The sequence below is a fragment of the Nerophis ophidion genome, linkage group LG13, assembly GCF_033978795.1.
Source record: "Nerophis ophidion isolate RoL-2023_Sa linkage group LG13, RoL_Noph_v1.0, whole genome shotgun sequence".
Taxonomy (NCBI): Eukaryota; Metazoa; Chordata; class Actinopteri; order Syngnathiformes; family Syngnathidae; genus Nerophis; species Nerophis ophidion.
Window position 1 is genome coordinate 30,873,132 of NC_084623.1, and position 72,089 is coordinate 30,945,220.

General features: G+C 39.0%; 2 protein-coding genes across 3 annotated transcripts in view; one reads left to right on the plus strand and one right to left on the minus strand.

Annotated features, from left to right (window-relative positions):
* The first annotated feature begins 3,184 nt into the window (after positions 1-3,184).
* On the plus strand, positions 3,185-56,267 carry LOC133564434 (Na(+)/H(+) exchange regulatory cofactor NHE-RF3-like). Of its 2 annotated transcripts, XM_061918759.1 has the most exons (11): positions 3,190-3,270; positions 4,243-4,270; positions 9,485-9,546; positions 11,796-12,001; positions 22,798-22,869; positions 30,257-30,389; positions 35,448-35,584; positions 35,654-35,861; positions 49,126-49,322; positions 49,410-49,496; positions 54,492-56,267. In XM_061918759.1, exons 1-11 carry the CDS (start codon positions 3,255-3,257, stop codon positions 54,519-54,521), a joined length of 1,176 nt encoding a protein of 391 aa, XP_061774743.1. In that variant the 5' UTR covers positions 3,190-3,254; the 3' UTR covers positions 54,522-56,267. The 2 variants fall into 2 exon arrangements, with proteins under 2 accessions (XP_061774744.1, XP_061774743.1); XM_061918760.1 differs by lacking the exon at positions 9,485-9,546 and having other exon boundaries at positions 3,185-3,270.
* Positions 56,268-66,367: 10,100 nt separating this feature from the next.
* The window catches only part of nlk2 (nemo-like kinase, type 2), a 69,718-nt gene continuing 63,996 nt past the window's right edge, over positions 66,368-72,089 (minus strand). Inside the window, exon 11 of the mRNA XM_061918761.1 lies at positions 66,368-72,089. This exon is cut by the window's right edge and continues 182 nt beyond it. The gene's annotated coding sequence lies outside the window, so the exon portion shown is untranslated.

A 72,089-nucleotide genomic window follows, 5' to 3' on the forward strand; every position in this document is an offset into this window, starting at 1 on the left:
ACTCCGGCTTCCTCCCACTTCCAAAGACATGCACCTGGGGATAGGTTGATTGGCAACACTAAATTGGCCCTAGTGTGTGAATGTGAGTGTGAATGTTGTCTGTCTATCTGTGTGAATGTTGTCTGTCTATCTGTGTTGGCCCTGCGATGAGGTGGCGACTTGTCCAGGGTGTACCCTGCCTTCCGCCCGATTGTAGCTGAGATAGGCGCCAGCGCCCCCCGCGACCCCGAAAGGGAATAAGCGGTAGGAAATGGATGGATGGAAAAGTTTATAGAGACTGATTTTCTTTTTACAGGCATTAATTATACCTTTTGTGATCCAAGGGCTATTTTTATTTTTTTCCTTTTATGAAATATTCTTTCACAGGACAGTATTTATTATGCAGGGAAGTAAAGATGTCTAAAAAAATGACAATAAGCACTGTCCACATTTAGTTCTCTGTAAACTGAAGTCCAATCCTGAACTGCTCAACTATTGTTTAGGGCACAGATTGTTTCCTCAGTTGTTATTCGTTTAAAGATGTTTGCCATAGTGTCTTTGGTTTTCTTGAGATGACAGTCATATAAATTAAAAACAGGTAAATGGTCAGTGATATCACATATAAATAGGCCAGTGGTGATTTGATTTCCCATAATATTAGTAAAAATGTTGTCAATGATGGTGGCACTATGTGTTGCTATTCTGCTTGCTATGGTTATGGTTGGATATAGAGACAAGCTGTACATTGTGTCAATGAACTCATCAACATGTTATTGCTTGGTTGAGTTTAAGAAATCAATGTTAAAATCACCACAGATATGGTTTTATGGTTCACAGAGGAAAATAGTTTAGCCATCCATTCATTGAAAGTTTCTATGCTTGAAGCAGGTGCCCGGTATACACAACTCATGAAGATATTTGTCTTTTTGTCATTTAGGATTTCCACTGTTAAACATTCAAATAATCCATCGACTGCTATGGTCGTGTTTGTTAAAACTTTAAATGTAACAGATCTATGAATGCGACCCCTCCTCCTATTTTATTTATTCTGTTTATGTATCTTAATTCACAGTCATTCAGACTAAAATCAATACCTTTATCATTGTTGAACCAGGTTTCAGTAATTGCAATAATGGTAAATGGATGACTAAATTATTTCAAGTAATCCTTGACAGCCTCAAAGTTAGAGTACATGCTTCGACTATTGAAATGTGTTATTGACAGACTATCTTCTGATTTTTCACTGTTTTCATATTGTTCACAGGTAAAATAATTAAAGTTTTTTTACAATTGCAGAGAAAACATTTTTATCAGGGTCTATCTCCATATCAGTCTCTGTTGTGGCGTGCTCTTGATACTCACACATTTCCAGTTCTTTTTGTTGATGTTGTAGGATCTTCTGTAACATGTCCATATCTTGGTGTGGTCTGTGTTCTTGGTGTGGGTCGCATATAGATGATATAAAAGTCACAAAGCTATATTGATACCAAGTAATGCATCAATTTCAATACTTATCAAAATCTTGTATTTTTCTCACCACCAAGACTTTTGTTTCCTCCGGCGTCCCATTTAGTTTGCTGAAGATCTTACAGTTCGTTACCCAGGTTTGTTGAATCTTCTCCTTGGTAGAGGCATTCTGATGGTCTATATGCCGAAGCATCCAGCAACAGAATAAATCCACACCTGTGTATGTCAAGCTGCTAATGCAAGCCGGCAGCACCGATTGACACAGACAGCAGAGTGTCACGGCACAGTGACACAGTGAAGCCAAAAAAGTACAAAAAAGCAAAGAAGATGTGCTGGTTTTGCACAAAGTGATCGTTAAACTAGACAGTCGGACGCGCGCAAACTCCAAACAGGAACTGACATGAAAAAGTGGAATGGATTGGATACCGACGCACTAAAGGGGCTCTCGACCTTACACTATGAAGTGAGGGGAAACTGAGTGAATAATGACAGGTTATATTATTATTTATTTAAACTCATATTCGGGCCACTTTATAATGAATATGTCGGCATGTATTTGTAAAAAAAGAAAATAAAAAAAATTATAACACTAAAATATTTAGGGGGGTTTAAGAATATTTTAGGGGGGCTACTGCCCCCTTAAAATAGGTCTAAGGGCAGCAATGGTGCTCCACTTTTTTAAACAAACTTTGTAGCAAGCAGTCACTTGTTCCACGCCTGCTGACGCAATTCCAAAGCACTTTGTTTTCAAACGTCTCACTCTCATTAGCATTGGCATTAGCCAAGTTTTCAGCTTAAATGGCAACATTTGATAACCTCGGTCAAAAGTGATGTGAGGGGCGGGCCGAGGAGGGCTGAAAGATTTCATTGGATTAGATTTCCATCATGAAAATCAACCAGTTAGCCATCGCGGTCAATAAAAAATTATTCTAATGTACTTTTTTGATTAAATTATGACTGCCCCGTCCGGCCCAAAATTATCTGTCGGCCCACAGAGCATTGCCAGATGGCCAGTCCATGCCTGGTCCAAAATGCTGACACACACCTGTAGGACGGCGGATCCTTGTCTGTCTTTGCAGGGCGAGCACTGATCCTGCAGCAGTGTGTGGAACTGTCAATCCACACGTCCTTTTGCTCACAAAACAGTGATGATTGTTGATCTATCACATTGCATGTGATAAATAATTACATTTGCATTTTCTCCTCCCAGTAATGTGGGCGTTTCGATCACCAGTATATATTTTGCGTATTAAAGAAGACAGAGACGCAAAATGGATTGCATGCCTTTTTCTGCTCACTTAACAGACGCAATCCACAATGCACACGTTTAGTAGATCAGCTGTGCGTGTGCTATCAGGTTTGCACGCGTTTTGCACGCCCTAAATCTTTATCAAGTCACAAAGTAAGTAAAAGCACAATTGATCGTTTTAACAACACATTCCAGGACAAAATTAAAATATCTTACCTGGGATTTGCATGAGGTGGGAGGTCAGCTTCTCCCGGATCTAAATTCCTTGTCTCTAATGTGTGTTGGACGAAGCAATGGCATTTTTTTCTTGTTTTCATCTCAACCAAGTCAAAGATTAATCTTCACCTCGTTGTCTCTTTCACACCAGTACTAAGTGCACAGCCTTCGGTTATCTTTTTACCACACAGTGAGTAAATATTTAAACCAAAGACTGTTGAGTAGGTGCCGCCAACTCACCTGCTGATAAAGTGTTTTATTGTCCTCTGGCTATGAAGCCTGCCTGACGACTGTGTTTAAGTCTCAACAACTAAGCGCAGTGAAAACACTTTCTGGGGGCACCATGAGGTCCATTTCAGGTAGGTGTCTCATATCTTTTCCCGCATTTGACCATTTCATAGATATAAGCTATTTAAAAATTCACAATCGCATTTGTGTTGTAAATAATACCAAGTGTATTCATATGGCAAGATAAGGTTTAGGTATAGTTTAAAATGGTGTTAAAGAAATGTAAACATACTGTAGCTTTAATTTGGAATCGATTAGGCTCTGGAGAAAGAGGGTGGATTTAAAAACAAAGTTTTGATTGCTGTTGATAACAGCGACAACAGAATCACAATAATATGCAATAGTCTTTGTTCTTCTTCAGTTTCGATTTGACTTCGTTTTAGTTTTTTTTAATGCAACACAATTACCTCCCATAATATTCTTAGTTTGTTTCATTGTGTTGTTGACATACAGGACACCCTGTTTGTACTCTTATCAAGTCTGGACATATAATGTACTCGTAATAAATACTTGTACAAAAATGTTTTAGTTCAAATAATTAATGAATTAATAAAGGATTACCTAAATAAAAATGAATTGAATAATCTATCAATAATTAAATAAAATACAACATTCATTTAAATAAATTGTATGACAATATTTTACAAATAGTAAAATAAAAAGATAATTGATGTACTTATACTCTCATTATTAAAGTTAAAGTACCAATGATTGTCACATCTATATTATGTATCAAGTATATTAAATTACAATTTTAAATCATTTTGTATAGCGGCTCCAGAATCAACTTGATTGATTGATTGATTGATTGAAACTTTTATTAGTAGATTGCACAGTACAGTACATATTCCGTACAATTGACCACTAAATGGTAACACCCGAATAAGTTTTTCAACTTGTTTAAGTCGAATCTTCATATGTGGTCGTAAAACACACATACTGTATGCTGTCAGTTGTATGTAAATAGTTTTAAAATATTATGTTTATCTTGACGGTTGAGCCGGATACTCGTCTTTACAATATTGTTTTGTACAACCCCACAGGCTCCCAGGATGTTATTGAACTTCCACGGTGAGTAAAGCTGATAGGGACAAGCTCCGTCTGAAAACAGTACATTTCAGCAAACTTTTTCAAGGACCATCGATCTTCCCATTTAGCTGCTGTGCAACAGTGCTTTGTTTCATTCATTTTGTGACGCAGATCAAAACACTTGGATATCAAAATGTTTTTCTCCATTGAAATCAAATAAAATACTGTGTCTTTTGTTTTGGTGCTTCCAAAAACAAGTAAATTGACGAGTAGAATTATTTGTAGATTTTTGCCCTTTATGCCACACTTTATTGACATTCACGCTCTTGGTTGCCATTTTAGCCTTCATCGACTCCTTTTGCTTTAGTGTGGTGTAGGGATGTGACAATTATAGTCTAAGTACGGTAATAAACACGGTTTCACGATCAACACAATTAAATGCTTTCATTAATTTCTCCAACAAAAAAATATAAAAAATCTCATATATATTGATAACAGTTCTCAAATAGTACTAATATTGTAATAGCAACTGTACAAAATAATAAGTACAAACAAAAAGTTTTCATACTAAATTAATTCATAAAAATTGTAATATTAATATAAGATTAAGGTTAAAGGACACATATGTAATAATGTGGCCAGAAATGGTACTGCAATCATGGCCAAAATTATGTAGTCTTCCCCCACTCTTCATGACTGAGGTTGCCAGATATGCAGCCGAATCCGAATCCTACACCAAGGAACTTCAAATGGGAATTGAGTCGTACACTGTAGGTTTCTCTTGTTTATGCTTCTTGCAAGATGGCTTACTAAGTAATTAGGCCACATTTTACTGATGTTGATCAGCCAAATATATTTTTAGAGTTACACAGCAATATTTTAGTCAGGAGCTGGGACAGATTGTTGGCTCTACCCTGCTAAAATGTCTAGTTTGACCGCAGGGAACACCATCGAAACAGTTATGTTTGATAATATATCATATATCGCATAGGCTTACTTTGATGGCAAGCCAAGGCCAACAGTAAAATTACCGCCACATTTCGTTCAGCATAACTCCATCTTGCTTCCAACCTGACACACTGCATTCTTTCAGTGCAGAGTGCATTTCTATGAGTCAACCCATGTTACGCATAAATCATATGGCCTACAACAATGTCAATCCACAAAGTAGAAAATCGTTACATGTAATGCATTATATTGTGCCAAGCAAATACCACCGCATATGTGTTTGATGCACATACAGTACCAGAAAACCCAATTAGCTGTGCTAATGCTGGAACCCATTTCCTCAGCTTATCAGCATATTTAAAACGAGATAGGCACTGACACTACCCATATCCACGTAGGTTTTATTTGTCATATATGTTGCCCTGTCAGTTGGAATTTCCCTTCTTAGCCTGTATGTCGATGTGTCATTGTCCGGGCTAGCCTGCTAACTAAGCAGTGACGGGCCATGCGTTTCCTGCTTAGGCCTTCAGTGAGGTCCGACTTCAATGATTAACTGTCAAAATATCGTCATTTAGGTCCCCACATGACCATTGCTGGAAAAATACTATACAGAAACACATTTAGGCACAACTGGGTATTGAATCACCACCAACAGTTTACGTTTTTTTTCTGGCGTACTTAAAAATCAATAATTAGCAATTAAAACATATCTTATGTGGTACTGTCAAAAAAAAAATTGCAAAAAACATCTTAAATGTCAAAAAATAAAGAAAAAAAAAAAACCTAACATTTCATCAACAGATGAGCTACATCATCTCCCAAGATGTAGATTCTCTTTAAATAGCCTTTTTGAAAATGGCCTTACAAATATATGTGTTGTTTTGTCTAATCATAAAGGATGCAGACGAGCGTTGGCTGAGTTCTTAAAGTTTACTCCAGAGCTTGCTCATCCAAAAATTCCCGCTACCGGTATGTCTACATTACAAGCCTACTGAAATGAGATTTTCTTATTTAAACGGGGATAGCAGGTCCATTCTATGTCATACTTGATCATTTCGCGATATTGCCATATTTTTGCTGAAAGGATTTAGTAGAGAACATCCACGATAAAGTTCGCAACTTTCGGTGCTAAGAGAAATGCCCTGCCTCTACCGGAAGTCGCAGACGATGACGTCACATGTTTGATGGCTCCTCACATAATCACATCGTTTTTAATGGGAGCCTCCAACAAAAAGTGCTATTCGGACTGGGAAAACGACAATTTCCCCATTAATTTGAGCTAGGATGAAAGATTCGAATTTGAGGATATTGATAGCGACGGCCTAGAAAAAGAAAAAAAAACGCGATTGCATTGTTTTTAGACACATTTACTAGGTTAATTCTGGGAAATCCCTTATCTTTCTATTGTGTTGCTAGTGTTTTAGTGAGTTTAATATTACCTGATAGTCGGAAGGGTGTCTCCACGGGTGTCTTGACGCGCAGTGTCTCAGGGGAGTCGACGGCAGCTATGGACGGCACAAGCTCAGCTTTTCTCCGGTAAGAACTGACTTTCTAACCACAATTTTCTCACCGAAACCTGGTGGTTGACATGCGGTCTGGATCCATGTTCTCTTGACCGCGCTCTGATCCATAGGAAAGTTTCACCTCCAGGAATTTTAAACAAGGAATCACCGTGTGTTTGTGTGGCTAAAGGCTAAAGCTTCCAAACTCCATCATTCTACTGTGACTTCTCCAATATTAATTTTAAAAAATTGCAAAATATTCAGCAACACAGATGTCCAAAAAACTGTATAATTATGCCGTTACAGCAGACGACATTTAGCTGTGTGTGTGCGCAGCGATCATACTTCTTAAAAACCTGTGACGTCTTGCGTACGCGTCATCACTACACGACGTTTCGAAGACGAAACTCCCGGGAAATTTAAAATTGTAATTTAGTAAACTAAAAAGGCCGTATTGGCATGTGTTGCAATGTTAATATTTCATCATTGATATATAAAGTATCAGACTGCGTGGTGGGTAGTAGTGGGTTTCAATAGGCCTTTAAAAAACCTAAACGGGGCCAGTGCGCTACTGTGGCATTGCTGGGTAAAGGAGTTCCTATGTTACCTAGCTCAAAACGTCACTATATATCTGCTTTAGGCCATCTAGAAGGCCTTACCGACAACAACACATAATCTGATTGGCTATTGCAACTGTCTATCACTGTATGTCCCTGTTCACTTACAGCGCACAGACGCCAGCATTGCTTAATCTGAAGGCCTGTGGCAGATTTGGTACAGCATGGCTACATAAACTAGCTGAATTCTGATTGGATAAAAACTCTATAAACTAAAAACAACAGAGCTGGAAAGAGCATAATATGGCACAAAGAAAATATGAATAGATATTCAGGGAAAGTAAATAAAAAAAGAATTTTATCTTTGGGCTTCACGGTGGTAGAGGGGTTAGTGCGTCTGCCTCACAATACAAAGGTCCTGCAGTCCTGGTTTCAATCCCAGGCTCGGGATCTTTCTGTGTGGAGTTTGCATGTTCTCCCCGTGAATGCGTGGGTTCCCTCCGGGTACTCCGGCTTCCTCCCACTTCCAAAGACATGCACCTGGGGATAGGTTGATTGGCAACACTAAATTGGCCATAGTGTGTGAAATGTGAGTGTGAATGTTGTCTATCTGTGTTGGCCCTGCGATGAGGTGGCGACTTGTCCAGGGTGTACGCCGCCTTCCGCCCAATTGTAGCTGAGATAGGCGCCAGCACCCCCCGCGACCCCACAAAGGGAATAAGCGGTAGAAAATGTATGGATGGATGATCATGATTTCTGGTTATGTTCGGCCAGCAGAGAAGACCTTGTTGGCCCTGACGGCACACCACTGTAACTAAGCATTACACTAGAAGCACATCACACTAAGCATTAGTTGCAGGAACACACTAGCTTTGTTAGACAAGATCATAGATTGTATTGGACAATACAGTTTACATACCAAATGTACATTTCCATTTATTACAAGTAATAAAAAAAACACAAATGCTTAAATTACCTTGCAAGGAGGAAATTAGAACATTTGGCGTCAGATGAAAAACTCTTCTTTGCCTTCAGTTGTCTCCATCTTTCAAATAAATCCTCAATTCAGATATTTGTTTTGGTCCTGCCTTTGTCATCAATAAGTTGACAATCCTAACGATGGCTTTTAGATTTACTAAGGTCTGATATGTTTAGTAGCTTTACCGGTGGCAGTAACTAGACGAAGAAGGCTGTGCGTAACTAGCAACCTGGAAGTGACACACTCACAGAGTTTCTAATTGGTCAATTAGTGAAGGGCAGGGCATCAAAATTAAAACAAAAACAAGATTTTGGGGCTGTAAATCTATTTTGAAATGAGCATATCCTGGCTGAACTACCGTTATTATTTATAAAGGTATTCGAAAAGAACATGATTTATTAATGTCTTTTGACATCTCAGGGCCATTTAATGATGACTTGACATGAAATTATTACATATGGCTCCTTTAACTTTATTGATCCCCAGGGGAAAATGTTATTCACGTGGGAAATAAATTCAAGTGGTAGTGTCATGCAGTGCCTTTTTTTTCTTTTTTGATCATCTTCTGTAATGTTGTGCTAATAACTGGAATGCACATCATTAGATCCCAGGGTTTAGTGCTGTTAAGTCTACAAGCTCATGATGTTATGTTAATGTTTACATTGGACACAGACAGTAAGAATCAATCTCTAACTATAAATGGTCACTGAATGAAACCCTTGACAGAAGTATATGTTGCTGTTTGTGTACAATGACTCAAACTCAACGCTAAGCTACTGATAATGACTTGATTATATTTACACTAACTCCCTAACGACTCAGTTATTCATTAAGTCATTTGCTACTAACATAATTTGACACAGTTATTATGTCTTACTTTTACTTTGACGTGTAAAATGTTCCTGCAAATTCTGCACCATATTGGACGTATTTATCAGACTCTCGAGCCGCAACATTCTTTTGGCAGGGTTTGTCTTCCGTGACTCCCTGGCCATTGTACCTGAAATGTTTCCACACTGTCGAATTCCGCTTTTCTGGGTGGGAACAGGTCGCTACTAGTTTTTTATTAGTCAAAGTAACTCATTACAATGGTTCTATGTGTCTAATTAGACTAATTTTCTATCCATTTTCAATGAATGTAAATGTTTACCGCAATAAAAGCTGTACATTGACTATTCTAAAGTATGTCGAAGTATTGTTTTCATAATGCTGAAGACCTGCATTCATATACAACAAAGCGTACATGACTTTGTCACATTTCTGCTAACAGTTTTACCTTCAACCCAAAGGAAGGGATCGATAATCCAGCTCTCATCATCAATGATGATCTCGGTAAATGTTTCCTGCTGAAGTCCTTTAATATAACAGTGCATCATCCTGATATGATGGGTTAAATGTAACAAAATGAGATCAATAAATACATCCTTAAATAATTACTTAAATGTGTCTCCATTAATTATGATTGGAATAAAAAACACACATGTTATTAAATGTGTTATTAATGTATTTGATGTAATTTATATTTAATTATTTAATCAATTAATAAATTATATATTTCATTATTTATTGTTTAATCAATTAGTTCATGATTTGTTATTTATTTCATGGTTTAATAATTTGTTTAATTATATCATGATCCTGTGTGGCAACCCTTCATGAATGTATTTTATATGTCAAACTCAGCTGTCAAGGTGAGCGGGTGCATCATATCACCTGATTGGTTTCCCTTCCACTTGTTTGTGGAACTTCGACCAGAAAAGTACTTCAATCTTGATCTTGGTCTGTAAGTGCGGAAATGACACCGACACTTCAATATATTTTACAAATTTCTAATACTCTGCAAGGTCTAAAATATATATACCACCGAATCCCAAAAAGGTGTGAGATGGCATAGCTGCCTTTTTTCCAGGATTCAGGCCAGGGCCATCTTTGGACTAGATTCATGTTAGCCCCAGCCACTGATCACCTCAGGGATCAATACTAGGACCAATATTGTTCAATCTCTATATAAATTACATTTGTACAAAGTTAGAATTGTCAAGCTAGTATTATTTGCCGATGATATAACATTGTTTTGTTCAGGAGAGAACACACAGAAGATAATACAAATAATAAAAGAAGAAATGAACAAATTACAAAGATGGTTTGACAAAAACAGACCATCTACTAAAATAGTGCTATATGGTAACAGTAGAAGAGAAAGTCAGACACAAATACAAATAGACGGAATAGAAATCGAAGGAGTAAATTAAACCAAATTTCTAGGTATAATGATTGATGATGAATTGAACTGGAAATCTCATGTAAAAAATATACAACATAAAGTAGCAAGAAACACGTCAATAATGAATAAAGCAAAACACGCTCTGGACCAAAAATCACTCCATATTCTCTACTGCTCGCGAGTGTTACCATATCTGAGTTATAGTGTAGAAATATGGGGAAATAACTACAAAAGTACACTTCATTCATTAACGGTGTTAGAAAAAGATCAGTTAGAAAAATACATAATGTTGGATATACAGAACATAAAAACTCCTTATTCATTGAATCAAAAATGCTGAAATTCCATGACATAGTGCATTTGCTAACAGCTAGAATTGTACACAAAGCAAACTATGATCTGCTACCCAAGAATATACAACAATTCTTCTCAAAAAAGAAGAGAAAAATAATCTTTGAGAACATTTTTGTTTAAAACAATTGTAGGCATGTACAACACTTAAGATATAGTATGTGGAATTAAATTATGGAATGGATTAAGCAAAGAAATCAAACAATGTACTAATATGATCCACTTCAAAAAACTCTTCAAACTTAAAATGTTTACAAAGTATAAAGAAGAAAAACCATGTTAACATTCTGAATTTATTTCATCCATTTCTTCATTTTCAAGATAATCTTACTCATCTCACCATATGAAATATAACTTACTTCACCAATTATTATTAATTTATTTCTATTGTTATTACCTATGGAGTATATTGTGAATAAATTGAGAACAGGAAGTGAGCCAAAGTTATAGCAACTGCTGTGTAAAGGAAAAGGGGTAGGATTAAATAAACTGTGCTTTTTTTTACTCCTTTTCGAACATGTTGAATATATAAACTGGAAATTGTGATGTATCATGTTGTATGCATGCATGTTGGAAATAAACTCAATTTCAAACTGAAATGTAAACACTGACTTTGATGCCCGAGTTTGACAGGTAAATTAAGTCATGAAGCACCGACACACAGGTTTAATGAAATCATTAAATGAAGCATGCAATAATTAACTGAATCATAAAATACCTAATCAGAAAATGTAAATGCAAACAATATCCATCCATCCATTTCTACCGCTTATTCCCTTTAATAGATCAAATATTGAAATTATTCAATTAAATGTTTAATTTAACACATGACACATTTAATGACACATGTATTATACATTTAATTAAAATCATCATGGATTAAATACACATATAGTTATCAATTTAAATATGTATTTCTTTATTTAATTTTGTCCCATTTGACCCTGCATACTTGGAACCCTGTCTTTTATAAGTCTGTTTCATGAAACCCTTTGTCCTAAAACAGATCACAATCATTTGCCCAAACTCTACCAGTTGAGGCGGGTAGAGGGGCAGAACTTTGGCTTCAACCTGCGTAAAACCATGGACAGTCACGGCTTTGAAGTCACAGATGTGGCGTCTTGGAGCCCAGCTGAGCACAGCGGACTTAAAGAGGGGGACAGAGTGCTCGAGGTTAACGAGGAATTTGTGGTCAACGTGGACTTCTTCAGGGTTAGTGCTGACAAAATTCAAAACATTAATCCACCAAGTTGTTTTTCAAGATGAAAGTGTGGTACAAAAACTTCAGAATCACCTTTCTTGGCCAATTAGGTTTAATGCACAAGGAATTTGACTTTGAAAGTGTGGTACATCAACTTCAGAATCAGCTTTATTGGTCAATTAGGTTTAATGCACAAGGAATTTGACTTGGTAGGCTGCGCTGTCTTTTTTTAATCGAAATAATAAATATTAAAATCAACAAAAATGATCACAAAGTACTTAAATAAATCATATGTGCAAGGCTAACAAAAAATAGTGCAATGTTGAATAGAGCATAAGCAAAAAGATAATGACGTGAACATTAGTTAGTACTTTCATGAATGCAGGAAGACACATAAACATATTGATAGAGTAACTATGGCTGCTAAGGTTGTATCCCACCTAACCTTTTCCCTGTCCCCACACACACAATGCCATTGTTTTACCGGTATCAAAAGTATTTCGGTACTTTTCTGTACTTTTCTAAAGAAAGGGCACCACAAAAAATGTCATTATTGGCTTTATTTTAACAAAAAAAATCTTAAAGTACATCAAAAAAGTGTTTATTATTGCAATTGTGTCCTTAAATAAAATAGTGAACACAGAACAAGACAACTTGTCTTTTACAAACCCCGTTTCATATGAGTTGGGAAATTCCATCCATCCACCCATCATCTTCCGCTTATCCGAGGTCGGGTCGCGGGGGCAGCAGCCTAAGCAGGGAAACCCAGACTTCCCTCTCCACAGCCACTTCGTCTAGCTCTTCCCGGGGGATCCCGAGGCGTTCCCAGGCCAGCCGGGAGACATAGTCTTCCCAACGTGTCCTGGGTCTTCCCCGTGGCCTCCTACCGGTTGGACGTGCCCTAAACACCTCCCTAGGGAGGCGTTCGGGTGGCATCCTGACCAGATGCCCGAACCACCTCATCTGGCTCCTCTCGATGTGAAGGAGCAGCGGCTTTACTTTGAGTCCCTCCCGGATGGCAGAGCTTCTCACCCTATCTCTAAGGGAGAGCCCCGCCACACGGCGGAGGAAACTCATTTCGGCCGCTTGTACCCGTGATCTTATCCTTTCGGTCATGACCCAAAGCTCATGACCATAGGTGAGGATGGGAACGTAGATCGACCGGTAAATTGAGAGCTTTGCCTTCCAGCTCAGCTCCTTCTTCACCACAACGGATCGGTACAACATCCGCATGTTGGGAAATTGTGTTAGATGTAAATATAAACAGAATACTACAATTTGCAAATCATTTTCATCCCATATTCAGTTGAATATGCTACAAAGACAACATATTTGATGTTCAAACTGCTAAACTTTATTATTCAAACGGGGTTTGTAATAGTAAGTAAGTAAGTAAACAAAGGCTTCTAATTCAGCTGCTGATGTGTGCAGTAACATATTGTTTCATTTAATTACCATTCTATTGTTTTGTCAAAATTATTAAGGACAAGTGGTAGAAAATGAATTATTAATCTACTTGTTCATTTACTGTTAAAATCTGTTTATTTTCTGTTTCAACATGTTCTACCTACACTTCTGTTCAAATGTAATAATTACTTATTCTTCTGTTGTGTGATACTTAACATTAGTTTTGGATAATACCACAAATGTGGTTATCAATCCGATACCAGTCGTTACAGGATCCTACATTGGTCATATTCAAAGTTGTCATGTGTCCAGGGAAGTATTTCCTGAGTTTATAAACATAATATTGTACCATTGGACAGGTTAAAAAAGGTCTTTACTCAAAGATGTCAAGAAAGGCTGACACACTGTATGCTCATTACCAAGTTTAATGATCACGTTAATTTTAGGCACACACAGACACAAGTGAAAGCAAGGCATACTTGGTCAACAGCCATACCTGAAGGAATCAATAAAGTACTATTTATCTATCTACATGTCACACTGAAGGTGGCTGTATAAACAACTTTAACACTGTCACAAACATGTGCCACACTGTGAACCCACGCCAAATAAGAATGACAAACACATTTTGAGAGAACATCCGCAACACAACATAAACACAACAGAAAAAATAGCCAGAACCCCTTCCAGCACGGACTCTTCCAGGACGCTACATAGCCTCCACCTAGCAGGGTTCGTTGTCCCCAACAGCCCATGCGTTCATCACAAAGTCCCGCAAGTGCTGAGGCAACCGGCGGCTGGCCCCTCTGTTGGCGGATGGCTGCTACCACTGTCTGCGTCAGCATCCTCATTGCTCCCTGGGGGTATCTCCCTCTCCGGCAGGGTGCTGGTGCCCCTGGCTCTAGTCCAATGGCTTGTATGGGGCTAAGCGGTGCCGGTGCAGCATTACCAGCCGGTTCCGAGATGTCCAGTCCTATCTGATAGACCAGGTCGGACAACCTCTGGAGGACCTACTGAGCTTTGGGGAGAGTCCTTTCCTTCTCACCGAGTTGTAGACCCAGACATGCGCGCCTGGGTCAAAGTCCTGCGTAGGGCATATGCTCCCTTCTGTTGGACCCAAGCCTCCGTCAGGCTGATGCGGGCAAACTCGTGGGCCTCCCGAAGTCGCTCCACAAGGTTGTAGTAGTATTGCAGGCCCGGTGCTCTTCTCACTTCTGGTTCGGGGGCCGGGCCAAACACCAAATCAACAGGTATGCGCAGTTCGTGGTCAAACATCAATGATGCAGGGGGGCAGCGAGTTGACTCCTGTCCTGTAGGCCCAAATAATGAGTGGTAGGTGTGGGTCCTAGTCTCTCTGCCGCTTGTCGGTGAGAATGGCAAGTTGTGTGGCCAAGGTTCTATTAAAACGCTCCAACAACCCATCGCTCTGGGGATGCAGCAGCGTGGTGCGAGTCTTTTTCAAACCCAGGCAACGGCACACCTCCTGGAATACCTGGGACTCGAAGTTTCGTCCCCGGTCGCTGTGCAGCGCCTGTGGTGCTCCGAATCGGCAGAAGATCTCAGAAACCAATCTCCCTCTGTCGCAGCGCTATGGTCGGGTACCGCATACGCTTCTGGCCACTTTGTGAAGTAGTCCATGTGTAACGGTTTCCACTATCAGTGACCGGAAATGGGCCTCGAATGTCCACACCCACTCTCTCCATGGAGGCCCCGACCTACAACTTCTATTGGGGAGCATGGGAGCGCCGTGTCGGGCTTTTCTTTGCTGTGCATGCATCGCAGCGGTGGACATGTATTTCTACGTCATGGCGACAGCCTGGCCAGTAAAAGCGCTGCCTCAGTCGGAGCAAGGTCATGGTCATTCCAAAATGGCCAGTCCCTGGGAAACCATGCATCACTTCAAGGACCTGAGGCCGGAGCACACATGGCACTACAAATTGGAGGGCGGCCCGTTGTCCTGTCGGGGCCTCCCAGCGACGATACAGCAGGTCGCGAAACAACAGGAGACTGTCCCACTGGGAGTATAGTGCTTTGATCTCAGTGTCCAAGTGCACCACTGTGGGCCATTCTGGCCGCTGCTGCGCCCCCACCCAGGTGTGAACACTCTCAAGCACTGGGTCTTGACTCTCAAGCACTGGTCGATCAATTGTTGGGGGGTAAAGCTGTCCAGGTCGACTGCAGCTACTGATGGGTCTGGCATGCACCGCTCCTCCGCCTGACAGCAGAAACGATATGCCTCCTCACAGGGCAGTGCATCAGCGTTGCCATGCAGGCGGCCTGGTCGATGCAAATCGTGAAGTCATATTCCTGGAAGATCTCGACCCACCTGGCCCCTTGGGTTCCTTGAAGTTCAACAACCAGGTGAGGCAAGCACGATCTGTCCGCAACACAACCGTTGACCATAAAGGTAGAGACAGAAATGGCCAACAATTCCTGGCGGGTGATGCAGTTGTTTCGCTCTGGCTTGCTGTAAAAGATGTAAAAGGCCTCACGCCGAGGCAAATGGCACTTTTTGGGCTTCAATCGCAGCCCAGCCTGACAAATGACCTGGAACATATGCTGGAGGTTCTGTAGAGCTCCCTTAAATCCTGCATCATGCCCCAGGAGGTCGTCCAGGTACACTACACAGCGATCACGGGGAATGGATGCCAGCACTCTCTCCATCAACTGCTCCAACATGGCAAGTGCGTTGCAAAGCCCAAGTGGCAACACCTTGACCTGCCATAATCCTTGACCTATCGTGAACGCTGTCTTTGGTCGAGCTTCGACCAAAGCAACTCCACCTGTCAATAGCCGCTGCGGACATCCAGAGCTGAACCAGGAGGAGCCAGTGATGTAGTCCAGCGCATCATCTATGTGCGGCAACGGGTAGGAGTCCTTGCGGTTTACATCGTTGAGCCGTCTGTATTCGACTCAGAACCGCCCCGAGCCGTCCTTCTTCTTGACCAGAACTGTTGGTGCTGCCCATGGACTGCTGGAGGGCTCGATGACGCCCGCCTGGCACATCCCCTCGATTTTCTCCTGGACAGCCACTCGTTTGGTAAGGGGGATACGGCGTGGGTGCAGCTGGATTGGTCGTGCGTCTCCTGTGTTGATGTTGTGGAGTACGAGACTGGTGTGCGTGCAGTCTTTATTTTTCGCTGCAAAAATGTCCTGGAAGGCATCCAGTAAGCTTTTCAGTATTTCCTGCTGGGTGGTATCCAGGCCTTGACTGCTTCGCTCTAACAGTTCTGCAATAGCCTGCTGGGTTTCTATAGTAGGTAGCCTATTAGTAGAAGGTTTAGGTTGAGACTTCTCCTGGTCCACCATCAAGGCTGTAGCAGGGGATGGCTCTGTGGGGGCTGTCACTCTGCAGGCGCCTGGCTCATCACTCCCCTGGAAGGTAACTGTTTTCTCACCAAGATGAAGCATGACCCTACGCACATCGACCACAGCTCCCCACATCTCCAATGGGTCAAGCCCAACAATACCTGGGTCTTGAATGTCGGCCAGCCAGAATGGGTGTCATCTCTTCTAGTCCACCACCTTAATGCACACTGTCCCTTTGCCCAGCATAGAATCATTGCTACCTATGTCGGTTGTAATTCGGACATTGGTGATTGTCCAGTCTGGTGGAAAGCTGCGCTGCAAGTGGGGAAGGACACCCGGGCAGATAATGGAGATAGTGGACCCCGTGTCAACCTGCAGACCATTCCATCAAGCTCACATTTCAGGTATAGCCCCCGGGCCTTCCCAGGCAGCCCAGTCGCTGTGCGTCACATTCGGGTACAGTGGAAACCCGACACTGACACCCCTGTCTAGTTTGACGACACCTCAGCGGCAACATCAATGGGGGAAGGGGCTGGACAGTGTCTTGCAATGTGGCCAGGGACACCGCAGCAGTATCAGTTCACTTTGGTCTGCCTCCTCCGGGAGGAGTGTGGCCGTGGCGTTGCAGTCACTTGGTCGGCTCCCTCTCATTCTGTCCCATCACATACAGCCTGTTGGACTCGCGGAAACTCACGGCGGCCATCTGGACACAGGACGTGCTCCACACATTCGGTTTCAGTCAATGCGGCACATAGAGAGTGTTTAGCAAACAGTCTGAGGTGTTCCCGAAGTCGTTCAGGCTGTAGACCACGGACAAAGGCTTGCACAGTGAGCTCTTCCTGTAATAATTCTGGAAACGCTGGGGGGCCCCTTCGCACCAGATGGCGAAGGTCCGCAGCATAAACTCAGAGACTTTCTCCCAAAAAGGCGTTGCCGCTTGTACAGCAGCTCTCGTGCTTTGTCTGCATGGATAGGTTGCCTGTAATGTCGATGAAGAGCCTCGCGCATGGCTTCCCAATCAGCCAATTCCTCCCTTTTGTAAGTCGACCAAACACTGTAGGGCTGGGCCTTCCAGGGACAGCGCCACATGGCCTGCGGTTGCCACATCAGCCATTCAAGCGTGCTGTTAGCTGGACCTGAAGAAGGAATGATTCAATAGAGCCTTCTCCACTATAGTGAGGAAACTTTGGTGTGGCGATGCTTGGCCTGTAGTCATCTCGCAGGGGATTTTTGTCCACCATCACTGCAGGAGAGGCACTTCTTTGCCAGGCATTCCTTCCCACAAGAGGCACACTTCCTCCATTTGGTTGAACTTCCAATCTTGTCCCATCAGATTGAGCTTCCATTCTTCTTTCAAGTGGATGGGCCTCCAGTCCACTAGGGCGGCGCAAGTTCCTCTCTTTTACTTGGTGATGAGATAGTTGAGCCTCCAATCTACCAGAGCGGCGTTTTTTCCTTTCCTCTTCCTGCTGACAAGGTAGTTGGTCTTCATCTGGAAGTGCATTTTTCAGGCATTTGATGAGATTTTCAAGCTTCTTTGAGAAAGCCATCCCACTTCTGACACCAATGTAGCATTGCACAGGTTAACAAAGGTCTTTACTCGAAGATGTCAAGAAACGCTGACACGCTGTATGATCATTAACAAGTTTAATGATCACGCTAATTTTAGGCACACAGACACAAGTGAAAGCAAGGCATACTTAGTCAACAGCCATAATTGTCACACTGAGGGTGGCCGTATAAACAACTTTAACAGTGTCACAAACATGCGCCACACTGTGAACACATTTCAGGAGAACATCCACACCGCATAACAACATAAACACAACAGAACAAATACCCAGAACCCCTTTCAGCACTAACTCTTCCGGGACGTTACAATATAGATAATTAAAAAAAAAGGTTTTGTGATGTTAAAAAATGTCGATGTAATCATAGTAGTATCGACTAGATACACTATTGTACTGGTATCATTACAGTGAATGTTAGGTGTAGATCCACAAATGACGTTTGTTTACATTGTAGCGTCCCGGAAAAGTTGGTGCTGCAGGGAATTCTGGGAATTTGTTCTGTAGTGTTTAGGTTGCGTTACAAATATTCTTCCAAAATGTGTTTTTCATTGTTGTTTAGTGTGGTTTCACAAAATGGCAAATATTCATGACAGTGTTGGCATTGTTCATACTGCCATCCTTAGTGTGACATGTATGGCTGTTGAGTGCCCTTCATTCGCTCGTGGGTAGTGTAAACAAAGTCTAGATGACTGTCATTTGTTCATTGTAGGGTACAAAGATATCTATATTAGACTTTCCTAATCGTGGGCTGTATGATTCGGGACTATTCTATTATTTAAAATGGACCAAACTCGCCACAAAATTAACAACAACAAGATTGAATTTTCTTAAATTCGGCCCGAAGCACCCACGGGATTGGCGCCTATGTACTTTCCCTGTGTTTCAATGTAGCCTATTGCCACATTTCTTTTAACAGTAAACCCTGCTTTCCTCACCATCGGCAGCTATTTGTCAGAGTTATTTGATGACGAACACCAAGATGCAGAGAAGGAGGGAGACATTTTGCAGGAAAACATAGTTTAATTTAAAATACTAGAACAAACAAAGGGTACAAACAAAAAGCACGCACGTGGGCGGATATAACAAACTAAGGGCTATGAACAAACAAATTGGAATCAGGGAACAAAAAACAGTAAGCTACAAACATCTACCAAATATAGCTTACCGCTACGCTGCAATCACACGACCAGTAGGAATGACAAGTATAAAATGACATTCACACGACAATAATCCAGCCCTGACTGGAGGAGAAAACATGTCTTAAATAGTGGCTGGCTGATTGATCCCAGGTGTGGCCAGGTGCCAATCAGCCACAGCTGAGGGTTACACAGCACTCAGGGAGACAAACAGGAAACAGAACCAAAATAAGAGTGCTGACAGGAACTAAAGACAAATGCAGAGGAAAAACTAAGACATAGACCAAAACTTTCAGGGACAAGCCTGACACTGTTAGACTAGCTCTATTGTAATGAATCACACCTGAGCCGTCATACATAAATCATATCTGAAATGGCCGTGCGAAAGTAAACAATTTGATAAAGAGCATTTTACAACAATAAATCTAGGGATCCAGATATCTGGTCAGGACACTCCTCACTCTTTTAACTTCACCTTAATTGTCCATTCTTGCAATCCTGCCTGTGCTTGGAGGCTGAAATTGGCGGTCGTACTTGACGGCCGTAACTACTTCATGGCTTCACAATAGTTATAGAGTACAAAACTAGACGTTAAGTAATCGCTTGACATATATCGCGGACAATAACTGATAGTCTGCTTTGCTAGTCCAAATGTATTCGCTGTTTTACGTAGTCTTCAATTGTCCAAAGGGAGCCCGCATTCTCGCTAAGTAGAATCACAGCTAACCTGGACATTGGAAAGTTTTCTTGCCGTTCCTTGGCACAACACACTCGTTGACAAACATATCCCACCAGGCTGCTGTTCTTCCAGGCCTTATCCAAAACCGTCGCTCAACATTGTTATGTTGCCGTCTGAGAGGTGTTGTAATCTGTAAACTGTTGTAAACTGTAATCGCGCGTTTCCTTCTCTGAAGGTATTCATGTGGGATTTCCACATGCCTGTACATGTAGAAGAAGGAGAAGCACGAGCATGTCTGGATGACTTGCCTCCATCTTTCCAGTGTTTGCCTCCAAGTTACAAAACGGGTTGTTACGAAGCTGGCTGTGGCGCGTTCTTTCTGACGTCACTTCCTGTGTGGGGCGTGGTCTTTTTGACGTCACTTCCTCTCCGAAACTCAGTTTGTAAACGATTGATGAGTCCACACTAAGCTAAGAGACAAATATTCAAGAAATACACGGCGCACTTATCCATGTAAAAAATTATCCAAGGAGGGGAACCTTAAACGATGTGTTAGTGTGGCTAATACGGGGCTTAGGCTAAATAATTATTTGTTTAAGGAGTTATCCGGCTTAATGTAGACAGGGCCTAAGATGAAGTCGTAGATTGAATGTTTTAATATAAACTCTGAAGCTTGATAAGAGATTCACTCGTGCTCACTACTTTGCGCTTAAGTCTGCGGTCTCACTATCTCGCAGATTTTAATTAATTATTATTCTAATAAAAATATACAAAAAACAAATGTTTTCTTATATTCATCGATATATTCTTATACCATTACACCATGAGAAAGTGACGTATCACAAAGAGAAGTTTTCCTTTATATTTTAGAATAATGCCGTAGCAGGAAAGGACTATGAATGCTGTAAAATTTCACATAAAAACCGCCCTGTAATTTATTATTTGTTTTTTTACAAGTTATTTTTGGTTGTAAATGTGTGTCTCACATATTTGCAATGGCATGTCTTAAGGTACATATATACCAAGGCAAGGCGCAGCAGCATACATGCATACATAGATAAAAGGATTTCATAAGATGCGAATGATTATGTAATCTATTGATTAATTTGTTTGATTAATCGAATAAAACACACTTTCCAAAGTCAATTATATTTTTGGGGGTGGGGGAGGATTGCTGAAATAAACAAGGAATTTTCTATTTCTTTGTTTTGTTTTTCTTGTAAATGCACATAATATTGAATACTACTTTTACCATGGTAACATTGCTTATAATATTGCTTGTATTTAAAAAAAAACAGTGTGATATGAACCAAGGAAGATATAACTAACATAATAAAGAACCTTTGAAATTTTAAGAACCAAAATAAACAAAAAGACTCTGATAAATACGTGACAAAGTATTTCACAATTTAACACAAAAAATTTTTTTCGAAGAGGGTTGTTTGATTTTGGGACGTACTACTCGTTAGTATTGACAGACAAACTATAAATGCTAATATGTCCTCACATGTGTTTGAATAAAACATTTCTTATACAAGTCAAACAAATAGGATGGCGTTAGCTACCAAAGTAGATCTTTACCTTTTTTCAGCTTGTTTCTGCTTTTAAACATGAAGGATGCGTTCTGATAATGTGCTGCGTCATTAATGATGACGTGTTGTGAAATGTCAGCTTTTTGACAGAGCAAATATTTCACCACAATGTCTGTCTTTTTCACTTTTGATCGTGAAACCTTCTCTCTGGTCCACTTCGTCATTATTTTTCTTTGAGCCATCTCAGCGCGAGCTACATCACCACTAGGTACACCGCTCTCATGTGAAGTGAAGTGAAGTGAATTATATTTATACAGCGCTTTTTCTCTAGTGACTCAAAGCGCTTTTTACATAGTGAAACCCAATATCTAATTTTTACATCTAAACCAGTCTGGGTGGCACTGGGAGCAGGTGGGTAAAGTGTCTTTCCCAAGGACACAACGGCAGTAACTAGGATGGCGGAAGCGGGGATCGAACCTGCAACCCTCAAGTTGCTGGAACGGCCGCTCTACCAACCGAGCTAAACCGCCCTATATGTGCGCTATTGGAGCAGTCTTGTGCTTATTTTACTGACTAAACGAATCATCGAAGCAACAAAATAAAAATAGATGCTATTTTGTAATTGATTTACTGGATTCATCATTGCAGTGTATTTAATGTTGCAAAAGGTGAGACTGGTGGTTTGTGAACCTCCGATGTAGACAGTAATTGTGGCTGCAACTTTCGATTATTTTGCTAATCAAGTAATTTGTTAGTTTAGTCGATTAATCAAGTAATCGGATTAAACACACTTGATTAGCTCAATGTGTATATTTTTTTTCTTCTTGCCAGAACTGTATTCATTCTTTTTATCTTATGAATACACATCATTAGCAGTGAAACTGCACTGTTAACATGAGTATATTAAAACAAAGAAAAAGAAAAACTCTTGTCCGTCGCAACACAGATCCCAGGACCCATACTCCACCGTTCTGTGTGCTCTATCCCAGCAGAAACAATGTGTCCATATTCTCCATATTAAGTTCCAGGCTCTCCATGAGGTCTTAATGTTCTCCATTTTAATTTGTTGATCAAAGCAACAGAATATAAGGCAAAGCTTTTTCGAATCAGATAATCGATTAATCAAAGCAGCCTTAAAAGTAATGACATGTAATGAGTGTCTTTATCTGACAGGTTGCAAGGAAGATCCAGTCATGTGGCTTACATTTGGTTCTACTGGTGCTGAGGAAAAATGACTACGATCAGGTACTACATGATAGCAGACAGATCATTTTTACTTCATTTCACATGGCTCAACAGTACAGACCTTCATTTTTATAGACGTATTAGGGGGAGGCAAGTGAGGCAGTGCCTCACCTTGCCACCAGAAGGGATAAAAGGCTTATTCATGAGATGTTCAAAAAACAGAGTGATAAACTAAGTTTGAATATTTCTCTTTTGGTCTATGCTTTCCATGTGATTTTGGTGTGGTTTCTGTATATTTGGATGATTGTCATGGTCAAAATCGCGGAAATTCTATGTTCCCTGATCAAAATAACGCTGCAGACCAGAAGTGAGGCAGACACAGGTGGTGCCTCCACGGCTACACACAAAGTGTATTGAGCGTGCGCGTGAGAGGGAGTGCCACGGGGAAAAGGCAGGCCATGAGGCAGCAAGTACCTCTGCCTCAAAGTAGGGGGCGATATATTGTTCAAAGCCTCAGCAGTAATCTGCCTCGCAACACTGGGAGAAACGGGGGCACTAAAGCTAGCAGACACATGTCTCTCCAGCAGAAGCCAAACTTTTTTATTTATTTTTTTTCAAACTGTATTTATAACAAACATAACATTTTTATTAGAGTAAGCCAGCGTTTGTGGGTGTTATTGCTGCTTCAGGTACAAATACAGAAAGGTAAATTACACTCACATTACTTGATTTATTTTGTTAAATGAAAATGTGACCAAAAGTTATTTAATAATAACTTTGTCAAATTATTTTTGGGCCAATTTGTCAAACCATAATATCATTATGATAACGTTTTTATGAAAGCAAATTACTCCCTTCGTTTTCCTGTCATTCTAATGTGCAACCTAAATCAACAATGGTTAGAACTGCTCATATGAATTTAAGTTTAAAAAAAAGAAGAAAAAAAACTCCAAAAGTATCTATGCCTTACCTGGTGTATACTTCACCGCACGTCACTGCGTATTATACATTTTCGATCATGCATACTGTTTGAGTCCACGTCTACATGTTCTAATCCTATTCAACAATTACATCTAATCTACTAACAGTTTACAACCTTGTCAAATGATATGACATCATGTGTTAATCTCCAAGATGATTATTTGTTCAACACATAAACATTAAATTTAGGTCAGGCTGATTAGAAACAAAAGTACTAACCAAATATACAGCATAAGAAAAGACTCCTAAATAACTGAGGAGAAATACATTTACATTTATGTAGTGCTAAAATAAATGAACTAAATAATAAAGAGTATTTTTCTTAACTAAACCTTCAATTAAATTAAAGTGCAAATGAATATGCAGCTTAACCAATTTTGTCTTATTGTTTGCGCTTAACAAACTTCCTTATGAATTTGAGCGTCAGAATCATTATGTTTGAGACTATCATTACATCCACAAGTGGCGGTAACGTGTACTGCAACTAAGTACCTATGTGGACTACAGCAAAGTAGTACAAATATTTTTGGTGGCTCTTAACAACACTGCTGTAGGGCACCTCACAAAAGTGAGTATACCCTTCACCTTTCTGCATGTATCTAATATGTATTTTGATGGGAAATCAGGGAAAAAAATCACTTTGATACAATGTAAAGTAGTTGGTATTTATAGCTTGTACTGTATGACAATTTACATTTACTAACACACATTTTTAAGGGGATGTGAGCTTGCAAGCTGTTTTGGATGCCTCTTTTTTTAACAGTGGACAATTTGTGATGTAACAGTTTGACAGACGTACTTATGTGGGAATTCTAGTGCATGCTCTCTGCCAGGACTCTTCTCTCTGCTCTGCTCTCTTGTGCGGAGGCTGTAGCGTAGAGCAGGGGTATTCAACTAGATTGTTTTGGGGGCCACTATTCCAAAAAATCTAAAGGCCAGTGGGGCAGACTTCTACCACCACTAGTATTATCCATCCATCCATTTACTACCACTTATTCCCTTTGGGGCCGCGGGGGGCGCTTGCCTGATTGTAGCTGAGATAGGCACTAGTATTATTATTTTATATTTTTTTTATTAATATTACTGTGATGGTTTTTTTTTGCGGTGTGCAATACGGATGTTAGTGGGGTTTTTTTTGTTGTCTTTTATTTTGTATTTATAGATATTAATGAGCAATATGTAGTTTTTATGACTATTTTTCTGTTTTTCATTACGCTTTACTCTATGTAAAAAGATCAATCAATCAATCAAAGTGTATTTATATAACCTTTCATCACAAGTGTCTCAAGGGGCCACACAAACAGATTTTGGCTAAATTGATCTGCCGCATTGCGGCAATCGTTAAACATAGAAGAGATGCGTATATCTAGTGGTGGGATACGGTAGGGTGACACTGTGAGCAGGGGGTCCGTTGGCGGTGGAAACTGACACTTTGACTAGTATGCAAACGTAAAGAGTCTGTCGCCATAGCAGCGCCATTCCACAGCCATTACGCATCCGGTGGAAATCAAGGTTGAAAAACATTACATCAAATTTAACTCGTCTGTTTTCCATTCACACCTGAGACATTGTAACAATAAACAAGTCACATGACCCTGGAGAAAATGTTTTACTGCGGCTGTATTTACTTTAGTTCCAAGTAGTTGAGACAAATGTCTGTGTGTTGATTTATTATGATGAGTCGGTACATTTACACTATTTTACAAGCTGTACACTGACTACTTTACATTTTATCAAAGTGCTGTTTCTTCAATATTGTCCCATTGAGTAACGTAATGAAATAATTGCAGAAATGGAAAAGGGTGTACTCACGTTTGTTAGGTCAAAAATTGTCTTTCTCCGCATGCGCCAATCCCTGTGGGGGACTAATGGCACATGTTTAAAGTAAATGGATGGACAAACAACATACCCGTTGAATAAGTGGTGGAATATTCACGATAAAAACAGAAATAGACTCTTTCAGGATGACAAATTTCCTTTGGGTCAAAACATTTAAAACTGCTGAATTTCATCACAATCACTTCATTTCTGTATTCAAGGCTGAATTCGAACATTTTTAAATAATATGTCTGTATTTTGCTATAGTTATAAGTAAAAACAACAATACTGATGGGAGAAGTCCATCCATCCATCCATTTTCTACCGCTTATTCCCTTTGGGGTTGCGGGGGGCGCTGGTGCCTATCTCATCTACAATCGGGCGGAAGGCGGCGTACACCCTGCACAAGTCACCACCTCATCGCAGGGCCAACACAGATAGACAGACAACATTCGCACTCACATTCACACACTAGGGCCAATTTAGTGTTGCCAATCAACCTATCCCCAGGTGCATGTTTTTGGAAGTGGGAGGAAGTCACAGTATCCGGAGGGAACCCACGCAGTCACGGGGAGGACATGCAAACTCCACACAGAAAAATCCCGAGCCCGGGATTAAACCCAGGACTATTCAGGACCTTCGTATTGTGAGGCAGACGCACTAACCCCTCTTCCACCTAGCTGCCCAGGTTGAATTCAAACATATTTAAATAATATGTCTGTATTTTACTAGTGATAAATAAAAACAACAATAACGATGGGAGAAGTCGTCTGCCTGATAAAATATTAGGTCAACATATTACACATATGTCAAACTCAAAGTCCTTGGGCCGGATCGTTTATGTGGCCCGCAAAAGCCTGGAAACAATATGCAGCAATAAAGTACTTTATCTTTTCTTACTAAACATATTTCTTTTTTCACTTTTGACAGAAACATTGCATGTACTGCACTCAATTTCATGTCTTTTAAACTTGAGAATTACCTGACGATGCAAAAAAACATGTTAACACAGGGGAGTCCAAAGTGCGGCCTTTACTTCAATTTCTTTTGGCCTGCAGCATCATTTTGGATTTAAAACAACAGTAAGAATAAAAAAATATATATATATATTTTTAAAAACCTACAACTTGTGATGTAATGATTGTAGGATACATCCTCAGATGCACCGGGACACATCCTCAGTGATGTGCCTGAGATCAACGGGGGGTTTCGGGTCTTTCAACATCATACCCCCTCCTTCAGGTGACCCAGCCAGGGTTGATCAGACCCCAGCTCGTGTTCCAGTAGCATTGGCCAACAGTTCGCTCCTCCTGATCCAAAGCCATCTAGAGGCTCTCTCTGCTGCCTCCATGATGGCCTTGATGGCCTTGATGGCCTTCCTTTTCCCATCACCTGTGATGCCAAATAGTGTAAACACCTTGCACAGTGAGCGGCCAACACAGCCTCTACACCCCACTTCAATGGGCTCACAGCGTGCCTTCCAGCCTCCTCTGGGGCATTGCTCGACTAGCTCCTAGTACTTTGACCGCTTCCGCTTGTTTGCCTCCTCTATGCGATCCTCCCAAGGCACTGTCAGTTCTATCAGTAGCACCTGCCGTGAAGATACTGATGTCAGCAAGATGTCTGGCCTCAACAAAGTTTTTGTGACGTATTCTGGAAACTTGAGCTGCTTGCCCAAGTCCACTCGAAGATCCCAGTCCAATGCTGAGGTGAGGAGACCGGCTGAGAGAAAAAAGCTGACAATTCAAGATGAGTAACTCAGGTGCTTCCACCAAGGGTCACACACTGATTAGATTGTTTTGTAAAATAATAATAATAATTTTTAAAAAGGACAAGAAATTAAAAACAGACATATATTTAAAAACAAAAGTTAGGGTCAGCTTTGTGTTGTTGTTAGTTATCAGCATCAAAATGTTCAGCTTTTTCTCATTACGTTACGTCTTTTTGCTCATTCGTTTTTTATTCACAATTGTATTTTTTTTACCCCAGTAATAAAAAATAACAACACACTATGTCACCTATAACACAAATCATTCTCTAAGTTATGCCCTTGAATATATGCAGTGGGTTTTTTTTGTATTTGTTGTTTTACAAAATAAAAATTTATCAAAATAGCCCCCGCCTATAAGTGGAATTTTTAGAATGGAAAGTTTTCCTTGGTGAAAAATGCTGGACTGTAAATTTAAAAAATTTGGGGGAATAAAATAACAAAATGCTTGTTCCTCTGACTTCGAATTTCAAAAGCAAGTATGGTATCCATCAATTTGTATGTAAAAAAAAAAATCAAATGCATAGGGAATTGTCTATTGATATTATGAGAAGATTATACATTAAGTAGTGTATATATCAGAGGTGGGACCAAGTCATTGTTTTGCAAGTCACAAGTAAGTCTCAAGTCTTTGACCTCGAGTCTCGAGTCAAGTCCCAAGTCAAGACAGGCAAGTCCCGAGTCAAGTCCCAAGTCAAGACAGGCAAGTCTCAAGTCAAGTCCCAAGTGCTGCATTTTGAGTTTCGAGTCATTTCAAGTCCTTTTAACCACAGACTAATACATTTACACAGATTGTGTATCTTTTAAAACGCTGTATGTATTTACAGTATAATAAAAAAATTGTGCTGACATTGCACTTCATAATAGTACTATTAACCAGTTATTTTAAACATTTAACTCATTCCTTTACAGAATGAACACATTTGAATAAACAAGTACAACTGTACTTATTTGCACAAAGGTGTTAACATTGTATTTTCATGGCATATAGCATTGGAACTAGTTCCACAGCAGTTTCTATCCTGTTCTTACCTTATCTCATTGATCTCATCTCATACTGTATGTGTGTTTATGTGTGCGTACACATGGAAAACATAACAAATACATGAAAATAACAAGGAACAGAGTTGTACTTTTTAGAATTCACGGCCCTATGGAAAATTAACCAGCCGCCATTGATTATGATGCATTCCCATTTTAGGCAAAGTTTAAGACAATACTTTCTTAACAGTATAACTGTAATCAGGAATAAGTCTTCTAGTAACAATATTCAAATACTAACTTTGTTGGGTAAGACAGAATTTGCTGTTATTCTGAATCCAGTGAAACAGATTGGTGGTTTTATATACGTTTATGTTTAAGTTGGCAGACACTTTTATCCAAAGCGACATACATGAAAAATACATTTAAAACAACCACTGTAAACATGATCATTTAAGGGAAGAATGTAATAGAAAATATTAATACAAAGTGTCAAGACAGAATAAACTCTCTGCTGTTGCAGCAACAGAAATACAGTCTATAAGCTATATAGATATCTAATGTATTCATACATTGTTTATGTAGGATATATGCATGTACATATAACCTAATCATATTGTTTCTTCAACTTAGAAATAGCTGACCGTTTTTTCCCCTTCTCTGGGATTATTATTCCCAGTTTTGATCTTGGACGTCTGGTTATTTATAGCATATAAGAATATTTTATTATTTTTAAGCAAACTATGAACACGCCAAAAAATTTGTCATTTATCATAGTTACACGTATGACAAAAAAGTGTGTGAATATCAGTGGTATTCAGTGAGGTAAAATGAATGAAATGTGCTGACAGTTCACTGCTCCTGCCAAATGAATTGCCCTGAGTGGAGCGGATCACCACTCCAAGATGGCGGCCCCGCGTCATGTCAGCGGCAATAGGCAGTAGCGCTCGATGCTGCGTCTACTTATAAGATGTCTATGGTTATAACGTTAGCAGTGAGTTTACAGCCTCACTGATTTAACTACACAGCAAATAAAAGTTACGTTATTCGGCCAATAAACGTTAGCTTACATTCAAAACTTACCCTTCTTTGTGCAACTTCAAATGTCCAACGAAGTTGGAAGTTGTTGCGTCTCCGTCTGTAATCTTCGAACGAACCGCAGGCTTTGCATACGGCAATTTGTTTTTTGTTGACCAAGTTATTGTTTTTATACCCGAACAAAACAATTTTTGGCCTAGCTTTTCCTCACTGGCGTGTTGTTTGAGAGCTTTTTCGTTGGTTTTCCTGCAATTTGATTGGCTGAATGCTGTGTGAGGAAAATAACGTGGTTGTAATTTGATTGGCTTTTGTTCTGACAGGTAGCGCGCACACTGGCATCGCACACACGCTGACAGACACGGACAGATACGGAGCGCTCTCGAATAACTTTTTAATCGTTGGGTTTTGGGGAAAGTAGCAAGTCATGTCAAGTCAAAAGGCTCAAGTCCAAGTCAAGTCACAAGTCATTGATGTTAAAGTCAAAGTCGAGTCGCAAGTCTTTTTACATTTTGTCAAGTCGAGTCTAAAGTCATCAAATTCATGACTAGAGTCTGACTCGAGTCCAAGTCATGTGACTCGAGTCCACACCTCTGGTATATATATTCACTGTAGTTTGCATGTTCTCCCCATGACTGCATGAGTTCCCCACCCGGATTGATTGGAAACAAGAAAATTGTCCCTATTGTGTGAATGTGAGTGTGAATGTTGTCTATCTGTGTTGGCCCTGTGATGAGGTGGCGACTTGTCCAGAGTTTAACCCGCTTTCTGCCCGAGTGCAGCTAGGATAGGCTCCAGCACCTTCTGCGACCCCGAGAGGAACAAGAGGTAGAAAATTGATGGACTACTGTTTGTTCTTTGCAGGCAGTGTGTATGGGTGTAGACCTCCAGATGTTGGCTACAGCCTCCAAAGGTGGTCCTTGCTCTCGGCCCAGACTGTGTCACATCAGCCAACACCCACAATGCGGACTGGGGATGGCCCTGACCTCCGTGGAAGGTACCATTCTGATATGCAAGACATGAGCGATAATCTTGTTCGTATTTGTGCAAAGTGCAACATTTTTTAATGTTTTTGAAAACAGCAGGCCAACATCACCATGACGACACACACGCACTGCCTGGATTAATACTGCCTTTTTAATTTTACAGTGTAATCTTTTTCATGGATTGTTGAATGACATTCACAGGTATTGGTAATACTTCATGTTCCATGATTTTCACAAAGCCCAAAAAAAAGGAAGTAATGGCAAAGCCCACCTCGTTACTACCTTCATATTAGATTCAAGCACTTTAGCCTAAAAGGGTGGACTTGTCCTGAGGCTCTATTGAAGAATATGAAAGGGAGAAATGTGACAAAAACGTCAAGTGTTTAAAGAAACACTTAAAGGTGTCATATTATGTTTATATACCGGATTTTCCACACTACAAGCTGCACCAGTATATAAGCCACACTCACTAAATTTTATAAGAAACATTTTTTTTATATATATATAATAGCCACACCAAACTATAAACCACAGATATATACCATTATGTTGTGACATTACATAGTTACACAGAAAGATTTTGGAAATGTTTTTTTACCTACTTTAATTCTTTCCAAACGGTGTGTGTAACACAGCTATAAAACGGCTGATTAAACAAAACAGAAAAGTAATTGATATCTTCATTTTTTCTTTTCGAGATGAATACGATTTTTTCCTTTTTTAATCAAGTTCAAGATGTCTATCAGGATTCTTTATCATGGCAACACTTTTAGTTCCAACACTTTCTTAAAGTGGATAATTTTAGTATATTATTTGATTTCTTTGCCCAATCCATTCTAATATGTTGCCGTTAGCGAGGAAAATATCATAGATTAGCCGCAGCTTTGTAGAAACCACAGAGCTCAAAGCTTGGAAAAAAATGGGGTTTCACAGACCATCTTAAGACCACTTTTTGGCCATCTCTTCATGAAGCGCCGATTTGTGGGTGGTCTTATTTATGTGCCTTCGCGTCAATAGCTTGTCGTTTTTAGCGCTTCCATCGCGAGTCTACTGACTGACGAAGTTGGAACTACTGTATATGCTACTTTGTATTAGAAATGGCTACAGGGGGGGATGCATGTGCATGTACTAGTCAGTCTGCCACAAGAGGATATAAAAAAGAAGGGTCTTATTGACCACAACTTTGGACTACAACTAAATGAAAACAGTAGACTCGGGCAAAGACCTACGAGTAAACAATTACCATATATGGAGAAAACCGCTGACGTAACTAAGGCAAAACATGTCACTAAAGTCTCAAATTTCCAACGACTCAGTTGGAGCAAGTTTGGAAAAAGGCAAGATTATGTTATAAACCAATCGCTATGGAAAGGTATATTAGAGGTATATTAAAAGATACCTCCGAGGCAAGAGCGGGGGAGGATGATCGACCCACGGGCCAGACCAATGTTATGACCATCAACGACGGACCATCGACTACGGAACAGCTAAGCGATTTATCCCGGGTCTGCAGATGTGGGAAGATATGCAAAAATGAGAAAGGTCTCAAGATACACCAGACCAAGATGCACAAGATGCAACCTGAAAGTAATGTGCAACGCACAGGGAAACTTGGTGAGACGGAAGAGAGGCTGGGGCAGGACACAAACCACAGTCCCCAGAAACTTCAGGCACATGATGGAGATGGGGGCAGGAGTAGCATCGCTGGTGTGATGGAGGCAGCAAGGCACCACAGTGAGAGGGAAGTCACCCAGGATACCAGACGGCATGGCCAGAACACTTGTGCTGTAGGCGTTCGGAAAGAATGATTGAACTGGCCGACTGCAGCTGAAAGGAAAGAATGGGATATGTTTGACAGTGATGTCGACCAGGTGCTGGAAGCGGCCATCGCAGGAGATGTGGGAAAGAAGCTCAAGGCCATGTCCTAGATAATCTGGAGTATGGGCGCTGATCGCTTCGGAAAGAAAGAACAAAAAGGCAGAGTAAACATGCAGTCCAAGGTAAACAGACGCCTGCAGGAGATAGCAATCGTTAGAGGAGATCCGCGGAGGCTTAAGAAGGCCTTTCGTGAGGCAACAGCAGACGAGAAACCAGCTCTCACAGAATTGCGAAACGGCCTGAGGGAGAGCATTAAGATCTTGCGACAAGCTGAGTGTCACCACAGGAACAGGAAGCGGCGGTTGAAAGAAAGGGTGGCCTTCACAAAAAACCCATATAACTACCTCTCGAAACTCCTGGGTGACAAAAGATCAGGAGAGTTGAAAACAACAAAGGAAGAGTTGGAGGAGCACCTTCGGCAAGTCCACAAGAAGCGTCTGTTCCATTGGACTGTACACCACAGGTAACAAGTGACAGCTGCCAATAACATCAGTGCTGGAGTAGTACACAGCGACAAATACACGCCAGGCTATGATGCTATGAGACAGCAAAGACGAGAGAGTACGGCAGGCAGGTATTGTCGTCAGGTCAGGCAGAAAGTGGTCAGCGAGCAAATCACTGAGGGAGGCAGAGGAACGACTGCATCATGCGGACATTGTGGGATCAGTAGCCCAGGGAAGACATTGTCTGGGTTGCTCATCCAGAACAAGTTGGAACAAAGCTGACCCAAAGAAGCAGCGAGGCTTGGTGCAGAGAGAGGTCCGAAAGGTTGGGTTGGATGGGAAAGTGTAAAAGACAGATCTCAAACCTGGCAGGACATTTGGAGCATGGAAGGCCACCGGATCAAGTTCCTGCTGTGTTCTACATATGATGTCCTGCCCACCCTATTAAACATCCAAACTTGGGAATGGTAGAGAGCCCCAGCTGCACACTCTGCGGAAAGATAGCTAACCTGGAGCATGTCCTCTCCTCTTGTCGCTCAAGTTTAGCAGATAGCAAGTTCCGGTGGCGTCATGACCAGATCCTTGCTCAGCTGTCAGTGGGTGTTGCGCAGGCCAGGAAGTGGACAAGGCAGCTCTCTAATGGGCCTCGCTTCAACCATTTCATCAGGGCAGGTGAAAGCGCAGCAGCAGGAGGGAGAAACAAAGGGGTCTTGGCCACAACAAGCAACTGGGAGATGCGGGCCGACTTGAAGAAGCAGCTCAAATTCCCAGAGGAGCTAGGCCACACTACCCTGAGACCTGATATTGTTATGTGATCTAAAGGAACCAAACAGGTGGTGTGTGTGTATAACCCTGCAGAGTGAAAAGTTGGCTTTGCATAACAGGACCTCCTTAAAATGCTTTCTGATTGGCAACCAGCAACAGGTCATGTGTGTCTTGTGATTGCTAATCAAGGACAGGTGAGGGAGTCAGTGCTCAGAATAGAGGAGAAGGGTTGGAAAATAGAGACAAACGGGAAGCGGAAACAAAAATAAGAGTGCTTGATGGGAGCTGATACCGAAAGTAGAGATGTCCGATAATGGCTTTTTTGCCGATATCCGATATTCCGATATTATCCAACTCTTAATTACGGATACCAATATCAACCGATACCGATATATACAGTCGTGGATTTAACACATTATTAGGCCTAATTTTGTTGTGATGCCTCGCTGAATGCATTAAACAATGTAACAAAGTTTTCCAAAGTAAATCAACTCCATCCATCCATCCATCCATTTTCTACCGTTTATTCCCTTTGGGATAGTGGTAGCTGGTGCCTATCTCAGCTACAATCGGGCGGAAGGCGGCGTACACCCTGGACAAGTCGCCACCTCATCGCAGGGCCAACACAGATAGACGGACAACATTCACACTCACATTCACTAGGGCCAAATTAGTGTTGCCAATCAACCTATCCCCAGGTGCATGTCTTTGGAAGTGGGAGGAAGCCGGAGTACCCGGTGGGAACCCACGCAGTCACGGGGAGAAAATGCAACCTCCACAGAGAAAGATCCCGAGCCCGGGATTGAACCCAGGACTACTCAGGACTTTCGTATTGTGAGGCAGACGCACTAACCGCCCTGCCACCGTAAAGCCCCGTAAATCAACTCAAGTTATGGAAAAAATGCCAACATGGCACTACCATATTTATTATTGAAGTCACAAAGTGCATTTTTTTTTTTAGCATGCCTCAAAAAAGCCGCTTGGAATTTGGGACATGCTCTTCCTGAGAGAGCATGAGGAGGTTGAGGTGGCCGGGTTTAGTGGGGGTGGGGTTGAAGTGTGGGCGGGGGGTGTAGCAGGGGTGTATATTGTAGCGTCCCGGAAGAGTTAGTGCTGCAAGGGTAATTTTGTTGTGTTGTGTTTATGCTGTGTTACGGTGCGGATTTTCTCCTGAAATGTGTTTGTGATTCTTGTTTGGTGTGGTTTCACAGTGTGGCGCATATTTGTTACAGTGTTTAAGTTGTTTTTTCGGCCACCCTCAGTGTAACCTGTATGGTTGTTGATCAAGTATGCCTTGTATTCACTTGTGTGTGTGTGAAAAGCCGTAGATATTATGTGACTGGGCCAGCATGCAAAGGCAGTGCCTTTAAGGTTTATTGGCGCTTTGTTCTTCTCCCTATGTCCGTGCACACCGCGGCATTTTAAAAAAACATAAATTTAACTTTAAACATACAGTAAACAAGTCGAAGACGGTTATGCAAGATCATGACAGTGACGGAAATATGCTGCAGATTTTGTTCATCCCTTTATAAAGACATGAAATGACCTTTATTGTATGTTAGGTTTATTTTAACAGATAGCAACATCCATCTGTGCTTTATAACACCTATCCTTATTAAGTTCACAAGTTTAATGGAGCCTATCCCAGATTTTCCTCCATGGAGATGCCAACGAGAGATAAAAAACTTTGATCTCCTGACTGTGAGGCCAACATGCTAATTCCAGAGACTATCAACAAACACATCCAGAAAAACATATTAAATAAAGATGACCAATTCAACTATTTGATCCCCTACCAACCACCTAGAATTCTATTTATTTTACAAATGAGTTTCAAACAGTGTTTTGAAGACATTCTGTCCCTCTCTGTTAAAATAAACGTATCATAAAACTAAGAACTGTTCATGTCATTATAAAATCAGCTAGATATAAAATACTTTTTTCAAATAAACTGAAAAAAACTAAGATGAAGTCTATCCATAGGGCATAAAGAACAACACATCCTGAGTATAGTAACTGACGGTCCTGCAGACACGGCTGGAGTCACCAACGGAGACAGACTGGTGTGGATGAATGGCGTTGCAACATCCACTCTCAAACACTCCTTTCTCAACAAATCTGTAAGAAACAGTTTCCCTGTATGTCTGGTCACATTGATTGTAAAGTCCTACAATGTGTTTGGTCCTCAGCTTAAGAAGGGTGTGAACTCTGTGACGGTGCTGGTCATTGATGGAGAAAGCCAGTCTTGCTATGTCAGGAGGAAGATGCCCATTATGCCTGTACTGGCAGAACCCTGTTGTCTCCCACACTCGGCCAAGACGGTGCATTTGGTCAAAGGACCTGACGGATTTGGTTTCCTGTTGAGACAAGAGAAGCTGCCACTTACTCAACAAACAGGTGACATATTTGTTGGAATAATACGTGCTGTACGAAGAAAAGCAAGCATGTCGCCCAACATGAATCTTTACTGGTTTAAGACCAGCCAACCAGTACACAATTTGCATGTTTACGTGAGAGTAGTCAGTGTACTTGAAAGCAGAATAGAGTTGCTTTCTTCTGAAAAGGATTAGGGAAGTCCCAATTTGATATTGATATTGGTTCGATATCAGAAAAAAACCGAGTATCAGATGATATTGGACATGCTTGCATCTAAAACCACTGTTATAAGCACTGCGATACAAGCAGTCCTGCAGCGTGTCAACTCATGCAGAGCTTGACAGCCAGAGAATATTTGAAGTGCATCTGAAAAGTATTCATAACACTTTATCTTTCACACATTTTCCTTATTCCAAAATGAAATACATTCATTTTTGCTCTCAAAACTCTACAGATAATACACCTCATAATGACAATATGCATTGTTTTTTTTTTTCAAATTTAGAAAAAAAAAAAATCCTATGTAAGTAAGTATTCACAGCTCTTGCACAATACTTTTTTGATGCACCTTTGGCTGCAATTACAGCCTCAAATCCTTTTAAATACGATGCCACAAGCCTGGCACATCTATCTTTGGGCAGTTTTGTCCATTCTTCTTTGCAGCACCTCTTAAAGGCCTACTGAAATGAGATTTTCTTATTTAAACGGGGATAGCAGGTCCATTCTATGAGTCATATGTGATAATTTCGCGATATTGCCATATTTTTGCTGAAAGGATTTAGTAGAGAACATCGACGATAAAGTTCACAGCTTTTGGTCGCTAATAAAAAGGCCTTGCCTTTACCGGAAGTAGCAGATGATGTGCGCGTGCCCTGGTGTGAGGGCTCCTCACATCCTCACATTGTTTATAATGTGAGCCACCAGCAGTAAGAGCAATTCGGACCGAGAAAGCGACAATTTCCCCATTAATTTGAGCGAGGATGAAAGATTTGTGAATGAGGATATTGATAGTGAAGGACTAGAAAAAAAATTAAAAAATAAAATAAAATAAAAAGCGACGGCTCCGGGCGGTGGCAGTGTGAGCGTTTCAGATGTAATTAGACACATTTACTAGGGTAATTCTGGAAGATCCCTTAACTGCTTATTGTTTTAATAGTGTTTTAGTGAGATTGTAAAGACCTCAAAGTCGGATGGCTGCGGTGAACACGCCAGTGTCTCAGAGAAAAGCCAAGGAGCCAAGCTCACAGCTGCCTTTTTTGACAGCTACTGCAGGAGGACGAATAATCCACTGATGTGTCCGGTACACAATTTTCCCATCCAAAAACATGCTTGTTGACGTAGAGAAACATGTTTGCTTGACCGCTCTGTGTTAAAGCTTCACAAGAAACACCGGCTGTGTCTCGGTGCTAAAGACAGCTGCAATACCCGCTTTCCACCAACAGCATTATTATTTATAGTCTCCATTATTAATTGAACAAATTGCAAAAGATTCAGCAACACAGATGTCGAAATTACTGTGTAATTGCGCGATGAAAAGAGACAACTTTTAGCCGTAAGTGGTGCTGAGCTAGTATGTCCCCTCCAACTCGAAACGTCACAAACACACGTCATCATACGCGTCATCATTCCGCGACGTTTTCAACAAGAAACGCCGAGGGAAATTTAAAATTGTAATTTAGTAAACTAAACCGGCCGTATTGGCATGTGTTGCAATGTTAATTTTTCATCATTGATATATAAACTATCAGACTGCGTGGTCGGTAGTAGTGGGTTTCAGTGGGCCTTTAACCTCCATCAGGTTGGATGGGAAATGTTGGTTTTCATCCAGGATGTCTATGTACATTGCTGTACTCAACTTAGCCTAGTCAGGGAAGTGACCAAGAACCGGATGGTCATTCGGTCAGGGCTACAGCATTCATCTGTGGAAAGAGGAGAACATTCCAGAAGGACAAGCATTTCTGCAGCAATCCACTAATTTGGCCTGTATGGTATATTGGCCAAAAAAAAGCCATTTCTTAGTAAACTGTTTGTCAAAATGTTCCTGAAAGATTCCCAGACCATGGAAAGTAAATTCTCTGGTCTAATGAGACAAAAGTTTAACTCTTTGATGTGAATGCCAGGCGTCATGTTGGGAGGAAACCGGGCACCGCTCATCATCAGGCCAATGCCATCCCTACAGTGAAGCATGGTTGTGGCAGCATCATTTTGTGGGGATGTTTTTCAGAGGCAGGAACTGGGAGACTCGTCAGGATAGAGAGAATAGAATAGGATAGACTTTATCTATCCCACAATAGAGAAATTAGGTGGTTACAGTCAGATACAAAAAGTCCACAAAAAGAAAGATGAAGGCAGTAACAGACAGCGACATGCTGGATGAAAACCAACACTTTCCATCCAACCCTATGTGTGACGTCTGCTAGGCATGGTGGTTAAGGTGCTTCTTCCAAGATGCAGTTCAGGCTCGGATACAGCGTAAAGGTAAGAAATGTTGATTTATTAACTAAAAACAGACTAAGAAACAGAAACACTGGAGCTAAGTAGAAAAGAGAAACCAAAAGCGCTAGCATGAAGCTAGGGAACTAGATACAGAAATAGCATATAAGCTAACAAGTACAAAAACAGGTTTACCAATGCCGGGAGTAGCGTTGTCACTTGTTGAGGGAAACAAGGCTAGGATCAGAGAGCGAGTCACAGAAAATGCAGGCTTAAATAAGGATGGTAATCAACAAGCAGCTGAGAGTCCGGAAACAAGGAACAGGTGAAACAAATATGCAAACATGGCGACAGAAACAAATCAGGAAGTGCACGAACAAACTCAAAAATCTAAACGACAAACGATCCGTGCAGCGGATCGCAACATGATGGAGCTTGAGAGGGGCTGCAATGAGGATTGGGCAAAAAAGAAAGAGCTAAACTGCCAAAAAGACTTGAGGCTGTAATTGCTGCCAAAGCTGTATCAACAAAGTATTTAGCAAATTATATGAATACCTATGTACATTTTATTTTTTTTTATTTTGTTTGTTTGAATACAAAATATATAAAAAAAACTTTCCACATTGTCATTATGGAGTATTGTCTGTAGAATGTTCCATTTTGGAATAAGGCTGTACCAACATAACAAAATGTGGAAAAGATGAAGCAGTTTACTTTCAGGATGCACTGTAAATGTCCTCCAACAAACACAAGTTTGATCTTTTCTTATATTTTAGTGAAGTAATTTACAAAAAGTAACATGGTAAGCTAGGAGCTAGCAGCTACACAACAGCTAAGCACGCAGCAGCACACAAGCTAAACATACGTGATAAGTGTCCTTAATAGAACAACATGGCTGTTCAAAACACATATAAACAAGTATCAAATAATGATAGTTGCATATTACCTACAGACAGAAGGTCTACACGGAAAAAGTTAATCAAATAGTATCAATGACAAACATGTCTGCATCATTCAACTTACTGCAAGGTGATCTTAACCTAATTAATTATTGTGACCACTAGATGTCGCAAAAAGGCATGAGTCTGTCATAAGTTTTGTGTTTCTCATACCTGCCATTGTTCTTTGAGTAATTTGACTTGATCATCGCTTTTCTAACATTCCACACTAAAAAATAATAAAAGCATGTTCTATGATTTGTGCTATTGTCTCAGCTAAATATTGATATCGGCCAATAATCAAGACTTCAATGTTTGTATCGTTTCGGAAGTGAAAAAGTTATATCGAGACACCCCTAGTCATCCATTTATCCATCCGTTTTCTACCGCTTGTCCCCCTCTGGGTCACGGGGGTGGCTGGAGCCTACCCCAGCTGCATTAGGGTGGAAGGTGGTGTACACCCTGGACAAGTCACCACCTCATTGCACACCCTAGTCGTTGTTGTCTAAAATAGCTGACAACACAAGTGAGTACACAATATTTGGTATGTTGCGTTGCCTTAATCCTCTTGCAGTTCACCAGAACAACACAAGTTGTTGGAATCCTCTTCTATTCCTCCGATATGACATCACAAAGCTGGTAATATGACATCACAAAGCTGGTAATAGCTGACAACACAAGTGAGTACACAATATTTGGTATGTTGCGTTGCCTTAATCCTCTTGCAGTTCACCAGAACAACACAAGTTGTTGGAATCCTCTTCTATTCCTCCGATATGACATCACAAAGCTGGTAATAGCCGCTCAGTTTAGGGTAGGATAAGATAGGATAGACTTTACAGGCATTCATCCCACAGTGGGGAAATTATGCGGTTGCACTGCAGGTACAAAAACACAAAAAAAAATAAGAGGGTAACATGAAGAAAAAAAGTACATTCAAGAATTTAAAAGAGCACAGAGCTGATGCAACTAGTTGCCACTTCAGCAGTTCAATACAAATTGTGCACGTACGATTGCACCATGCATGAGACAAACGAAAACCAACACAATTTCATATTCGCTCTGCCAACTAATGGCAGTGGTACCTGTAACATCTAGGGAGACCAAAGTGTCCAATACATGCTCGCTCAGCCAGGGATTTGTGAGGCTTGTCCATCCGCAGTCCCTTCACTTCCTCCTCATCTCCCCGGGTCTCTCCACGCGGACTCCGGTGTGGCAGAAAGCCAGGGGCTAGTCTCCAAGGAAAACATGGCCATTGCCAAAAGTCTACCCAATCACAGCCCAAAGTTTTTAAAAAAGCAGCGCAGAAGTCACTAAAGTGCCACCCCTTGTTGCACAGTCCTGAATGTGTCTGGGCCAGGAGGCAAAAAAAAAACACATGAAAATAAGAGGGAAAACATCAAGAACATAAAAGGAGGATACAAAAGAGCACAGAGCTTCTGCAACCAGCAGCCAGTACAGCGGCACCATGTTGAGGAAAAAATATATAAATGTGTTTCCTTCATGAACCACAGCTCTCCAGTGCAGACGACTCTCATGCAGACCATGATGCTCCAATCACCATGTTGGACTGTATCTTGCTACTCACCTGTGTTACCAGATATTTAGGATGTGTAATGATCCAAATTGCATTTCTATTTCTGGTTATATCGCAGGGCACATCAATATTTAGACAATTCAAAGTATCCAATTCATCGTTTTCTTATCTTGATAATGCTCACAGCGTTTAAGCAGCTTGAACCAAGTATGCAACCAAAAATTAATTTGTCAACTGGCTTATGCAGTTTACGAATTCTAACTCCTACAGCTGCCTTCCACTACACATTTTCAGAAACTAGTTCATTCATCCATCCATTTTCTACCGCTTATTCCCTTTTGGGATCGCGGGGGGCGCTGGCGCCTATCTCAGCTACATTCGGGCGGAAGGCGGCGTACACCCTGGACAAGTCATCACCTCATCGCAGGGCCAACACAGATAGACAGACAACATTCACACTCACTTTCACACACCAGGGCCAATTTTAGTGATTTAATTGGAAAAATTTGGGGGGGGGGCAATTTTTTTTTTTTTTTTTTTTAGCTTAGCATGTACAGCAGGGGTCACCAACCTTTTTGAAACCAAGAGCTACTTCTTGGGCACTGATTAATGCGAAGGGCTACCAGTTTGATACACACTTAAAAAAATGGCCAGAAATAGCCAATTTGTTCAATTTACCTTTAATAAATATATATATATATATATATATATATATATATATATATATATATATATATATATATATATATATATATATATATATATATATATATAAATGGGTTTTTCTGTCTGTCATTTCGTCGTACATTTTTTTTCCTTTTACGGAAGGTTTTTTGTAGAGAATAAATGATGAAAAAAACACTTAATAGAAAACACGAAAAAAATGAAACTTAAATTTTGAAACATAGTTTATCCTCAATTTCTACTCTTAAAAATTCTAAATTTAACCAAAAAAAAAATGAAGACAAAAACTAGCTAATTTGAATCTTTTTGAAAAAAAAATGTAAAAATAATTCATGGAACATCATTAGTCCAAGACAAATCATTATTTCTTCTACATTTCCCAGGATAAACATTTAAAAAAAATTTCAAAAGACTTTGAAATAAGATTTAAATTTGATTCGACAGATTTGCCAGAATATTTTTTTTGAATTTTAATCATAAGTTTGAAGAAATATTTCACAAATAATTTTCATAGAAAAAACAGAAACTAAAATGAAGAATTAATAGAGAAATTTATTTATTATTATTTACAATAAAAAAACAACAAAACTTGAACATTGATTTAAATTGTCAGGAAAGAAAAGGAAGGAATTTAAAAGGTAAAAAGGTATATGTGTTTAAAAATTGTAAATCCTTTTTAAGGTTGTATTTTTTCTCTAAAATGGTCTTTCTGAAAGTTATAAGAAGCAAAGAAAACAAATAAATGAAATTATTTAAACAAGTGAAGACCAAGTCTTTAAAATATTTTCTTGGATTGTGAAATTCTATTTGAGTTTTGTCTCTTTTAGAATTAAAACTGTCGAGCAAAGCGAGACCATCTTGCTAGTAAATAAATAAAATTAAAAAAATAGAGGCAGCATGTTCTCCCCGTGAATGCGTGGGTTCCCTCCGGGTACTCCGGCTTCCTCCCACTTCCAAAGACATACACCTGGGGATAGGTTGATTGGCAACACTAAATTGGCCCAAGTGTGTGAATGTGAGTGTGAATGTTGTCTGTCTATCTGTGTTGGCCCTGCGATGAGGTGGCGACTTGTCCAGGGTGTACCCCGCCTTCCGCCCGATTGTAGCTGAGATAGGCGCCAGCGCCCCCCGCGACCCTGAAAGGGAATAAGCGGTAGAAAATGGATGGATGGATGGATGGATGGAGGCAGCTCACTGGTAAGTGCTGCTATCTGAGCTATTTTTAGAACAGGCCAGCGGGCGACTCATCTGGTCCTTACGGGCGACCTGGTGCCCGCGGGCACTGCGTTGGTGACCCCTGATGTACAGTATGCTACATTTATGCTTGCGTGTAGTCTACATGTATGCAGGTAAGAGCACAGCTGATGATGATCCTCACAAATAAAGATACAGTTTTGACTTGTTTTGGACATTTAGAAAGACTAAAGCTATCAGATAAACAAAGAGACATGGCAGAGATTGGCTAGTTTAGTGAGGTCCTTGGTTTAATCCTGCCGCAGTGGACTTTGGCTCTGACGGAGTACCGGGGAAACGATCAAACTTGACAATCGAGAAGAAGTTAACGTCATAACAAGGTTTTCGTAGGTCAGGAATATTTAACTAAATTATTTGGGAGGTGGTCACATTTCCAGAAAGCTAAGAAAATGGGGGTCAGACCTCTCCCTTAATTATTAGTCTCATTTTGTGTATTCAAGAGAACCAGCCGATATTTGATTTTGGTGTATTTATTTTGTCAGAGTTACCAGAGCGCTCTGTTGTTTTTAAGAACTTTCTGCATAAAAGCTCGTCAAAAATCATCTCTATGACAGCCTCCTAGTGTTTTTAAGCATCTGCTTCATAAATGTTTTTTACGGGTTTTTTGAACTACACACGAGACACCAGTTGAATATGTTGACGAGGTTCATTTAGCCTACTGACGTGTATTTATAAATGCTTGATTTATAAATAAATCAAACATTTATAAATACCAGTTGAATAGCCCAAATGATGAAAAATAGAGGACCCTAAAATTTAACCTTAAGGGACATGACTAAAAGAAGTAAAGAAGTTAGCAAATGACTACTGACAGCATCTGAAGTAAACAAACTAAACCAACACCAACACCCAGCTACAGTGTTTACCGACTGAAAAACATTTGACACAATTAATCATAATATCCTAACTAACAAATTAAAATGATATGGCATCAGAGGGCTGATCTTAAACTGTGTAAGAGCCACTTAAAGGAACCATACCTACTCAGTGGCCTAGTGGTTAGAGTGTCCGCCCTGACTAAAAATGGGACTGATTACCTCCCTGCTTGTCACTCAGCATTAAAGGTTGGAACTGGGGGTTAAATCACCATAAATGATTCCCGGGCTCGGCACCACTGCTGCCCACTGCCCCCCTCACCTCCCAGGGGGTGATCAAGGGTGATGGGTCAAATGCAGAAAATAATTTCACCACATCTAGTATGCGTGTGACAATCATTGGTACTTTAATTTTAACTTTAATATGTAGTAATGTGGCCATAAATGGTACTGCAATCACGGTCAAAATTCTGTAGTCCACTCCCACTCTCCATGACTGAGGTTTATGTAGCCGAATCTGAATCCTACTCCAAAAAACTTCAAATGGCAATCAACCAGTTATACGCTGCAGGTTTCTCCTGTCTATGATTCTTGTAAGATGGATTTACTAAGTAATTATGCCACATGCCACAAAAATAGGCTGCTTGCGCTGTGGAAGGCGGCTGCATCTCCAGTAGCTCTGTAGTGGTACATCTTTTAAACCTATCTTTTATCTTATATTTTATCTTTAATTATAATTATTATTTATTATATCTTACAAACATATATTTTATCTTTTATCTTTTATGTTTTTTATGTTTTTCTTGAAGACAGTGAATCCCTGTATATATCCAATGGATACTTTTGGCAGTTTTAAAAGACCAGGAAGCAGCTTTCTTTCTTATTCGAGAGAGGAACTGCTCAGTATGAAAATGATGGGGCGAAATGGTGTTCGACACTCCATTCCAGCGGAGCTAAGGAAGAATCCTCGGGGCTGCAAAGCGGGAGCTAAGCTAAAGGTTAAGCGTGAGGAAAATCGACGGCGCTACAAACCATCCATTCCTTCCGTCATCATGGGGAATGTGAACTCGCTGCCGAACAAGATCGATGAGCTTCATGGACTAAAAAAACAGCGTGCGTATAAAGAGAGCAGCCTGCTCATCTTCACGGAAACATGGCTAAACCACCTGGTACCAGATGCTAACGTGGACCTGCAGGGATTCACCGCAGTGAGAGCTGACAGAGACACGAAAGCATGCGGGAAAAGAAAAGGTGGGGGACTCATCATATATGTTAACAACTGCTGGTGTAACCCAGGACACATCTCTGTGAAGAAAGTCTTGTGTTGCCCGGACCTGGAGCTACTAGCTGTTAGCCTTCGGCCATACTATCTGCCGAGGGAGTTCAGTCACGTGATCTCCCTCTGTGTTTACATTCCCCCGAGGGCAGATGCTGCCAATGCATATGAGATGATCCACGCCATCACATCAAGGCTACAGACAAAACATCCTGAGGCTTTTTTCATCATTTCTGAGGACTTCAATCATGCTACTTTGGACTCAACGTTAGCTGCTTTTTACCAGGCTGTGGATTGTCCCACGAGAAACAACAGGACAATTGACCTACTGTATTCTAATGTCAGGGATGCATACAAGGTCACACCCCTACCCCCACTAGGGAAGTCTGACCACAATCTTGTTCATTTTCGGCCAAAATACACCTCCATGGTCCAAAGACAGCCTGTTAACACTTGCTATGTGAGGAAGTGGTCCCCTGAATTGGAAGATGCCCTCAGAGACTGCTACAACACCACAGACTGGGACGTGCTGCTTCCACAGGGTGAGGACATTGATGGGCTGACTCACTGTCTCACAGATTACCTCAACTTCTGCGTGGACGTGATCTGCCCTGCTAAGACTGTTCGGTGCTACCCTAATAACAAACCCTGGGTAACACAAGAAGTTAAAGCTGTCCTCAACAAGAAGAAAGCTGCCTTCAGGAGTGGAGACAGGGACGCAATGAGAGCAGCACAGCGGGAGGTGAAACGACGCGTGTGAGGGAGGCTAAGGACAGCTACAGGAAGAAGCTGGAGCAGAAGCTGCAGCAGAACAACATGAGGGAGGTCTGGGAAGGTGTGAAAACCATCACAGGCCACAAGACAAAGACCAGAGCTGTTGTGGGGACAATAGAGAGGGCCAATGAGATGAATAACTTCTTTAACCGGTTTAACCAGCCCGTGTTCTCTCCGTCCCCCACTCCCCATCACAGCCACCCCCTCTTCTGCTCCCCTCAACGCACCTCCCCCCCAGCCATGGCAGCACCCCCCTCCACCACCTCCACGCAGACATTAGTCATCCCTGCGGACCAGGTTAGAGGTCAACTGAGGAAGCTACAGCCAAGGAAAGCAGCAGGCCCAGACAAGCTGTGCCCCCGACTCCTGAAGACCTGTGCTGCAGAACTGGGTGAACCACTTCAAAGGATCTTCAACCTCAGCCTGCAGCTGGGAAGAGTGCCCACCCTCTGGAAGACATCATACATCGTTCCAGTTCCCAAAAAGAACTGCCCCAGTGAGCTGAACGACTATAGACCAGTGGCGCTCACCTCTCATCTAATGAAGACATTGGAGCGGCTATTTCTCAGCCTCCTCAGACCACAGGTGCAACATGCCCAGGACAGCCTGCAGTTTGCGTACCAGGAAGGCGTTGGTGTGGAGGAGGCTATCCTTTACCTGCTGCATCGAGCCCACTCACACCTGGATAAGGAAAATGGCACTGTGAGGATCCTGTTCCTGGACTTCTCGAGTGCCTTTAATACCATCCAGCCCCGCCTCCTTCAGGACAAGCTCTACAAAATGCGAGTGGACCCCTGCCTGGTTGCCTCGATTTCGAACTACCTCACCGACAGGCCACAGTACGTCAGACTGAAGGACATCACGTCTGACACTGTGATCAGCAGCACCGGAGCACCGCAGGGAACGGTGCTGGCCCCTCTTCTCTTCACCCTGTACACCGCTGACTTCTGCTACAACTCAGAGCTGTGTCACATCCAGAAGTACGCGGATAACACAGCCATCGTCGGGTGCATCAGGTACGGCAGAGAGGAGGAGTTTCGGAACCTGGTGAGGGACTTTGTTGTCTGGAGCCACACAAACCTCTTGCAGCTCAATCCGTCAAAGACCAAGGAGCTGGTCATTGACTTTGGGAGGTCGAGCCCACGGTCACAACCTATTGTGATCGAGGGAGTTGAGGTACAGACCATGGACTCATTCAAGTACCTCGGGGTTTGGGTGGACAATAAGCTGGACTGGACTGTTAACACGGACCACCAGTACAAGAAAGGACAGAGCAGGCTGTACTTCCTCAGGAGACTTCAATCCTTCAACATTTGTAAAAAACTCCTGTGAATGTACTACCAGTCTGTGGTTGCCAGTGTTCTGTTCTATGTGGTAGTGTGCTGGGGGGGCAGCACATCTAAGAAGGACAGCTCCAGACTTGAGAAACTGATCAGGCGGGCCGGTTCTACAATGGGAATGAAACTGGACTCACTGGTGACGGTAGCAGAGAAGAGGACTGTTGACAAACTAGTAAGCATCCTGGATGATGCCAGTCACCCTCTGCATAGCGTTATCAGTAGCCAGAGGAGCCTGTTCAGTGCTAGACTGCTTTATCCCAAGTGCAGGAATAATAGACTCAAGAACTCATTTGTCCCACACGCCATTAGACTGTACAACTCCTCTCTGGGACAGGGGGCTGGGGGTACTAGGATGACAGGGGATGCAAAACATTAACAGTGCAATACGTTTTCATAACATGGTCACTAATGCCTACTTTGTCTTGTTATATTCTTATTTTACTGTTATATTGTCATTCCCATTGTTTTTATTCTTTTTGTAATATTTCTCTATTGTGTTTCCTTTTAAACCCCCATTATAACTTTTTACTTTTTTTTTTTTTTAAATTGATCTCAACTCTGTACACTGCTGCTGGAATTATAATTTTCCTGAAGGAACTCTCCTGAAGGAATCAATAAAGTACTATCTATCTATCTATCTATCTATCTATCTATCTATCTATTTTACTTATGTCTAGTAGCCAAATGTATTTGAAAAGTTACTCAGCAATATTTTAGTCTGGAGTCGGGACAGATTGTTGGCATTACCCTGCTAAAATGTCTAGTTTGACCACACGGACCACCATCGAAATATATGATATACTATATATATATCGCATAAGCATTCTTTGATGGCAAGCCAAGGCCAACAGTAAAATTTCCGCCACATTTCGTTCAGCATAACTCCATGTTGCATCCAACCTGACGCAATGCATTCTCTTCCATGTACGCACATCACCATCTTTTAGCGCAGAGCGCAATTCTTTGAGCCAACCCACGTTACGCAAAAACAATGTTACGCATAAATCATATAGCCTACTACCATAACAATACACATTAGTTATAAACAAATAAAGTGCACTTTTGTGCATGATGCCACACAAGATATTTAAAAAAACTGTCAAATAAAAATGAGCTGCATAGGCTCCTGCAGACGTTATTTCTTTCTGTTGTTGACTTTTTTTTTTCATGCGGTGTTGATCTGGAAATAGTTGCTTTGGCATTTTATTGGTGTGGCACCGGCCGGAGATGTTGACATGCAGAGTTTCAAGCACTCCTCATTCTCTAGCAAATGACTTTTCAAATGATGCTAAATTAGCCGTGCTGCTACTTTTTGTAGCAACGCTTTTGTCGCATAAATGTTGAACATATTCCTACTTGAAGCTAAACCACTGCCGGACGATGGACCCTGTGCTATTTTTCTTGGGAATTAATTATTCCTCCATTTTTTACCAATTTGCACCTTCTTTCTCTCTTATGACCACCCACACCACACCGTTAGCATCACAGCTAACGTTACCATGTCGCTACCTATCTGCTCCATGGGAGCATCTGACGTTGCACACGTGACGTGTAAGAAGGTGCACTTGGTTTACGTCTCTGTGAGATGGAGAGACAAGAAAAAGTGGGAAACACATGCAGTGTAATGCCCGCAGCCAAAAGCAACTGCGTGAGAATGTATTCTCGAATATCACGATATAGTCATTTTCTATACCGCACGGAGACAAAGAGTATATCGATATATTCACCCAGCCCTAATATTAGTCTTCTCATTATGTGAATTATAACTGACTTAACTATTTATTAGAACTGTTGTATTTATTATTAATTTGTATAAATTGTTTTACAAATTGAGAACAGGAAGTGCACACGTGTTCCTAATGGCTGTGAAATGGACAAGGGGTCGGATTAAATAAACTGTGCTTCTTCCTACTCCTTTTCAGGCATGTAATGAGAAAATATAAAATTTGTTTTCAATGTCAATTATTCTAAGACACTCCTAGTAGTTTCACCTAACTTTTCACTTTGTTTTCTATGACACACTGACATCAGAAAACTTTAATTTATGCTTGAAGGGGGAAAAAAGTTAACTAAAAAGAAGAAAAGTAATGTATTTTCTCAGTGTAGCGACGTGCAGTCGATGTATTCTTACGCCGTGCACACATAACTAGTTTTATTTTTATTTTTGTACAGTATCATTTATGGGAGTGTGTCCTGAGTTTAATGTGTTTTTTAAAAAATCATCTGCGGCTCAGTTCACTTGCTGCGGGAGGTGGATGTGGGCAGTCCAGCAGAAGATGCGGGGGTGGAGGATGGAGATCTACTACTGGCAGTCAATGGCGAACCAGTGGAGTCCATGGAGCATGAGGATATTGTCAAAATCATTCGAAAGAGTGGTGATAGAGTCAGCTTAACCACTATATCTATACCAGGAAGAGATTTCTTCAGACAAGTAAGTCCAATTAGATAAATATGTGAGAGCTTAATTTGGTTATGAAACAGTGTGTCAATTTCTTTCTGTGTTATTTCTTACCTGCAGCTTGGCGTTTCTCCCCTGTTCTTTCACGATGAATTCATATACCAGGATGGCTGTGTCCCAGGTCAGACTGGAGCTCAAACAACACAGGTACTAAATAAACTATACAATACATATAACAGCACTATACATGTGAATGTGTGAATGTGGAACTAGTGTCAAAGCGCTTTGAGCCCCTTGAAAGTAGAAAAGCGCTATACACGTATAACACATTTGCATTTACATATATTAGCCATACTGAGTGCCATACTGACAATGCACATATTAAAAACGCTCCTCTACACAACATATTGTACAGCAGTCATTACGTGGTCGTACAATAGTGCCTCAACTTACAAGTTTAATTGGTTCTGTGATGGAGCGCTAAACCCAAAACACTTGTATCTCAAATCACCATCACCCATTGATTATAATTCAAATCAATTTCACTTTAGTCCCCAAAACAAGACAATTTAAAGATGTAACATGGTTTTTAAAATACATTTTATATGACAAATGTTATATGAAAAACCATCCTGTAGGACAGTGGTTCTCAACCTTTTTTCAGTGATGTACCCCCTGTGAACATTTTTTTAATTCAAGTACCCCCTAATCAGAGCAAAGCATTTTTGGTTGAAAAAAAGAGATAAAGAAGTAAAATACAGCACTATGTCATCAGTTTCTGATTTATTAAATTGTATAACAGTGCAAAATATTGCTCATTTGTAGTGGTCTTTCTTGAATTATTTGGAAAAAAATATATAAAAATAACTAAAAACGTGTTGAAAAATAAACAAGTGATTCAATTATAAATAAAGATTTCTACACATAAAAGTAATCATCAATTTAAAGTGCCCTCTTTGGGGATTGTAATAGAGATCCATCAGGATTCATCAACTTAATTCTAAACATTTCTTCACAAAAAAAATTAATCTTAAACATCAATATTTATGGAACATGTTCACAAAAAAATTATCAGTCAACACTGAATATTGCATTGTTGCATTTCTTTTCACAGTTTATGAACTTACATTCATATTTTGTTGAAGTCAGGGGCATCACTAGACCTAATACTGTACTGGGGCACACCTGGGGCACAAATAATTCATGTGAGCGTGCAAAGCGCGCAAGCAAAAACATTTTTAGCACTTATTTATCATAAAAAATACATAAAATAGTGCTTTAAACTATGAAATCATATCAGATTATGTTGTATGGATCTTTGATTAACCACCTGAAATTAACTAATGCATTTGACCTACTTGTGCACTTTTTTACTCCAGACTTCTAAACTGCTACAAGTAAAAGCAAAAAGGAAGAGCAATGAATCTTTTTGAAATATTTATTGCAGTAATTATCTGCAAATTTAACATCTACAAAAGTAAAACAAAAAATAAAGCACCCCTACATCTCTGGGTTATTTTATATTATTTAATTTCCATTTATGGCAATGTGGCTAATCCTATTTCAGATACACAAAACTAGAAAATATACACAAAACAATAAAGCCACAGTAGTAGAATAAATGAACAACTCTTGTGTGTCTGTTCAGGGAATCATTTTCTGAGAAGTAAACTGTAACGTCTCCTTTTCATTTTTGCAAAGTGGTCAATCACTCTGGACAGACATAGAAATATTACAGTAACTGTTATACAGTTGACCAGTGCTTCCCAACTGGTGGGTCGTGACATGAAAGTGGATTGTGTGTCATTTTCAGTAAGTCGCAGTCAGATGTGTGCATGAAAAAAAGAAAAATTAAGGGAGAAAAAAATCCAATTGTGGCAACAAAACCGGATATTTTTAGCCATTTTTCTAGTGACTATTATTGAGTATTTTCGCAAAAGGCAAACCGACTAACAAGTTGGAGGAGGACTCCGGACAGACATGGAAATATATTTTTTTAAATCTAAATGGGGCAACAAAACCTGATATTTTCAGCCATCTTTCTGAAAACAAATACTGAAATGTTACTATTTTTTCTGGAAACAGAACCAGATGCTTTAGCTGTAGCTATTTTTCTGGTGACAAAACAAGATTATTTTAGTCAAAGCCACACCGATTAACAAGACAAGTCTACTGTGCTATTTTTCTGTGAAATAAACTTGAATGATTTAAAAATTTGGCTCACGACTTGATGATATGGAAAAATGTTTTTCTTCCTGAAGATAAACCATTTGAGAAGCACTCAACTCACACATGCTTACTCCAAATCATCATTGATGCAGAACCAGCAGACAATAACCAACATTATGTTTCATGTTCATTGGAAATTCCCCCGACAGCTCGTACAGCAAATGAACATGTTTGTCTTGATACAAGGAATAACGTTAGCTAACTTAGCATCAACTTAAGACAATGTTGTTGCCTAGCTAGCTAGGACTTCACTTACATCTCTCTTTCCTCGCTTCTTCTTCCCTGCTGCGGGCGAATAACTTTCTGATATCCATCTAGGAGTTACAGTTTGAGTCAAATCAAAATCAAAATAATGTAATTAACAAATTGTTGTTGGCTAACGTCACCTACCTCAGCAGTGATTCTCATCCCCCCCCCCCCCCCTCTCTCTCTCTCTCTCTCTCTCGCTTTCTCAACTGAAGTCTCGATCCACACGTGAATAAATTACCATATTAAGTAGCCATGTGCTCATCGTTACGTGGAGTGAATACAGTAGCAATCAATTACCATACTAAGTAGTATGTGCGCTGTTCTCTATGTTATGTAGACTTAAAACTCTGAAGCGTTTTTTTTTTATTGGTGAAAGTTTTACTGGGGCACGGCAGATCAACAGTGGGGCACGTGCCCCAGTGAAATATGTCAGGCGACGCCCCTGGTTGAAGTATTATTCAATAAATGTATTTATAAATGATTGTTGAATTGTTGCTATTTTTAGAATATTAAAAAAAAATCTCACATACCCCTTGGCATACCCTACGGGTACGCGTAGCCCCATTTGAGAACCACTGCTGTAGGATGTACTATTACAACTACGTTGGTTTTATGAAGTAAAGAAAATAATTATGTACAGCATTTACTTTGGAGATTGGACTCCCACAATATCGCCTTTCAGCTGCTTCTCAGTTAACCACACCATCAGCAGCTTCGCCATATTTTCATGGATAAATGTCCGCCATTTAGATATTATTTTATTGTCCTTGGATGGCGTTAGACTCCTCTTGCTTCAGCCTGGTGGTACGCTCTAACAGCTTTGCCAAGTTGGCTAAGTGGTCTGATTTATTTCTTTAATCCAATAAATATCATTCACTCCTTCTTCTCAACACTGTCCTTCACACTAACTTTCTTCCTTACCGTGGTTGAAAAAAAAAGTTGTGTTGAGCTCGCGAGTAAGACCAGATGTTTCTGAGCAGATCTTTGTGGCATTTGCTCTGCCAACTAATGGCGGCGATACCTGTAACCCAGGGGTAGGGAACCAATGGCTCTAAGGCCAGATGTGGCTCTTTTGATGACTGCATCTGGCTCTCAGATAAATCTTAGCTGACATTACTTAACACGATAAGTAATGAACAATTCTGCTGGTAATCACAGTGTTAAAAATAACGTTCATCATATAAAACATTCTCATGCATTTGAATCCATCCATCCGTTTCCTAACGCACTTGTTCAACAAGTATTTTATTTATTATTTGTTCTGCTTCAAAATAACAATGTTGTTAAAAAGAATGAGAGACTTAATATACTCGAAAAATATTGGTCTTACTTAAAAATGCACGTATTTATTTAGTTGTATTCAGTGTTAAAAAAAATAAATATTATATGGCTCTCACGGAAATACATTTTAAAATATTTGGTTTTCATGGCTCTCTCAGCAAAAAAAGTTCCCGACCCCTGCTGTAACCCCAATTTTTGCATGCAACTTAAAGCATAACAATTAGCCATAAGATAACTCTTATTTCAAAACACTCTTCAGTTAGGGCACTATTAAGTTGAGGTATGTCGGATACAGGATTGGGGGGTTTAGTTGCGTCTGCGTACTCAGCACATTTTGGAACATCCACTTTTAGCTCCAAAATGTGGGCTTGCTGACATCACCTACAGAAGACTTGTGTTTTGGTAGCATCTTTATCCCGAAGCATAATATTTTCACTTTGAAGGAGTTATCAAATATAGCTTCCATTGTTGCAGGTTGTAGCAATTCAACTAAAGACGGGGTCAGCTTGCATGCATTCACATATGATGGGAATATGAGGAAAGTATGGACCTCGCCGGTCGAATTGACTGACGGAAAATAGGACGTACCAAGCGAGAGAAGTGTCATTTGCAGCGATAGTTTTAATGATTCAGACTTAGAAGGAGGGTTTTGGTTTGAATTTGGATAGAAATAAATGTAAAAATGCGATCCCGTAAAGCAGTAGCGGCTCGAGGGAAGAAAGACTGGGTCAGAACCTACCAAAAAAAGAGACAAAATTAAGGTGAGCTGTTAGTATTCTATTTTGCGTCCTCTTCTACTGGTTTTTCCTTCAAGATGCTTGAGGGAATGCTGAAAGAGCACTATGAAACAGGCTATGGTGTCTCTGGAAGAGCAGGAAAGTCCGAAAATGGTGATCATTTTGTATTTCTTTTTTGCTCACAATGTTACTCACATCCTGCGATGAGGTAGAGACTTGTCCAGGGTGTACACCGCCTTCCACCCGATTGTAGCTGAGATAGGCACCAGCGCCCCCCGCCAACCCAAAGGGAATAAATAAGCGGTAGAAAATGGATGGATGGATGGATGTTACTCACATCAGTTTTGAAGTAACGATGGACCATGGCAACAAAACATGTATTTAAGTGATCAAAATAATAGTTTTACATCCCTCTATCTACACTGTCTTCTCGGGGAAAGAGGCTGCATTCCTGTAGACAACGTCACACCAAGAAGGGGTGGCATATCGAGTCTGGTTGATGGAAAGGGGTCGCTTCAACTACAGTTCGTTATCCACCGTTTCTTTAAAAACTAATTGATGTTGTAGGAAATGACTGCCAGATTCATTTTTAATAACAGAAAAAATAAATAAAGAGAACTAGTATGTGAAATTGTGGTCTTCTCGAAGCTATGGGTCCTTTTAATCTCTAAAATAAACACATTTTCTTTTGCTGTGTTTTATTCAGCTGCAAAGAATGGGTATTGGTGTCTTATAATGGAACTCTGGAAACGATCCATCCACGACGACTGAGGAGCTCATGGTCAGACATAAGGATTTGGGCACAAAATGTTTTGTTTTTTTTACATGTTTTCACTTTTTTTTTATTGTCTAAGTGCTGGCACTGAATCAACCTTTCTGACCTTGTGATTTAAAAAAATATTAATGTTGTTGTATTTAACTGTAACATAAGCTTTGTAAATGACAATTTGCAGTAAATAATTGCAAAATTATACACAAAAATCCGCTGCCTGGACAAAATGAGTTCTGTTTATTTTGAATACTTTTCATCAGGCAACATAAATGGTTGATTCCGACTTGTCAAAGATGCTGTACTTCTTTCTGAGACAAAGTTCCTTACTATTACCAACTTCCATTGGTAAGGCAGTCACTTTAGGGTACCAATATTTTTTGTTCATAAACTGCCTTTTTCAGCATTTCTTAATGTTAACGCGAATGCATCCCTAAGTCTAAGTACCGCACTCATATTGTGGGTTTGTCCTGGGATCATTTTTACTATTTGCAGCATTTTTATAGTTTTACTAGCTCAGCATGACTCCAAAGAAAGTGTTGGATGAGCAATATTTGGTTTGAAAAACTCTGGATCCACAACTCTCTCCTTCTCCTGCCACACGCCAAGAAGATTAACCGACAAGGTATACTGGATTTTATTTTTTATTTCTAATTATTGTAGCAAAGCTGGCTGTCAAAGTTATGTATTTGTATTGATTTTAAACTGTGAGTGCACCACAGGGCAAGTGTGTGTGCGTGTCAGCAGGGCGAATGCAAACAAGGAAGCCAGTTCACCTATTTCTTTTTACATTATTATTATTAAATAGAAAATGTATCAATGACCCTATTGTTACTTGTACATTTGTTTAATATACAGCACTGTAGAGCCCTTTATATTGTGTTCAAAGTGTACAAACATTTGCTAAAATGTGCACTTTTGTCGAGGCTGGAACAAGTGATAATTTAGTTGACTAAATATTTTCGTCTTAGTCATCATCAACACCCAATTTTCCACTGACCAAAATAAGAGGATAACTAATCAAAACAAATGCATGTTGACTAAGACAATGACAAAATGAACTGACATTTTAGTCAACGAATGAGAACGAGAAGAAAATGTTGACCAACAAAATTTAATGAGTGGAACAAGTTATGAATAGATCTCATCGTAGCTCTTTAACAGCGTACATGCACTATGGAAGAGGGGTCAGGCTGGGAGTTAGTTATGAAGGAGAACCAATCAAATATTTTTCCTTGGGAGATAAGAAATTTGATTTCTTACTGCCAAAACAATTACGATGTAGAACATGTTAAATCCAGAACATGTTCTCCATCAGAATATGTGTACACCTGGAAGAAAGTGAAAAGGACATATTTCATTTTTGATGCTTTATGAAGCCATTAGCAGGCAAGTCCTCGTGACATCTACACAATTGTAAGTTCAAACTAATTATTCCACTGTATTATTTCTTTACAAGTAAATTATCAAGTAATTTTCTCTACTTCAAGTAATCGTTTAATGGTATGACAAATTTTACTGTAGTCTAATGCGCTAATTTCACAAGCGCAGTGAAAAGAGGAGGTCCATGCAACGTTTCCTATTTACTTGTTTATTTGAGGCAGACATTTAACAACAAATGAAAGGCTGCCGCACACCCCGACCCTGAGCGGTAGAAGTGCCTGAAAGATAAATGTGGACCTGTGGAGCAAAGAATTACTAAATACATAATTATTGGCCATAAAATCAAGCTATTTTTGTGTTGAAAAAATGCTTTTTTCAGGTAGTTTTAATGAAAGTGCTTTCAAATAAACTTTAAAGCTTTTGATACTTAATATTTTGGGTGACTGTAATTTTGGCGGACAAAAAATATTGTGTAATTTCTTTGATTAAAACTAGACTAAAACTAAACCAATATATATAACTAAAATAAGACTAAAACTAAAAAAATTTTTTTAGCAAAAATGACTAAAACTAAATTAAAAACGGCTGTCAAAATTAACACCATTTTTCATGTTTACTTTGTTTCTTCTTGAGAAATTGACTTCAATATACCAACTTCTATTCACGCACCCAGTTAGGGCCATTTATGTAGTTACACTGTATAAATGGCCTTACATATTTCTTCCTCTACTCTTTGTTCTCCAGAGTTGAACACCATTGTCTTTACAAAAACATATAAAACCACACTATAAAATTCAATCTACAACGAATAGGACGTAAATGTATTAACCTTTTAAGGAAGGCCTGGGCAATTATTTTGACTCGGGGGCCAAATTTAGAGAAAAAAATGTCTCTGGGGGACGGTATATCTATTTTTAGGAACACTAATACAAAACCTCGCAATAATGTCGGATCGAATGCTAAAAAAAACGTTATGACAGACCGCCTTAACGGGGATAGCAGGTCCATTCCATGTGTCATACTTGATCATTTTGCGATATTGCCATATTTTTGCTGAAAGGATTTAGTAGAGAACATCGACGATAAAGTCCGCAACTTTTGGTGCTGATAAAAAAGCCTTTCCTTTACCGGAAGTCGCAGACCATGATGTCACAAGGGTCAGGGCTCCTCACGTCCTCACAAAATACTGTCTAAACGTCACTAGAGTTAAGTCCACAAATTTAGCCGGCTATTTTGAATATTCTGCTCCATCAATTTCAGTAGATGCTACTTCACTGGAGGAAGGGTTCTGCACTCCGACCATATTTTTAGATAAGTCGTACAGGAAAAATGCAAAAATTTAAAAAATATATCCTGTTTATATACAATTCTTTTGTAAGACAAGAACACAAATTTCTGGCTTTTTCGCTCACCTGGTAGTAGACAAACGTGGCCATGGGCCGAGAGGCTGGTTGACTTTGACATCCCCTGGAATGGTAAAAAAGACCCAAAAAGATGCTCATTGCGGCACCTTTTTTTTTTTACCCATTGTGAGGATTAGGATTGAATCTTCTTTTAAATGGGATTATGTGAGCGTCCCGTCGGTCCGCATCCCAGCGAGAGTGGAAATTGTACAGTAAGTGTTTGTTTTATTTAGGTTTGTTATGGTTAGTTTGTATGTTTAACACCTAGCGATGCTGCTGGATTCTAGTGTTTCAATAAAGCTTCATCCGTTTAGCACTCAGCTTCTAAAATATATTACCTATCCTCTTTGTTTTCGGGCTCAAAAATATACAATTCTGGATCATCATTTGTTCCAAAGTAATTGTTATTGGCTAAATTCTCCTTGATTAGCATTGTTGTTTGATGGGGAACACATCTGTGACTGGCTTGCTCATTAACTCTCAAGTGGATCGGGGATATCCGTGAAATTGATAATATTTTGATCATATCTATTTATTCATAAACTTTGGAGGTCTTTTGGTGTCATAAATATGATATTTTCTGTAATATAGAGGCAACTTGTTTTTTCACTCTACTGGTACATTAAATTAGTAAAATAATGCAAATGTATTCTAATTGGAAAATGTGACATCTGATTCTTAAAATGTTTCATGTTTATTAAACAATTACATTTCTGTTATACTTGTTTAGGGCTGAAGTCAATTGAAAGATTTTAAAGTAAAAACAAATATGAATACGAAATTATTTTTATGCCCTTTGAAAAATAAAGGACAAGTGTCCTGTTTGGCTTTGGGGTGGTCGATTAACTGCTAGTAGAATGTGCCCCTGTGAAAGAATTGGACAATAAAATGTTACAATTTAACATGAAAAAGTCTTCTCAGGAAAAATCAGGTGTTTTGGAATAACAGAAATAGTGACGGTCAAAAACAGCCGAAACTTACTGTATTACAAAAAAAAGCAAAAAACTACTATATGTTACCATAACAGCAGCAACAGCTAGTGATGTGTTGAAAATCCCATACTACTGTACAGTACAGTATTTTTAGTACTGCATTATTTATTTTTATTATCAGATACACACTTGTTTGAATTATAGAACAGCCTGGTCACAAAGTGGTCTATTGTGGATTTGACAAAAAAAATAAAAAAAACACACAAAAAAAAAAACAAGACAAGTTAGGAATTTCATTAAATTTCACATTTAATGTTGTCAACATTATTTTCCAGATAGAACATTTTGGGTAAATTTTCCACAACTTCAATGTGTCTGACTCAAACATAAAGTATATAAACATTATTTATAATAACAAATAATACAAAACCGGATAGGCCAGTGGTTGTGGAGCTGTTAGTATCTTACACAAGATGTGTCAGTCATCACGAAAAAAAAATCATGAACATGAGTATTCTATCATTTGATTCAAGAACTTCATTCCAACACAAAAATCAGAAAGCAGATTATCTACAAAAGCAGGTCATTGCGGTGATGGGAAGGGAGAGTAACAACTTGAACCTCTGCTAGATGTGTTCATTCCTGAGAATTCTCCTCAGTTTTTTGATTAACACTTAAAGCATGTACAAATCATACCAATAGACAAGAATGGCTAGATATGATTATGCATTTCTAAGACCATGTTACAGTAGTCAAATTCTGAACAAATGATACACAATACTGTATGTCTGGCCAATCTAACACTTGGTAGCAGAGTATGTTCTACACGTCTTCTCTTTTTCTGTATATACTTGTGGCATTTGCAAATCTGTTGTTTGTCATTAAAATAGGTTCCAAATAAATAATAAAAATCATAAATATACAAGGAGGACATAGCTTAGTGTACAGAGGAGAAACAATTTGATTGACTTTGTTTATAGGGACATGTAGGGGAAAAAATGTTTTGCGGGATCTCGCAAAAAGAAAACATTTATTGGATTGGAATATTTCAGACCCACTAGTCATACACTGATTTTTATGTTAGAGACTAATATCCAAAATATTTATTCACCGACTAAGTTTATATGCACACAATATTGCGATTAAGATTGAGTCTTTGAGACATTTTTGCATCCAAAAGCATTATTAATATTCCCATTTACATTTTAGTGAGCATTTTCCCGATATTGTTGATTAAAGTGATGTAAAAAACAACGGATATACATATATATATATACATATATATATATATATACATATATATATATACACAAATATACATATATATATACACACACACACACACATATATATATATATATATATATATATATATATATTATATATATATATATATATATATATATATATATATATATATATATATATATATATATATATATGTAGGTGTGGGAAAAATCACAAGACTACTTCATCAGATGAAGTAGTCTTGTGATTTTTCCCACACCTACATATTGCGCTCTACCACGGTATCGAGCACTATTCTCTGGATAATCCAATCAAGACATATATATATATATATATATATATATATATATATATATATATATATATATATATATATATATATATATATATATATATATATATATATATATATATATATATATATAAATACAATATATTAGGGGTGTAAAGGTACGTGTATTTGTATTGAACCGTTTCGGTACGGGGGTTTCGGTTCAGTAAGGGGGTGTACCGAACGAGTTTCTAACCTAAAGTCTTAACAAGCTGCTTTGCTTCTTGTGCCTCTGTGTCAGCACTCAGCATTGTCCCACCCACACAACCATCTGATTGGTTACATACAAAACGATAACAGCCAATTAGCAGTGCGTATTCAGAGCGCATGTAGTCAATGCTTCAGCGTCGAGCAGATATGTGATTAGAAAGTGAGCATAAGACAGCGTACTCTCCCCAAATTATAATAAACACCTCCCAGTCAACGTTCTGGTCAACACTATGAGCCTGTTGACGTTCTAGAAACTTAAACAGCAGCTCAGCTTGCTCGCAGTCCTGGCTTGAGATGAAGGCTAATTAGCTTTTAGCGTAATGTTAGCTTGTTTTGCTGTGTGTGTGTGTGTGTGTGTGTGTGTGTGTGCATGTGTGTGTGCATGCGTGTGTGTTAGGGCCAGCAAAGCCCTGTCTGTCTGTTATTTCACATGAACTCCATGGTGTTCAGGGATGAATAGTCTCTCCTATTGCTATTGTACTATTTTTTCAGCTATAGTTTTATTAATCATTAGTAATGTAGCAGCCTAGTTTTGAATGGCAGGGTCCCTACCATCACATGTTGATAAAAATATAACATTTACATAATACAAATCAACTACAGGCTTCCTAATTGCTGTAATAAATCAAGCATGATGAGTTGACTTGAAACTGTTTAATGTTGCACTTTTTATATGTAGAAGAAAAGTTTTGTCATTTTGTTTAATCAAAGCAACAACTTGAGGCAGTTTAATGTGGATTAACGTGGGCAGAATTGTTATAGTGTTCCCAATGTTAAAAGGATAAAGCCATTGTTTCCAAATTTGGTAAATAAATAACCCAAAAATGTATATTTTGTTGTTTTCTTACTGTACCGAAAATGAACCGAACTGTGACCTCTAAACCGAGGTACGTACCGAACCGAAATTTTGATGTACCGTTACACCCCTAATATATATACATGCATATAGATATATATATATACTTGCACATATATATACACATACATACATATATACTTATACATATATACATATACATATATATATACTTATACATATATATATACTTATACATACAAACATATACTTATACATATACACTTATACATAAAAATACATACATATACTGTATACTTATACATACATACATATGTACTATCCATCTCTATATATATATATATATATATATATATATATATATATATATATATATATATATAAATCTAATCAATGTGTCTTACTTGCATACTTAGTGAATACAATTTTCAAGATGAATTTAAACTTCACTGAAAACTGGTAACATTTAATTCCTGCCTGTTCTAATATAATCATTGTTTTATTTCATATTTGTGCTACTCCCTATTACAAATGCACTTTAAGTGTATTGCCTTAATCTTTTTTTCTTTTTTTTAAAGTTAAAATTCATACTTTAGTCTCTAGGTTTACGTTAATTCAAATTGAAATTATGGAATATTCCACTAGTCACATTGTCCACAGGAAGTTGCATCATTCAGCTCCTCCGTAGGTCAAAAGTAAGTACCCTTAAATAGGTCACTTTTGTCTGCTAAAACTCACTCTTGTTACTTTAAGTCCTATTTGCTCAATGGGTCATATTTGGCTTCAAAGGTCTATACAAAAATACAATGAAGTTGCCTGAGACGGGCAATCCACATTTTGAGTGGTTCAATATGTATTCTCACTTTTAGAGTTGAAAAAATACAGCATTTTAATTGTAATATTACAATTTTATTACAACAAGCAAACAATACCAAATTGGTGGAATGACTCCCATATTGTATCATCACCATGGACAAAAAGGGCTTCTAAGTTTTTACAATACTCTTGGAAAATGAGTAGAAAACCAATACTTATGCCTTCCGTATTATTTTTTCTTAATATATATATCATTATAATCAAATCAACTCAAAAATGTAAATCACAAGTTAAACAATACTTTGGGATCCAGTCAGTTGCGGCAAAGGCAATCTGAAAAAGGTGTTTACATGTCTCAAATGTATACAAATAAAACAGGAATATTGTGTACGTGTCATGTCATGACCATAGTGACCATCTGATCAGGCTGGGCGGAATGGTCCAAAAATGGATCATATCCATGTCTAAAATGTTTGACCTTATTGCTTGATTGTCTGTAGCCAAGGTTACAATTTCTTAGCCAAAGTAATATTCTGAAGTGTGATCGTTGCTTTAGTTTTGGTTACAGTTGACAAAAGCTTATGACAGAAGTATAGTAAACCTAAATTAACAAAAAAGAAACTTTGTACAGTATAAATTAAAATTTGCGTTTGAAGTGTCAAATCTTTGAGACGGAGTTCTTAAGACAGTTTTTCCACAAAAAAACAACCACTACAGTAAGAGGGGGAACAAACATGCTAACAGTCAGGTAAATCTTGGCCCTTTGATGGCAAATGGTGTAATATCAACATTGTGTGAGTAAAAATTTTAATTGAATGCTTAATAGTACAAGAAATAATCATCAGGAGTAGTTGATTTGATCATATTAGTATAAAAGCTTTATCTCCTTGAACATACGGAGGTAACGAGCTAAGTTAGATAGCCCAAGAGGTAGAGACCAACAGGTTTGTATACAGGTGCATCTTAATAAATGAGAATGTTGTGCAAAAGTGCATTTATTTCAGGAGTAAATTCCTGTAATTCTCAGGAAGCCTTTGCAGTAATTTGCTGACATTAGTAGTTTACGTTTTCACAATACTCAAATGTTTTACCGGATTCTGAAATATATTTTTTAAATTTACTGTACTGTATAACCATCAAAAAAAGAAATACATTTTTGAAACATTTCATTTCGTGTAGTGAATCTGTATAACAGCTGTTTCTCAAAAGGAACACTTCAGTCAGTACACTACAATAACTGGTTTTCAAATGTGCACATTTTGACAGCGACAGCTGTCCCAAAACGGAAATGACGATCGCAATATTAACCCGCTTCTTCTTTTTGTATTTCTCGTTTTGTTGGTGGATAAAAATTTGGATCGCACGTAAATAACCGACACCTCTGTTATCCACTTCTTGATTGCGCAATACAACATTTGGTATTCATTTTGTACGCTAGCCTGTACCTCTGCTTCAATTGAGGTTGAGATTACGTCATAAACGTGAATACATCATCATTCTTTGCTTGGTATTGTCCATTGTGGGGATGTAACGATATAAAAGTTTTATACCACAGTCATTATAACCAATTTTTCACGGTTATTATTGTTGAATGTGGTCAACAAGTATTTCTACACACCGAAATCTTTTTGAGCATGTTTTATCATTTTGTATTAAAAGGAGCAATGTGTAATAATTTCATGTCAAGTCATCATTAAATGGCCCTGATATGTCAAAAGGCATTAATAAATCATGTTCTTTTCCAATACCTCAACAACTGATAACGGTAGTTCAGCCAGGATATGCTCATTTCAAAATTAGATTCACAGCCTTGTAATCTTGTTATTGTTTTCATTTCAATGCCAATTGACCAATTAAAAAGTCTGTGAGTGTGTCACATTCAGCTTGCCAGATACGCACCGCCATCTACTGCCACTGGTAAAGTTACTAAACATGTCAGACCTTGGTAAATCTAAAATCTCAAATTGGTCACGACAAAACCAGGAACACAACGATGATTTGTATCGAGGATGCCTCTGAAAGATGGAGACAATTGAAGACGGAGAAGATTTTTTCATCTGAATGCAAACTTGCTAATTTTCTCCTTTTTAGGTAAGGAAGGCTTATACGTTTTGTTTTTACTAGCAATAAATGGAAATGGACATTTGGTATGTAAACTACATTGTCCAATACAGTCTATGATCTTGTCTAAAAAAAGCAAGTATGTTCCTGCAACAAATGCTAAGCATGCTAGCCGGTCAATGACATATTGACATATAAGTGGGGTATAAGTGGTAAATGGGGGAAATATATGCCCATTAGCCTGTATGTCGATGTGTATTCCAACTCCCAGGGCAAAATATATTTTCCACAAGTAAAACCTATGTGGATATAGGTAGTCTCAGTGCCTATTTCTTTCTCAATATGCTGATACACTGAAGAAATGGGTTCCAGTATTAACACGGCTATTTGGAGTTTCTGGTACTGTATGTGCATCAAACACATATGGGGTGGTATTTGCTTGGCACAATATAATACATTACATGTAATGATTTTCTACTTTGTGGATTGACTTGGTAGTAGGCCATGGGATTTATGTGCAACGTGGTTTTTGCGTAACATGGGTTGACTCATATAGAATTGCCCGTGCGGTCAAACGAGACATTTTTGGAGGGTAATTCCAACAATCTGTCCCGACTAAAATTTGCCTAATCGACATCAGTAAAATGTGGCATAGTAACTTAGTAAACCATCTTGCAAGAAGCATAAACAAGAGAAACCTACAGCGTAGGACTCGTCTTCGGCCTTTTGAAGTTCGGATTCAACTACGCATCTGGCAACCTCAGTCATGGAGAGTGGGAGGGGATTACAGAATTTTGACCGTGATTACATGGCTACATTATTACATATGGCACCTTTAACTAAAATAGATATACACACAAAATACTTTTTTTTTGGAAGAAAAAAAATATTTTTATGGCTTCACAAGAGCTATATTATTTTCATTTAAGTGTTTAAATGATTATCTTTTTTCGTTTTTAATTTAACAATTTAGAATGTTTTTTTCATAAACGCAAATTGAGTGTTCACTTTGCGTCACTTCCGGTTTATGTGACATCACGCGAGTTCACTTACTGCTAAAGACGTCTCCGTCTGTCGTCTATAAATCGAGTTGTTCAGACTGTATTTTATTTATATATGGTTAGATTGGGGTATGACGTCTCTTGTGTTCATCTTAGCATTTATCTAGCTAGCAAGAAAATACTAGTCAGTCCCTTTGTTTATCAAAGTGGGGTTATCAATCACGTTTTTTCAATCATTTTAATTTAATCAAAGTTTGTTCCGGTAATACTAACTGTTTTACAGCATTGATTATTATCGTTTATCACTACATTTCTAGTCCATTCCTTTCCGCTACCTAATCAACATCGTGATGATTGAGGCTGGTAAGTGTACAGGACTGCGTACTTCCGTGCATTCAGAAGCGCATGTCGAAAAATCCCCAAACTGAGAGACAGCCAATAATCTGATTGAATATCACTTTTGGATTTCAACTACTGAAAAAAACTCACTTTTCCAGCAATAACAAAACAAGGCTTCTCCTTCAATATATCTACAACTCTGCTGTACACACACAATACAGTTAACAGGACAGGATTATTTGTCCTCTATTTACCAACTACATGATAAAAAGAAAACAATTATATACAGTCGTATCCAAGATTAAAAAAAAATATATAACTTCACAGCCTTACAAATGTGCAGGCTAATACAATTTATATACAGTGGTACATTTTAGGTGGATGCATATACTAGGTTCTGTATTTCGCATATATACATTAACATACTTTTAAGGTATGACAATAAATGCCTGCACCTTAGGACAAAAGAACAGGATAGAAAATGAAAATAACAAAAATATATTAAATAGTTTACTTCAAAGCTCTATTCTGGATACATTGTACATGTGTGAAGAGAAGCTCGGCAGATCTCAAAAGTCTTATTACTGTTTAGAAAAATTCAGCAATGTCAGACAGAGGCATCACTTATACTTAAAATATGCTACGTTTTTCCTGTATATGGCGATCTGGTCAATAGTATGTGGTGATATATTCAAGTATATGTAATATAACCTGTAGATAAATGCTATTGCTGGTTTGCAGCTAGGTGTATGTTCATATTGATGTTTTGTATACCTATTTTGAACAACCTGATGACAATTGCCAGCTTTACCCACATAAACCATAGAAGAAGAAAGGGTTCAACCGTGTGAAAGGGAAGACTGGAACTAGCCTGTTAAGCTTCCACTCTTTCCATGGGTTTATTCATAAACAAAAATCGAAATTATCATCTGAATGGCAAAGTGAAAAAGGACAGCTGACCTTCCCAAGCTGACGTTGCATTGTTCAGGTTTTGACTGGCAATTGGTAGAGAAGGAATGGATGAATGAACAATGCCTCTGCTGGTTACAGACAAGAAGTTCACTCAATTTTTTTTGGCTTCAAGACAAAATTAATCAGTTCAACACTATGGGCAGAATTTGATTAATTATCTTTTAATGATTAATTCACCTCTTAAACATGGGGCTAATTAGCAAAAAAAAATGACATTCAAAATAAGTAATATTTTTTTCTGCATGTACAAGGTCTGTATGAAGAAATTAGGTATCAAAAGAAATACTTTGATGTTTGATATAAAATATTTTTTTACATATCTTTGCTGCCAGATAAGAGTCAATCAAATTGCTTGTTTAGTGAGTTTTAGCGAAACAAGAATGATATTTGCAACGTTGGAAGGGCGAAGTGTTGGCTTTTAAGGTAGACCAAGTTTGTCCAATTTTTGGAAATATTTATGAAATTAATGGATGAATGGATTACTGACATGCTGGGTCTTGGACCGCTCACCTTACGCATTTTTGGCATTTGTCTATTTAAGTGCTTGTGGTTTTAATTGTTTTCTATCCTGAAATTGGCTAGCTGATGTTCTTCTGGCTTTGCAGCAGGGCTATTCAACTAAATTGTTGAAGCTAAGGACCATGGGCAGGACTTCTCCCTTCACTTTTAGTCTTACACCGTATTTCCTTGAATTGCCGCTGGGGCGCTAATTAATTTAAAACCTCTTCTCACTCCTGCGCTTACCAAAGGCATGCGGTAAAAGTAAGCATGCGCTAATTATTTTAAAACTTCTTCTCAGTCCAGCACTTACCAAACGTATGCAGTAAAAATTTGAGTGTGATGTAAGCTTGGACCTTAAATCCTACTGAATAGCTCTTGATCTTCTTCCCTTTATGTAATTTCAAATTACCGGTATTGAAATCAGGCTACTCCATTTTGAAAATGATGACAGGAGAAGTGTCACTCGTGACATCACGAGTTTGACCAGGCGGAAATACTAAGCATGGGCTAATTATTTTGGGAAGCGAGTTTGACCCGGCAGTAATTCGAAGGCAGGCGCATACTATATGCCCTGCGGCAATTCAAGGAAATACGGTAGTCCAGGAGAATCAGCTTCCTTCGCAGTAGACATTTCAGAGTTAAAGGAGCACTTCTTTTGTTTTTAAAGATTGTATCAGAGGCCACCAGTTGAATAGCACAAATGATGAAAAAGAATGGACCTAAATAGAACCTAGAGCAACACTACTAGGATAAATAAATTAATTGAACATTAATTTATGTTCAATTAATTTATGAATTGACTACAACAGAATAACACCCTTCTGAATTTGCACAAAACTTTAAAGTGTTAAACCTCTTATTTTACTTTTGTGGCAATTACAGAAATGCTAACCTTGAAGACAATTTATAGCGTTTTGTTGAAAATAAAGGGAAACTGCACTTATTTTGGAATGTTGCCAATCAATCACAATCCTTAAGTAAGACAAGAACACTTATGTGTTTCTTTTTTCTATTAATTCTAACTAGTAGATAAATGCAAGCAAATGTCTGCTTACAATGGAACCAAAGGGAGTGACTAAATTCTGCCAATAAAGCATATAAATAAAAACCCAAACACCTCCATTAACGTTTTATATACACACACTATGTTTCCAGGCACTAAATAAGTCTGATTTCTCAAATAATTTGTTTCTTTTTATCTTTGCACTTTTGTGTGAAGTCCAAGTGTCAATGCACTCTCTCCAATGTGACTATTGGTCATACAACATGTGCCTCCCGTACACTGGTGGGCGCTATTTCCTTTCAGTGCGGTTAAATTATTTGTTTTGCAGTTTACCTATGATGTCTCACTAGCAATTTGCGGTTCCTTACAACTTGTTTTAACTGATGTCCGCCGCGATATTGGCACATAAAAAATGTACGTCTCTAATGGCTGTGCTGATGTTAAATAACAGACAGCATCAAAAAATGATCTTGTATTGCCAAGAATGTATCAGGGCGGATGCAGTTAAAGACTGACGGAAGAGTTTTTTCAAAGGAATTTTTTGACAAAAATCATGGAAACAAAACCTTTAAATGTCTTAAAGTTAATCTAAAAGGCTCTGATGGAAGGAGTTTTAAATCCGAAGGAAAAGACCGTTGGTGTCCCGACTGAGATCCAGAGGAAGGTTGCTATTGTTCTGGACTTTCTTGCCAGTTGTGCAGAAAGTGATTAAGTTGGCTTGCAAAAATGCAGCGTTAAGAGGTTTGTTTACGCTTTATTATTTGCACTTAATGTACCTGCTTCATTTGATTTCATTTGATTTGTATTTTGTTTGGGAGTCCGAATCAAGCCGGCATTTTACATGTCCTTTTTAAACAAATCTCTGTTTCTTATTTTTCAACCATTGATGCACTCGAAAATGTTTTGTTCTTTTGATTTGTGAAGCAAATAAACAGTCTCCTCTTCATTTCAATTATTGAATGAGACAGGCGCATGCGTGATACTAAGGTTCATCTCATGGCACGCACACCCCGGCCCCTCAAGAGATCTGGTTTCCAATAACATAATCCAGGTGTGTTAGGTCGACTTCGAAAAGCGAACACGATCGGATTAAGGTGTTTCCATGGACTGTAAAAGGCTTATTTACAGCCAAACTATTTGAGAAGTTGGACTAATTTAGTCCATGGACACATACTGACTCTAAGTATGTATGTAATGTAGTAACATGCATATTTATTATAACATTTACGCATTTTGGTCATTTTAAGCATAGAGCGGCACAATAATTCACAAATGCATCACATCGTTAGCTTTTTCCTTTGACATTACTGATTACTACTCATTGCTGACGTCATGAGAGCCAACAAACATAAAACATCACATACTGTACAATGTCAGCTTGCACTGGAATGCAGACTATTCCAATGTTGATGTATTGTAGTTTAGATGAAGAATGACTTATAATTCTCGCAAAGGAAAAAGGGGGGTGGGACAAAGTGTTACCAAAGTGGACCAACTTTTCAGTTTATGTCCACATTTTTTACTATCCAAGTAAGAGGCATTATTTATAATCGAGAATAAACTTTCAAGAGCTGCGAGGCAAGAAAACAGCTCACCAGCTGATGTGTGATGTTAATACAACAGTATAAGGAAGTTACCTCTCTGTGATCAATGCGGCAATAAATGTAGGTGTTTAACATTAGGGCTTATAATAACAATATCGCTAATACTTGGTTAATATTCAGGTCACGATAAATAATAATGTAAATGGAGTATTGTTAGCGCTTTGTAGATTTTTATTTATCTGTTTTTATGGTCGAAATAGACGCAATGATGTCATAGCTCCCATTGGTTCCACTGTAAGAGCACTTTTATTGAAGTTTCTTTTAAAAGATTGAATGCATTAAAAAAAAAATCTTGGCTTAAAAGGACTGTGAATTATGGCCAAAAAAAAAAGTGCACCAAAATGTACAGAGCAGCGAAGCGTAGTCAAGGATCAAAATATGTGCTGAGCACAAAACATGTTGGCAGGTCTACAATTGCTCATCAAGCACTGGTGGATTTTGCATTACTTGTTCGAGGCAAAGTTTTATTGTCAAATTTAATAGTAACAGTGGTTAACTTATGGCTGTTCAAATGTTAAGTTTATAGACTGCCTGTACCACAAGGGTGTAACATCAAAAGTGGTCATGATCAGATTTTTTGGTACAGAGGCGTATGGGAAGTGTGCCTCACATAACGCATCTACTGGATAAGTACAGTAAATACAAAATACAGTGCAGCCCAGCCTTTGGTTAACGAAAGCGACAAGGAGAAGTCAGATCTTATAAAATCCCTCTTCTGTCATTTATGTGGATACAAAGAAAACGATGTGAGGGCGAACTGCAAACCACTATTCAACCTTGTGGGGTATTATATTAGCGGCGTCCCGATTAGATATTGAAGTTGGTCGGATATCAGCATAAAAACAAGTATCGGATTATATAATAAGCACAAAAGTTTGGTCTTTTCTTTTATTTCACAGAAGTCATTTAAAAAAGATAGTAGGCTGTAGGCTACTATGAGCTAGCAGCTACACAACAGTTTAGCACACGATAGCACATAAGCTAGACATATGTATTTAGTGTCCTTCATTGAACAATATTGCAGCCTAAACACCTTTAGGTTAATTATTAAATAAAATAATATTATAATTAAAGTATTAGATAATTATATTTGCATATCATTTATAGAGACAAAGTCTCCAAAGCAGAACCGTATAACAAAGTATCCAGTAATAAATGTGTCCACATCATTCAACTTACTGCATCATGACTTAATTTAATAAAGTATTGTGGCCACCAGGTGTCACGAAAAAACAATTACTGTACCACTTCAACTTAAAGACAGCGTACGTTCATTCTAGACGGTAAATAATAAATAGGTTGGTCTTTTGATACTTACATTCTTCTGAGTAATATTACTTGGTCAAACTTTTTTTCTACATCCCTCACTACAAAATAAAAGTATGTATGATTTGTGCTGATATCGTATTGAATCAATATCGGTATCAGCTAATACATAAAGCTCCAATATGATAATGGTATCGGACGTAAAAAAGTATTATCAGCACACCACTATTAAATAGTTTAAATTCAAATTTTTGTATTTGAATTTTTTATTCGATCATTAAAATTATTGGAGCATTACCTGATTTTTTTAAGTTCAATTTTAAATATAATCCACCAAAAAACAAAGTAGTTTTTTAATGCATTTGGTTACTTTATTGCACCAAAAATTAACTGGACCATGACCTTAAAAATATTTGCCGTACCATTATACTCCCACCTTACAATTAATGTTTTATGGTTGCAATGAATAGAATATTGAACCAACCAATAGGTTTAGAAAAATGTATGGGTTTAAAATATGATACAATGTTTATATGAAGGGTTAGCTGCCTCTTTCCCTTAATGCTTTATTGTAAATGACATACTTTTCAAAAGACCCCAGTGTGGAAGTTCCAAATCTGACATTGATATTTACATGTTTCAGCCTTGTTACTTCTTCCTACCAGCCAATTCCCCATTTAATGTTACACTCTATGGAACGAGCACGGGCACATGTAAATGTGACCATAATAGGTCATTTACAAGGAAAAAAATATTTCTTCAGCACAAACAGCGTGAGCAAGGTGAGCTCACACTGTAATTTTTTTGTCAACTGAAAAAATACTAAAATTACTGCGTTTACTATTTTCATGTTATACCTAGGAATTTTAGACAATGTATATATTTTTTTAATGCAGCTGCTGCTTAGGTAAAAATATTTGCATATATTATCTAATGAACTGCATGCAATTCAGCATGCCTAAATGTGGTAATATTGTAAAGCTTCATACTTTTTAAAATCAATAACTACATTCCTGTATGCACCTCCACTTTTGTGGGTACATGCAAGCGTAGTCTTAATTAGAATTTCCTTGAATACATTTTATTCTGAATATTGATACATTATAAAAAATGGAGTTTATGACGACACTGCGTCAAACATTTCAACAACTTTTAAAATTGCCATAATTTCCAGAAACACGCCCCCTTTGTGCATGAACTGAATCTTTGGCAAAAAGAAATGACAAAGAGTGTGAAAGAACACAGGGCCAGATTAAATACAGTTAATATGACATAACCAAGAAATTGGAGGGAGCCTGAGATTTCTAAACCTGATGATGCAACTATAATCGATTGCCTAAATATCAAGTTGAATTGGGTTTAATTCTGATTTGGTAATCTAACAGTTCAGAAGGGAAGACAGCTGTCGCCGTACTAACCAATTACAGGGGGAAAAGTCATAATCACATCTTGTGAAAAATTTTAAATATACACATGAAAGCAAATATATTTCATTATGGCGCAGTGTAAAGATGATAACGTTATCCTATTGAGTATTTGTCACATACATTTCCATCTTTGTACTACACCCACAAAAAGCAGATAGTGGATGTTTTTGGGTTGTTGTTTTTTTGTTTTTTTTGATTTATCATATTTGAGCATACAATCA

Coding starts and splice junctions, on each gene's coding strand:
- LOC133564434 (XM_061918759.1), top strand. Junction 35,862..49,125: donor GCCACTTACTCAACAAACAG/GTGACATATTTG, acceptor TCTGCGGCTCAG/TTCACTTGCTGCGGGAGGTG. Junction 49,497..54,491: donor CTGGAGCTCAAACAACACAG/GTACTAAATAAA, acceptor TGTTTTATTCAG/CTGCAAAGAATGGGTATTGG.